This window comes from Pyrus communis, chromosome 3 (assembly GCF_963583255.1).
Source record: "Pyrus communis chromosome 3, drPyrComm1.1, whole genome shotgun sequence".
In the NCBI taxonomy this organism is placed as follows: domain Eukaryota; kingdom Viridiplantae; phylum Streptophyta; class Magnoliopsida; order Rosales; family Rosaceae; genus Pyrus; species Pyrus communis.
In genome coordinates, this window is record NC_084805.1 from 3658869 (window position 1) to 3714250 (window position 55382).

A 55382-nucleotide genomic window follows, 5' to 3' on the forward strand; every position below is an offset into this window, starting at 1 on the left:
TTTATTGATTCCCACAAACCATCAATTAAGAAAGTTATTGGTTCACACATTCAAACCAACACATCAATATCAAATTGTAATAGTTGTTAAGTAAAGTTGTGTCTCTTGAGAAGAGCTATGTTTAGGAAGAGTTGTATCTCTTTAGAAGTCTAGGGTTGTGTCTGCAACTCTTGGAACTAATCCAAGAGTTATGTCTGTTATGAAAAGGTCTGAATGTTATTATAAATAGCTGATAAGATGGCCTAGTGCTGTAATCAATTTGAAATCAATAAAGTCAGTTGTCAATAAAGCTTCAGTTTCCCGTTTTAAACTCTCTTCCGTATTCTCTCATATCCATCTTCCTCCAACAATTACTGGTTTGAAAAGATCCAAAGAGACAAGATGCGGCATCAGTGAAGGGAAAAGTGCATGCCAAAAACAAAAACAGATAGAGCATCACTGGATCAGATGACAATACAAATCATAATGTATTACCATGACAAGAGCAATCATGGCCGGCCCAGGAAGCTAGGAATCGACAAAAGTTGATCTTGGACCAAGTGGGCATCTGGGAAATGTGCTTGTAATGAATCTAATAAATCTATGTATGGGTACAAGTATTACATGTTATGACTATAGTCGTTATTCATGGATTTTTCCAATGCGTGTATGAAGTTTTTCATCACTTTTGCACCCTTTGTCTCATGATTAAAACTATTTTTCATATGACTATTAAATTCTTCCAAAGTGAAGGTGGAACTAAGTATATCAATTCCTCTTTTCAAACATTTTGTCCCACTAATGGCATTGTTCATCATGTCTCGTGTCCCTATACTCCTCAATAAAATGGTTTGGTTGAACACATGCATCGCCAAATCTCCACCATAACCCGTCTCCTCCTTACTGCCTACAACGCCCCACTTACGCTCTAGATAGAGGCTGCCTCAACAGCCACCTTTCTTATTAATCTCCTCCCTTCTTCGGTTTTAGGTTGGTCTAGTCCCTATTCTCTCCTAATTGGTCGTCTTCTTGATTTGTCATCCCTACGTACCATTGGTTGTGCTGTTATCTATATTTAGAGGCTTACATTACTAACAAACTGACATCTCGCTTTAAGGAGTATGATTTTGTAGGTTATAGCTTGCAGCATAAAGGATATCCATGCCTCGGGCCCACTCAAACCGAGTTTACATTTCTTGCCATGTTTTTCACGAGCATACATTCCCTTTTAGTCGTGCTGCAACCGCAACTACATATTTTCCCTGGTTTATTCTCCTTATTGAACCCATTTATAGGTCTTCTTCACAATCTGATGCTCATTCTCTTGTTATCCCTCATGCACAGCAGTCACTTGCACCACCACCTCCTGTGATTGCAACCCCGATCTCGCATCTCCTATTCCTGTTTCATCTCCATCAGCTAAGGCCCGTCATCCCATGGCTACTCACTTTTGCAAAGGTCAATCTCGGCCCAAACCTTTCACATATCCATTAGCTAAGGCCCGTCATCCCATGGCTACTTGTTCTTGCACGGGTCACTCTCGACCCAAACATTTCACAGATGGCACCATCAGATATCCCCTTCCCGTGGCCCTTGCTGCCACCGTTGTGACTGATTTTATGGAACCCATTTGCCATTCTCAAGCTTTCATTGGCGTGCTGCCATGAGTGAGAAGTTTAATGCTCTTTTGAAAAATGGTATGTGGTCTTTAGTTCACTCTCATCGGTCCCAAAATATGGTGGGTTACAAGTGGGTGTTCAAAGTTAAATGATATGCATATGTCTATTAAACATTATAAGGCTCGGTTAGTTGCTAAAGGCTTTCACTAACAACAGGGATTTGATTACGATGAGACGTTTAGTTCTGTGGTCAAGCTTGTTACAATTCAGATGGTTCTTAGGTTGGCAGTTCATCATGGTTAGTCCATTTGTCAACTTGACGCTAAAAAAATCTTCCTCCATGGTTACTTGAATGAGGATGTTTCTATGTCACAATCCCCTGGCTTTGTTGATCCTTAACGTCCTTCATTTGATTGTAAACTTCACAAAGCACTCTATAGCCTCAAACATGCACCTCGAACTTGGTTTCACCGGCTTAGCTCCTTCATCATATATCATGGTTTTGTTCAAAGCCAAGATGATCCCTTATTATTCATGTTTCAGCACTCATCTTGCACCTTGTACTTACTCCTCTATGTTGATGATATTGTGTTGACCGAAAGTGATATAGTTATGACTAATAGGTTTATAACTCTTCTTGGACATGAGGGTTGATATTAAGGACCTTGGCCTTTTACATTATTTCCTTGGTCTTGAAGTCACCATCATGGCACATGTTCTTCACCTCTTTGAGATGAAGTATGCCCTTGATCTCTTGAAGCATATTGTCATGATTGATTGTAAACCCTACTTGACTCTCCTTGCTTCCATGTCGTAATTATCTAACCAAGATGGAACGCCTTTTTCTAATATTACTGAATTTCAACACTTACTTGGCTCTAATATCTCACCTTAACACGTGTTGACACAACATTTGTCGTTAATCATATTGCTCAGTTTATGTCAAGGCCTACAAATACACATCTCATTGCAAACAAACGTATTCTACACTACATCAAAAGCTCTCTTGATCTTGTTATTGTGTTTTGACGCTCTACTGGACCTCTCACTCTCCATGGTTATTCTAATGATGACTAGGCTAGTTATCCGGATGTTCGCTGTTCCACTTTCGGCAATCTCATTTTTCATAGACCTAATCTTACATATTGGAGCTCAACTAAGCTGCCAATTGTCTTTCGTTCTAGTGCTGATTAGAGTATCACACTCTCGCTTATGTTTGTGCTGAGTCTATTTGACTCTCCTATCTCTTGTGTGAACTTCCCCACCTCACCCCGCACCATCACCTAACTTCCTTTATTATGATAATAAGATCACTAACATGGCCACCAATCCTGTCGTTCATGCTCAGACCAAGCACATTGAATTAAACTACCACTTTGTCAATGAGCATGTCAAATTTGGCAGTCATTAAGTTCTTTTTATTCCTTTTGTTGATCAGCTAGCTGATGGTCTTACCAAAAGCAGACCATAGTGTTAGGGTTTTACCCTACATGTGGCAGCATCCTATTGGCCAATGTATATGGAGAGATATTCTCAAGATATTAAATAGGAAATAATATCTTAAGATAATGGAGTAATTATCCTTAATTGATTTAAATTGTGATTACTTACTTGATTGGAGTCAATCTTCAACTGGGAATGTATTAAAGATAGGATTTAGGTAATTAATCCTTATCTTTAATTCTTTCACTTTTCCTTGCCAAGGGCAGGTGAGTTGTGGGCAGTCGTATTCAGCTGATGAGACCTTCAGTGGTGTGAGCTGTGCATAGGAGTATCTAAGGAGTTTGCCCATTTAATGAGGGCAATCTTGTCTTTCATGAGCAAAGGTTCACTTGTCACCTTTAGAAATTTTGGGATTATTTTTAGGCTCCACAAATGCCCTCACACCTGCTGGGCTGTACGTAGAAAAAAGACAGTAGGTGTAGAAATCCCAAGCTGCATGGGCTTGTAAAGTTGTTTCCCAATTTGAACTTGATCTTTTTTCTTGATTTGGAGATGGACTTCTTCTAGGAAAAGGAAACCAATTGCCCCTAATATCTATTTAATTCCGCCTTAAGCAGGGGATTAAATAAATTTGGAGGACAATCATCATTCCAACAAGGAAGAGTGAAGCCACAGGAAATTTTTTCCCTTCCCCTAGCTTTCTTCTTCTCTTGCCCTTGCAAAGAGTCTCTCGTTGTAGTTCTTCTTCTCCGTGCCGCACCAAGGTAAGAAAAATTTGAATTTTCTTCTTCTTGAATTTTTCGGGAGTCTTGGGACTTGAAAATTTGAGTCCAATAAAGTGAATCTGCAAGGTGTGTTATCTGTCAGCAAGAACCTGAGAAAGGAATTGGATAAGTTGCAGGGTGCTCCCACTAGGCTTGTTAAGGAGAATGTACAGCTGAAGAATGAGAAAGGCAGTCACGAAGTGGCGCTTGCTTTTTGTCAGGCCAATTTCTACAAGCTTGGCTATGAAGACCATCTTCATGGCAAGCCGTCAGATTATAAGTTTTTTTAGAATGACTTAGAAACTTTCTCTATTTCTCTAATTGATCTACTTAATTTCTCATTTAAGGCTACCTTTGGTGAAGTAGCTAAGGGTCAGGCAGTCCAGGCAGGGGCTGCTAAGGATGAGCTGATGGAAGCTTTAGCTGCTAAGAACGACGCGGCTACTGAAAGCGTGGCAGTCGAGGGACCAGTGGCTGCGCAGGTTGCCGATGAGTAGTCTTTTTCTTCTTTTCCTTTTCATTCTGCTTTATTCAAACTTTGTTGGCATTCGAGTCGGTTTATCAATTTGCTAGAAATTTAATAAACAGCTTTCCTTGCTCTACTTTCATCTTTCTATTTCGCATGTCTTTTGTGAAACTTTACCATAGGACGGGCGACTGGTGAGCTGCTTCAACGAAGTAGTTAATCCCACGTTGTCAGTCAGGCTTTAGTTTTAGCTTTGAGGCTTCGGGAGCCTTGCCTTTTTAAGGCAACTTACAAAACTTTGTCGTAGGACTGGCAGTTGTGTTGGCTACTTCAGTGGAGCAGTTGATCCCACGTCGTCACTTTAGGCATTAGTCATGGCTTTGGAGCTTCTGAAGCTTTACCTGTAAGAGGAAAAATGGGAGATTTATAATTTACAGAGTCAACAGCCAAACTTGTCGCCTCTGTAGGAAGCAAGCAAGTTCGCCTAGCTACTATAGTTGCGAATCTCGGCTTTGAATGGCTTCTCGAGCTTTGGCCTCCCGGGGCGTGTTGCAAAGTTTTTTACTTATAGAGTCTTCGACCGGACACTTGCTTTTTGTATAAAGCAAAGGAGATCCACGCGTAGCTGCTATAGTCGTACTTTGAATTTAGTGGTTTCTTAAGCTTTAGCCCTCCCAAAGCATGTTGTGAAGTTTTTAACTTATAGAGTTGTCGGCCAGACACTTGCGTCTCTTAGAAAACAGAGAAGATCTGTGTAGCTGCTATAGCCGTACTTCGACTTTAGTGGATTCTTGAGCTTTAGCCCTCCCGGGGTGTGTTGCGAAGTTTTTAACTTATAGAGTCGTCAACCAGATATTTGCTTCTCATGAATAGGGTCCAATGAACGGCTAAAGGTCACATGTAGTACTTTCTCAGGTTGTAGGCATTCCACTACTTTTTGATCTCTTGGTCGCTTATGGTGGTGAAGGTGTAGCAGCCATTTCCACATACCTCGACTGATTTTGTACGGATATTCCCAAATGGAAGCCATCTTTTTGGAGCCTTCCCGTTGGGCTGTGATGAAGGCTTTCCTGAGAACTAAGTCTCTTGGTTGGAATTGCCAGATCTTCACCCTCTTGTTGTAGCTGGAGATGAGCTCCTGCTGATACGCTGCAATGCGGGTGATAACCTTTTCGCATTCTTCCTCTGTCAAGTCTAAGTTTGTGGCCATCTTCTTCTCGTTCTGCTCCAAATTTGGTAGTACAGTGTTGATGCTTGGCACCATGACGTTGGGAGGAATGATTGCCTCAGAGTTATACGCCAGAGATAATGAAGTTTCACCGGTTGCTCGTCTCTTGGTGGTGCGATACGCTCACAGAACACCGGGGAGCTTGTCTGGCTACTTACCCTTCTTATCTGAGAGGGACTTCTTAAGGCAGTCAAGGATGGTCTTGTTTAACATCTCAGCCTGCCCATTGCTCTGCGGATACCGGGGCGTGGACATGTGCTGCTTGACACCATATTTTTCGAAGATCTTTACCAAATTCTTGCCCACGAACTGCAGACCATTATCGGTGATGATGGAGTATGGGATTCCGAAGTGGCAGATGATGTTCTTCCATATGAAGCGCTCTATGGCCTTCTGGGTAGGTGTAGTCATGGGTTCAGCTTATACCTATTTTGTGAAGTAATCAATTGCTACGATCATCATGCCTTTACCCCTAGTGGCAGGTGGCATTAGTCATACCAGGTCAATCGCCCACTGCATGAATAGCCAAGGGCTTGTCTGCGGGTAGAGTTCGCTGGTAGGTAGTGTGGGCATAAGCTTGAAGCGTTGGCAGTTATCGCACATTTGTACATACTCATTAGCGTCTTGATGCATGGTTGGCCAGTAGTAGCCAAAGTAAAGAGTATTTTGTGCCAGGAAGCGACCTCTAGAGTGGTTTCCACAGACGTCTTCGTGAATTGAGCTAAGAATCTTCAGGTTGTCGGGAGGCAATAGGCAACGGAGATATGGTCCTAAGAAGGATTTGCGAAAGAGCTTGTCATTCCTCATGTAGTAGAGTGCTACCTTCATCTGGAGCTTCCTAGACTTCAGTCTGTCTACGTGGGCATTTTCTGCTTGTGGAACCTGAGTGAGTGTGTACTCCTTGGATGTTTTGCTGTGTACTCCCCTAAGGTTTGGTTGGTGATCAGCTGGGAATTAGAATAGATCACGAGCTTCTTCACTACTAAGTCTTTCACCAATTAAAGACCTGCTAATAAGGCTTCATACTCTACTTCATTGTTTGACGCCTTGAAGCTTAGAGTGATTGCATGCTTGAGCATCAAACTGTCTGGGGTAGTAAGAACTAGGCCTATTCCCGATCCTCGGTAGTTGGATGATCCATTGACGTTCAAATGCTAAGAATCTCCTACAGGTGGGGCTGGTGTGGCTACGGCGTGCTCGGCTACCTTTAGGGTATTTTCGGGCTGAGTTGCTACGTCCTTCAGGCTTGGGGTGAATTCTGCTACGAAGTTCACCAATGTCTGGGTTTTTATCTGTATGCAAGGTTGATATACTAAGCCGTATTGGCCGAAGTTCCAACACCTACTTCATCACTCGTTAAGAAGCGTCTGGACTATGAAAAACTAATTGCAGTGGGTATTGGGTCATGACGATGATCGGATGCCCTTGAAAGTAAGGTCTAAGCTTCCAAGCTGCAACAACTAGCGTCAAAATTAGCTTTTCAATCTTTGGGTATCTAGTTTCCACATCGAAGAGAGATTTGGATGTATAGAATACAGGTAGTTAAGCCTTCAGCTCATCTCGTATGAGGGTAAAGCTCGATGTTACTTCTAATACCACTAGATAGATGTATAGGTTCTTCACTGCTTTCGGCTTGGATAGTAGTGGAGGTGATGTCAGGTACTGCTTTAGGTCTTAAAATGCTTTCTAGCACTTGTCGTCCTATTTTTCCTTCTGCACCCTTTTGATTACCTTGAAGAAAGGTTTACATCGGTCGGTGGATCCCAAGAGGAAACGATTTAGTGCGGCTGCTTGTCCGGTCAGACTTTGGATCTCCTTCAGAGTTGTGGAAGACTTCATGTCCAGGATTGCTCTAATTTGCCTTGGATGAGCCTTGATTCCTCGCTGAGTTAGAAGGTACCCTAAGAATCAACCTAAGGAGACACCAAAAATGCACTTGGTTGGGTTGAGCTTCATTTTGTACTCTCGGAGGATGTCAAAAGTCTCTGCCAAGTTGCCGATGTGGTCTGACCGCTGCTTTCTTTTCACCATGATGTCGTCGACATAAACTTCCATGGTTACTCTTATCTATTTCTTGAACATCGTGTTTACGAGCCGTTAATAGGTTGCTCCTACGTTCTTGAGGCCAAATGGCATGACCTTGTAGCAGTATGTGCCTCGCTCGATCACGAATGCGATTTTCTCCTTGTCAAGCTTGTGCATGGCAATCTAATTATAGCCTGAGTATGTGTCTAAAAAGCTGAGTAACTGGTTCCCGGATTTTAAGGCAATGACAAAGTCAACTAGGGGAACCGGGTAGTTGTCATTAAGGCATGCCTTGTTGAGGTCAATGTAATCTACACATACTTTCCATTTGCCCTTGTCTTTTTTCTTCACTAGCACGACGTTGGCTAGCCATGCTGAGTGTGCCACTTCCTCAATAAATCTGGCCTTCAGTAATTTGTTGATCTCTACCTCAATAATCGTTACTCACTCGGGTGTGAAATGTCACCTTTTCTAGACCACAGGTTTGGCAATGGGATCAAAGTGCAGCTTGTGGCAAGCTATCACTGGATCAATATCGGGTATGCCAGAGGGCGACCATGTGAAAACATTATGGTTTTCCCTAAGGAAAGTTGTAAGTTCCTCATTCTCCGTTTGGCTTAAACGTGAGCCAATCCTAGCCATCTTTTCTGGCTGATAAGGGTCAAGAATAATGTTCTTGACGTCATCTTTAGGTTTCCATCCTGATTTATCTTACAGGGCATTGTCTACCTTGACACCATCTTCTTGACTTGCCTACAATAATTGCTATTTGACGGAGGTAGAATCGTCTTTCTGCACTTCAGCTGCTACTGCTGGGGTGAAAGACTTTTTCTTCGACTCCTTCAGAACTTGTATAGTACATCTTCTGGACATGGCCTGGTCGCCTTTGATTTCTCCGACTGCTCCTCTTGGGATGCGAAATCAGATTTTTTGGTACTCGTCGAAGTCAAAACTCTAATCTTCACTAGCCAGGGTCGATGGGCTGGTTACATCGAGTGTGATGGTGCCGATTGCAGTTCATGTAAGTCCGTTGAATCCGGTCAAGACCTCTGTTTTGCGTTTGATCATGCTTTCCAGGCCCATCTTCTGGATGACTCACAATTGTAGGATATTGACTAAGCTACCGTTGTCCAGCATAATTCTATAAACGATGGCGTGGGCGAATTAAACAAAAGTCTATTCCTTTAGCGTCCTACTCGGTGAAGTCGATGATTAGTCCAGGTATAGCATCTACAGCTTAAACCTGAAAAACCGATCTCGCCTTCTGGATTTTCCTCTTCTTAGAACTATTGGTGGCCCCGAGATGCTCGGATTTGGCAAAAATTCTGTTGATTCAGATCATCTTGGTTGGGGGTTTGGCATCAGCATCTGCTTCTTACCTTGGTCGAGCAGCTGATTTGTCGATATACTGGTCACACTTGACTTTCTTCATGAGTTGCTCAAGGTACTTCCTCCACATGGTGCAGTCGTTGGTTGTGTGTTCGGGGTCTCTGTGGAATGCGCAGTACTTCGTCTATTCCATTTTAGAGGGTTTTCCTCTTATAGGTGGCGGCAGCTTGGACCACGGTTTGTCCTTGAGGTCGCGAGAGATCTGGTTAATCAGGATTAAGAACTTGGTGTACGTTTTGGGCGCCTTGCCTCATTTCTTCGAAGATCGATCCCTGCGTCTGCTTCTTAGCTTGTTTTTATCGTTGAGTGGTTTCTCAATCGTCCTTTTCTGAGTCGGCTCTGCTTCTTTGCGCGGCTTCTCAGGCAGCTTTTAGGAACGCTTGGCCTCATCCGAGAAGGAATGCTTTTCTGCTAAAGCATGAAAGTCTGCCAGGGTCAAGTTCTCACCCATGATCAATTCTCCGAAAATTGGTTGATCTGCTAGAAGCCCCTTTCCGAATGCTAAACAAGCAATGATATAATCTCATCCGACCATCTTTGCTTTTTCCACCTTAAACCTCTTAACGTATATGTGTCATGACTATTCGAGTCCTTCTTCATGTTGAAGAGGTGGTCAGACTTCTTCTTGATTGAGCGGTAGGACGGATATTCCTTAGTGAAAACCAAGGAAAGTTCACTGAAGTTCCGAATTGATTATGGCGGTAGGGTGTGGAACCAGTCTTACGCTTCACCTTGGAGTATCATGGCAAAGATTCTGTACATGAGAGCTTCATTGTTGGCGTTGAGGGTCATGGCGCTTCTATCTCCCTTGAACAATGTGAAATGCGGCGGGCTAAATTTCCACGGTGGCTTCGTCTGCTTGATTTCGTCTATAAATGGTGATCTGCTTAGGCAGGTCACGTCTCTACGAAATGCACCATCGGTAATGTCAATGCGCTAGAATCCGCACAGCTACTCTGCTACGAACTTTTGTACTTCCTCCTGGATTTGCACCTGGTGGGGCAGCGGGACCTCTAACTGCCCCCGGTGTTGACCTGCTGGTCCATGTTGCTATTCGACATGTCCTGCTCGTCTGTGTCGCGATCGTAGAGCACGTGGTTCATTCTATGCTGCTCACCATCATGCTAGACGGGAGCTGCTAGTGAAACTTGAGCTGGACTGTTTTTGTGCTCTTCTCTGTCCGTCATGCAGCTGCCTAATCTGGTGCCTCGCAAGAGGATCTCCTTGTGGGCTTAGCCTCGTGTGGACACTTTGTCTGGAATGTCCTGAGTGCTCATCGAAGTGTAGACCCAACCTTCAATGCACACCGACTCGTGTGCCAAGTCAGGAATGAACGTTTCTTTACCTATCTAGGTGGGAGAAAATGTTTCCTCGAGGGCCCTAACGAAAATGCACATTACCTGAACACGCAGCTCGTGACAGACTTAGTGATTTTTTTCCAAGATGTCACTGGAATAAGTTAAGTTTTTCCGCCCTTGTCTTGCTTTGGGACAACTCGTCTAGGGTGCGCTGCATCTTGATGTGCTCGAGGAGTTGGTTCACCAAGGTGGTCTACTGCGCGAGGGCACTTATCAAATTGGCAACCTGCTAGGATAGGTGGAGCTCATCATTTGGATTGGAGGAGTCTAGATAATGGGCATTTCCATGTGTGGTGGAACTATAGAGGATTGCAGATACAAAACTTGAGCCCAGAACGGGCATTCTTGTAGAAAAGCGGGGTGAAAATAACCTTAAATCAATCGCATGACTGGTAGTCAGAATCTGGATCATCGGAGATAGTCTTGGATCGGATTGGGCTGTGAATCGGGTCGTTAAAGAGGCACGTGCGCAAGGGCGCTGGGGTCACGTGTAAGCTGGCTGACGCTGGGCCGCACCTTAGTCTTGGGCTCAGTTGGCAACCAAGTAGGCTCGAACAGCCTATGCAGTGAGCTAAGCCCGAGCTACCTCTGCAGCGAGCTAGGCCCGAGCTGCTGGCTGGGCCCCGGAAACCACTACTTGGGCTGCAACGATTTGGGCCTTTTGGGCTTGACCTGCTTCTCCATGAACCTGGGCCCCCTGCCCAGGGTTTTGGTGGTCCGTGCACTACAAAGGCAGCAATCAGGGGGCTTGGGTCATGGCTTAGTGGCCTGGTGGCCTTGCCATAGCTACTGGGTCATGATGGTGGTGGTGATGCGGCTCCGTGCTGGTGGGGCTCCTCCTGCCATCGCGTTGAGCCTTAAGGATCTCCGTCGTAGGGCTATGTCCTCGTGTCCATTCTCCAGTCCAAATCCTTGTATGTACGGGGTTCTGTTCGTCGTGGTTTCTGAATTTCCTACCATTGTATCCTTTCTCCATGGATTGATCAAGAAACTTTTCTAGGAAAAATTAATTGATACGACGTGTGAGAAATTCAACGTAACAGAAAATTCAAGAAACCAAATGCAAGAGACTTGTTCGAGTATATGAATCAACTCTCAATGAAAGCATCAATTTGTCAATGCAAATTTTCGCCGTCTTCAGTGTTGACGAAAATGCACCTACAAAATAATCAACACCTTTAATCAAAGACCTAAGCCTCACGCGCCCATGAGGTGGGGGGGTTAAGCCAATGGATCTCCGATGCCTAAGTCAGTTTCTCTGAGAGAGTAAAGTGTTTAGGGCTTTTTTAGGGTAGTAAAAGCCTTTGAAATTTGGTAAAATATAGGGTATTTATAGGGGATAAGGCTGGCCATAGTGTTAGGGTTTTACCCTACACATGGCGGCATCCTATTGGCCAATGTTTATGGAGAAATATTCTCAAGATATTAAAATGGAAATAATATCTTGAGATAATGGAGTAATTATCTCTAATTGATTTAAATTGAGATTACTTACTTGATTGGAGTCAATCTTTAATTGGGAATGTATTAAAGATAGGATTTGGGTAATTAATCCTTACCCTTAAGAGGTGAGCTATGGGCAGTCGTATTTAGCTGCTGAGACCTTCAGGGGTGTGAGCTGCGTGTAGGAGTATCTGAGGAGTCTGCCCATTTAATGAAGGCAATCTTATCTTTCTTGAGCAAATGTCTATGTGTTGCCACTAGAATTTTTGGAATTATTTTAGTCTCTACAATAGTGGCATGAAAATTTATGTTAAACTATGATCACTTTTGAAAGAGTTTTCTTAGCATTTCTCTTCTAGATATTATGTAACTTGGAATGAATTATTTAGTGAAATCCAATCATAGCTTTTCTACATCTGGTCCAATAGCCCTGCTGCTCCCACGTGGGATATCACGTAAAATTTACTCGTACAGATGCCAAAAACATCACATGAATTCACAGCAAACAACATGTATTTTTATACCGTATTTGGTAGCAGAATATATATAAATAATATAGAGAACAAAACAGCAGAAATCATACACTAGTGCTCCTTAGTTGTATATGAACATGTTTATCCCAGTTAAATATTTATATACTTTCAGAATTACATTTCGCCCTCACAGCAGCCAATAAAAACCAAAAATAAATTTAGAAAAAGACACAATTAAGATGAGTGATGGATCGAGGACAATAAGGATCGTAAAGTCATCGGGAACGGCGATTAATCAGATGATAAGAAGTTCTACTCGGCCCTTGAACGTTTATGATTGATTCAGAAACTGCACATGTTGTCTTACAAGATAATGTAGAAAGATTGAAGAATCCAAACCTTTCACTCACACTCCTTGAGACCTTGGCACCAGCACTTGAGTATCCTTGATCATCGTCGTTTCCGTCGTCGTCCTTGGAACACTCAACCAATGCAGCAAAGAAAGGATCCTTTGGGAGATAATTAGCTGTATGCCCCTTGCCCTTGGAGTTGCTGTGTCTCACCTGTATATCATCCACGATCAACTTTTTTGAGGTGATTTTCTGATTACTGACTCTGGGAGGAGGTTGTGGGAGGCGCTTCAGTGATGAAAATAATTCCTTCTTGTTGCTGCTGCTGCTGCTAGGTTTCTTTGGAATTCCGGGAACATGTTCCCAAGAGAATGGGACGCCGGAAAATCGAAGTGGGGTGGCCGGACTAATAGGGGGAGAAGAATCACGATCGAGATTACAGGATGACGATACGAAAAATGAAGACGAGGACGATGAGGAAGAAAATGACGGTGTTCTTTGAGAAGAGTGTTGATACTTCTTCATGGCTGGAAATATAGAGTAACATTTTTTTGAGACAATTTGGGTACGGCATTGGCCACCACTTGGATGATCAGTAGGTGAGGAGGACTCCATATGATATATGGAGAGTAGCACTACTTGTTTAGTATCTTTGGATTCATCCTTCTCCAACTGTGTCTATAAAAATATATGGTGCTACGTACAGATCTCATTGTCTCTTTAGATATTAAAAGATAATAATTAATGACGATTATGAATTATTATTTTGATTAACTAGTGAAACGACCCCAGCAGAATTGATCAATATGACAAATTAAGGAAAGAGACAAGGACTGTCACTTATGACTACTGTGTACTTATTTTTTTTCTTTAGAAAAATTTGAAATAGATCCAATTTTATAGATTACCTTTTGAAATAGATTTAATTTTTAGTGACTTTTGACTTTTGAAATATGTCTAATTTTTAGTTACTTTAGACCCATATCAAAAGACCCATTTTTCTTCTAAATGTGAGTATGAGCATGTGAGGTCTTATACAAAGGGAGGAGATTTTCTACCCTCCTAATCTCTCTACCTTTATATGTTCTCCTATTTGAACGGTCACGGTTAAACTACGTCAACATCTTATATTAATTTTTTTATAAAGATAATAAAATAAAAAGCAATGTATGAGAGGAGGGGATGAAAGGGGATGGGAACAAGAGGGTAGAGAATCCTCCTCCTATACAGAGGCAGAGATAAAATATTTCATATGCGGAGGACCAGCACATAAACCAAGAAAACGATTCCATACTTGAATTTCTACCATTGTGGTTCGTATAGAGAAAAATTACCATATCAACTATTGATATCCATTACAACCTATTTTCTATTATTTTTTTCACTTTTTAACTTTTTCAATTTTTTAGTTGGGGGTTGGGGATTTCAGGGTCCACATTAGTAGCAAGTTTTCTTAAACCCACTGCATGAAAGTTCGATATAGAGAAAATTATAGCAATGATTCTTTAACTTTAAATTGGAGGATGGGTCTCTCAACTAAAAATCTGTAACCGTTGATCCTTTAATTTATCAAAACGTGCAGTTATGGTCTTTTCTGTCAACTCCTTAAGAACTTCAGTCAAAATGAGCCATTGTTGAGCGACCATTGCTACAATTGGGTTAATATTGAGGGCCATTACTCCAATTGGGTTAAAGTTGAGGGATCATTGCTACAATTTTTTCAATTTGTTTTTCCATATTTGCCCATTGATTCAGTCTCACGTTCGTGGCACTTGACTCATTTTAACGAAAGTTCTGACGAAGTTGATGAAAATGACTATAACTGCATATTTTGATGAGTTAAGGAACCAATGTTCATAGATTTTTAGTTGAGGGACCATTGCACCAATCCAATTAAAGTTGATAGACCATTGCTACAATTTTCTCCCCGCTATATAGCTTTTTATATGATCGTGTCAAGGAGGGAAGTGGGTAAGCCATATGGGGTCGAAGCATAGCTCTACCTCTGGTCTTATGTTCTAATATAATGTATGACGAGTTTTGGTCTATTGTGTGGCTCATTTCATATTCCTCACTCTTAGGCATGTTAATTGAACGGAAATTGAAATGCATTTATTAAAATATAGAAATGAGAATCAGTTTACTTCTAAGCTTTCTTATGTGTCAAATACCTAAATATTAGGAATTATATCAACTAGAAAGGGGCACTTAATCTGATTCTCTTTCCTTATTTTTCTTATTTCTAAGTTCTCTCATTCATTCTTTACTCCGTTCATGAAACATATTGTTATAATAATAAATAAAGACAAAAAACCGGACATAATGACTATAGTTGACTCATTATGCGAAATTTTAAATTTGATTCATGTGAAAAGCAATTTGATACTAAATTATTACGCTTAACTATTGACATGATAGAATGGAAAATTGAGTACCAATGTCGTAACGATAAGGCCATGGTTTTGTTGCATTCCTAGTTTCATTTGAAGTGTGATTGTGTAGATCTGAATCCTATAAAATCTAGAAGGTTTTTCCTTGCACAACTTGTATTACTTGGAAGGCAAGTTTTTTCTCTTCCATTGATATAAATAAGGCACAAAGCATGAGGAATATTACTCACGAATTCCTTAATCCTTTCTCTCCTTTCTTTTCTCTTTAGCCGATCACCCTTTTTCTTTCCCCTCTAAATTCATATTACAACACATTATCAACATGGTCCCATTATTATGGTAACGAACCGAAGAATTTTGGAGAAGGATCTTCTATAACTAATATTCATAGACTTTCACCATTTCCATCCAATCTATGATCATCCATATGCTAGATGCAAATGAGATTCTTAAAGAGGTTTTGGAACCTAAAGTTCCATATCTATATTCAACTTTGTGCTTTGTTGTACTTAGCTCTTTGCATTAGACAGAACATCTTCTTTGTTGTTGATCTGTTGATAAAGATGCAGCACTGCACCTACTTGCAACCACTAAATTGGCATAAAGATGTTTTTCTGTTACTACGGATTTTGGCTCATCCCTCCACATCCTAAGCGGATCCAACCCCCTGATCCTCGAAATAATGCTTGCCTTGTTTGTCATACTGACGCATCTTACGTTTCAAACCCGCACAAGGCATACTCACAGACAATTATGTATTTACCGTTAGGGATACCGCAATATCTTGGAGGTCAACAAAATATACAATAGTTGTTAAATCTTCGAATCGTTCCAAGCTAACCGCATCTCATTATGCCACATGTGAGAGATATGGTTGAGAGCTCTTATAGAACAGATTCAAAGTACCGTGGTTTTTAATTCATCATTGAGTCTCAACAGTAATCTATGAAGACAATGTCGCATGTATCAATCAGACCAACACATGATACATCAACCAAGTCACACACCAAGTATTTTGCGCCCTAATCACATCAACAAAAAATCCGAAGATTGAAGCTAAGCAAATCCGATCCCAAGATAACCTTGCTAACCTTCCAAAAGCTTGTTTGAGGAATTGGCATACGTAAATTGTCTGATTTGTAATGTTTGTAGTTCTCATTTAGAAGCTTTGTTAAATTAAGGGTGAACATCTAGAAGTATACTTACTTGACCTTAATGTACTTTCTTTCACTTAGATCTTACTTGACCTTAATGTACTTTCTTTCACTTAGATTAAGAGCCTTTTTTTCCACTGGGTTTTAGCTACTAGACAAGGTTTCAACTAGACACCTATCCTAGGATGGTCATACCTTTGTGTGTGTTCCACTTGCGTCCCGAATGTGTTTAGATTTGATTTGATGCAATTTCTCACCTTTCTCTTTAGATTATCGATTTTATCTTACCTTGGATTTTACCATAGCCAGGTTTTGTGAGTTTTATTACTTATGCATTCTTCCGTTTATTTTTTAGAGTTGCATTCGCTCATTTTGCTAACTAGACGATACCACTTTCATCAAATAATTCTACATCATCACATGAAGACCTGTTACACCATTTATTTGAGTATTTAGACCTAAGTGAGAGTATTGCCGTTCTAATTTCACTAGGAGTGTGATTGTGTAAATCCTAGTATATTATGTATAGGAATCTTAAAAGATTTAGAAGATCTTTCATTGTATAATTTGCATTACTTAAAAAGCAAGTTTCTCACTCCCTTATTAATATAAATAAAAGCACAAAACATAAAAAATATTACTCATGAATTCCTCAAGTCCTCCTCCCTACCCCATTCCCCTCTTCCTTCCTTACTGTATTCATACTACAATAACTAGCCTTCATGCACACACTCACATGCATGCAAAAGTCATTTTTTGAATCATGGCAAGTTAAGGGCGACTTACACATTTTAAATGTATTTGTATGCGTAAATTGACAAAAGGAAAGTCAAATATTTGAAGTAAATAAATAATATTAGATCATGCCAGAAGAAACCCTTCGTAAACCAATTAAAGCAGCTGAATTCGCATAATAAAATCGGTCTTTATAGAATTTACATTAAGAATAGAGAAAATAATATTTAATAAACAATTGATTGAATCATGTTATTACTAGCCTATTGTGAGGCTAAACCCACCATCTCCCCTTTAGTGTAGATAATATCATTTGTTAAAAAAAATTAAAAAAATAAAAAAATCATTTGACAACTAATTTAATCACATTATTATTCGTGTGCGAAAGACTTTTTTTATAACTGGCATTTAATAAACAATTGTTTGAATCACATTATTACTAGCCCATTGTGAGGCTAAACTCATCCCCCTCCACTTTAGTATAGATAATATCGTTTGTTAAAAAAAAAAAAAAAAAAAAAAAACAATCATTTGACAACTAATTTAATCATATTATTATCCGCATGCGAAAGACCTTTTTTTTATAACCGGCATCACATGCCTCTTAAGATGTTTTGAACATATTTAAAAATAGAGAAAATAATATTTAATAAACAATTGATTGAATCACATTATTGCTAGCTCATTGTGAGACTAAGCTCACCCATTCCCTTTAGTGTAGATAATATTGTTTGTTGAAAAAAAAAAAAAAATCATTTGACAACTAATTTAATCACATTATTATTCGTGTGAGAAAGACGTTTTTTTATAACCGGCATTTCACTCCTCTTAAGATGTTTTGACGTGGCGCCCACATGGACAATGACTGGACGTCACGTGTCATTAAGAGATCTACGTGGAAATTAAAAATTCAAAAAAAAAAAAAAATCTGGAAACAAAAAATAAATAAAAATAAAAATAAAAGAATTTGGTCGTCACCTTCCCTTCCTCCCTTATCCCTCTATTCTCTCCTCTGCACCAACCCACCAAACCCTCATCTCCTCTCCTCTCCTTTTCGACTCATCATATATCCACCCTTCCCCCTCCATCTTCGACCCCACCCACCCACCCAACCCTCCTCTTTGTGTGAAACGATTTCACTTTCCTCTCCCTTTGTCTCTCTCTCTCTCTGTCTCTGTCTCTTTGCAATCGCAACTGAGCGAGTAATTAAAGGACTTCTGGGTTTTGGGTTTTTCATTCAAAACGTGTAACGATCGAGCAAAGCCGTTCGTGAATTTTGGAATCTGATTTCGGTTGATTTTTCTTTCTGGGTTTTGGGTTTTGTGATTTGGGTTTTGGTTTTTCGTTCGAGAGGGTGAACATCAAGCGAAGTCAAATAGGATTATGAGAGCATGAATTTCAAGCGAACCTCTAGAATTTCGAGGAAACTGAGAATTTAAGATTTGAAAATTGAAAATTTGAAAAACCAGTTCACATTTGAACTTTCAAAAGAGTTGAATTTCTAAAGCGAATGCCAAGGAAAACGCAAGAAGTTCAATTTTCCGAATTGAAATTGAGTGAAAAGAGGAGAAATTCCTAAAAAATGGAGGGAATTGTGCGTTTTCCCCTCATTTTCCGGGCAACCAAACAGAAAATAGCCATTGCCAATAGTTCTGAAATTCGATAGAAAAAGTCACAGAGAGAAAGTGGAGAAATGCAGATCCAAACCTGTGAGTTTGATTTAGTTTCCAACTTTAATTTCACTCTCCTGCCTAAACAAAACAGGAAGAAGCAGAAGAAGAAAGAAACCCCAAAATTTGCAGAGCCCAAAATCCTTCTCCTACTGCTTCTGGTGCTACTAAAACTACCAAAGCCCTAATTCTTCTCAATGATAAGGAGGAGTGAGAGAGCGAGGAGAGAGAAAGAAAGAGTGAATTTAAGAGAGAGAGAGAGAGAGAGAGAGAAAAAAAAGGGGAATGGGGAAGGCTAAAAAGGAAGGAGGAAGAGAGTGAAGTTGTGGGCAACATGGTAGGTGACCCCGTGGCACCTTGTACGAGAGAATGGAGGGATAAGGAAAGGAAGGTGACAACCAAAAACTTCTTTTTTTTTTTTGAATTTTTAATTTCTACATGGACCCTTAATTTCCACGTGGCACTCAATCATTGTCTATATAGATGTCACGTCATCAGTTAAAGGCAGACTTAACAGCCAGACTAACGGATGTATGAAACTGTCCCAAAATTAACACTTTATATATGACTCTAGGACGAAAAAAATTTCATGTACCAAATGTTGAAAACCATAAAACTTGAGGGTAGTAAATTGAGATTTACCCAAAAAAATGATCATTTGACAACTAATTGAATCACATTATTATGTGCGTGCGATAGACTTTTTTATAACAGGCACTACACACCTCTTAAGTGTTTAAAAATTGAGAAATAATATTTGATAAACAACCGCGTGCAAAAGGCATTTTTTGAATCACAACGCGCTACGCACGATTTAGACATTTTAAAAGTATTTATATGCGTGAATTGCTTTACTATTTTTTTTATTTCGTTATTCTCTTTTTTTATCACTGGCTCTATGCGCTTTTTAAGATATTTTGAACACAACATTCATGATTTTTCTTATTTTTTATTATATTTTTCTTCCCCATAGCACCGTCAACTTTGTCATTTCTTTATTCTTTTCTCTCTTCTCTTTCATTTTTTTTATTCTTTTCTCTCTCCCCATTTATATTTATATTTTATTTTATGATGATCAAATTACCAACTTACCCTTACTTGATTTGATATATTATTTTAAGGAGGTTTTGCATTTTTTTGGCTGAAGAGCAATTTGGTCTAATTATTTTTGTTGAAGCCGATGACACCAAATTGAGCCTCCGGCTTTATATATGGAAGACATATTTTGTAATTGTATAGTGTGGTCACTGTGGTGGGGTTACAAGGGGAGGTTGGGAGGAATCACGTGTACATGGATTCAAATCAAATAATTATATTGATGAACAAATCCCTACGAGTCTCTTTAAGATCCATGTGTTCCTTGGAGGGTCCACCTATTCAATTTCATGTTTCCTCTTCTTTTCCTAGTTTTATTTTTAGTTTTTAACTTTTAATATTTCTATTGCCAAAATTAATAGGAAACAAATTGACACGACAAACACAGAGAGAGAGAGAGAGAGATAGAGAGGTCCACCTATTCAATGCCATGTTTCCTCTTCTTTTCCTAGTTTTATTTTTAGTTTTTAACTTTTAATATTTCTATTGCCAAAATTAATGGGAAACAAATTGACACGACATACAGAGAGAGAGAGATTCTTTGATTCAGAATTAAGTAGCCTCCAATCAAAGATAGCTGGTGCCTTCAAGCATTCATTTATATATATATATATATATATATATATATATATATATATATATATATAAATATATATATATAATGTTACCGAAACTAAAATTTTAAGCTATGTTTTATGGAAGCAGATTGTCTGCTCTCCTGTTACCGTGCCATTCCCATCTTTTTCTATTTGTACGGTCATGATTAAGTCACGTCAACATTTTATATTCTTATTACTTTTTGTCTTAGTATCCCTATAAAAAAATCAATATAAAATGTTAACGTGGCTTAACCGTGACCGTACAAATAGGAGGGGATGGGAAGGGCACGGTAACAGGAGGGTAGACAATTTGCCTCCATATTTTATAAACTAGATGATGTGATTGTTGATAATTAAATTATTACTTAAATATTGATTAACGTGCTTATTTTTTAATAATGACATACCATTTAATTTAAAATTTTAATCCCCTATCATCACCATATATCTTAATCACTCTTCAAGAACCTTTCTATTTTCCTTAACAAATTTAAATAGTGCAAAACGAATCGATTAATGCATGATGTTAATTGGTGATCAGAGGCATTAATTCATTCAATATTGTGGAAGTGACCGTGAATAAGCCCCATTCAATAGGAAAGTGAGAACCTCGATGACTTTACAGTTGCATGAATTACAATAGTGCTAATTTTTTAGTTTGGTACGAAAATCCTCTAATTTCATATAAGTTGTCATTTTTCTATACTCTTTATCTGCTTGATTTAAGTGTATCTGAAACATTTTATATTTCTTTTGTGATAAAAAAGAAAAAAAATAACACAAAGGAAACATCTTCATCCTTGCGTGGAATTTTATCATGCACAACGTTGTATTCTCTGACTCCCAAAAGTTCTTGTATTATTTTCATAGGTTTCCAAATAAGCACAGGATTAATGTGTTGGAAGTTTCTCTCCATGTCCAAAACGCACTCATGGTGTTGCATTGTGGACCAAAAATCATTGCCAATTGGCATCGGAAGCTTATATATTCGTGTTTTTTTTCTTCCAATTCTCCTCAAAGATGTAATCATTACAACATTGAAAGCGTGCTAAAAGAACATATGATGATGCAGAAGTTCATAAGCATTTAGCTTTTCGGGAAATTTCCAAACAAATAATTTCAACGAAATCATTTCAGATGATTCGGGTAGGAAGGTATATCTTTTCAATTTTAACCCAAAATGTTTCACGTCACTTAGACTATTAGTCTAATACTATTCATCTTCATTTGTAAGTGAGAGGTTTTAGGTTCGATTTTCACCAAAAACGAATTTGAACCACATTATTGCTAGCTCATTGTGAGATTTAGCCCCCTTCCCCACCCCCTTAATGTAGATAATATCGTTTGTTAAAAATTAAAAATTAAAAAAAATTCAGAAATGGATGTATATTCCAATATCATAAATTCATGCAGATTCGGAAATTTAATAATCGGATTAAATTTCAAATTTTCAAAATCATAGAGTTGTATGGCTTAATACAAAGATTAAAACTATGCCATCTCTCCACATAAGATATATTTTTATATTTCTCCTTTTTTGTAATGTATTTTTGGATTTTTGGTTTCGAATTTACATCAAATGGAATACTTGAAACTTTATGAATTTTGCTATCCAAGTTGCATCCCTAGTAAGAGCCTTGGCAAATTTCCTTACTTAGGGAGGGAGGTAAATAGACTTGGACAATACCCTAGCTAGGCCATGCACGTAATGAAGAAACAAGCTAAGGCATAGCTAGTTTGTACATTGCTAACTACGTAATGATGACAATAAACTACTTGATGACTCACACGTGAGAAAGTACTTTGCAAATCGGAATTGAGCCCAAGAAAATTCCATAGAATCCCTAGATTGAGAGGGCAGAACTGCCCAAGTCACGCAAGTCCGTCCCAATTTGAGAGGCTGGAGGTGCGTTTGTCAACCAATCCTACTGAAGTTTCTCTGCACAATGTGCATATGTTGCATAACCACAATCGTGTGAAAGCGGAACTCAATAAATAGCCAGAAGAAAGTAATTTCAATTCCTACGCACAATGTGCACTTGTTCTCAATAAATAGCTTTATTTGCTAGAACAATTGAAATTACTACGCAAATGAGAATTGTTCCCAGAAGAAAGTAGTTTGCACCCAAAAGAAAGAAAACACAATGAGAACAAGTGGCATACATGTTTCACGTGAGTTTCCTTATCAACCCCATTACCCAAAACATAAAATACACATTGAACAATGAAACAGAAGCTCTTCAACATAGGATTTGAAGTGAACCGCATAGATTTCCTCAAAGATCAAAATCCCAGCTTACTGGAAGAGAAGAACTACACAAATTCTCGCCATAGGTGAGGGAAAGAGATACGTAAAGGCGTCTCCCAAAACACTAACCTTTTCCCCATTCTTCACCAGAACATGTTTTTCGATCGGCAACCACACAAGCCTATGACCACTTTCATGGTTCCCTAACCACTCAATCCTTTTCCAACAAAAATTTCCACAACCAAATCCCAAGTAGTGCCTTGTTACTTTTAATCACATTCCTGAGTCCTAACCCTTTTTGCATCAGGACATTTTATTATACACTATTGTTCTATCCAATGAACCCTGTTTTGCTCAATCATATTGCATACATCGAAGTAACTTTGCCTTTCAAATTCTTCCTTGTCAACCAACCCTCGGCACTCATAAGAGTCTATTTAACATAAGTCCCAAAAAACACAAACAAAAAGAATGATACGAAACCCGGTTTCACAAGAACCACCGTTACGCATGTAACAATTTGACTACTGTATTTTCCACACCCTACATTACATCCAGATATTGACAGACAGGAAGACATATAACTTCTTTTTATCAGTCCAAAACGAAGCTGAAAGTGTACAAAGTAGACCCTATCTAGCCTATCACCAAGAAGGTCAAGCAATCGAGAAGGTTAAGCCTGGGAGTAAGCTTAATGGAGATGGCCGTTAAGCACTGTTAAAAAAAACTTCACATATGAACCAACGGTTAAGCAGTAAATAGGTCTAAAATGACTTTGCAGTCATCAGATTAATGCCAAACAATCAAACTGAGTGGGCAGATAAACAAACCGCTTGTTTATTGATTCCCACAAACCATCAAGTAAGAAAGCTATTGGTTCACACATTCAAACCAACACATCAATATCAAACACGAACAATAATTGTAAACACACATTATATATTACTGTTAAACGTAATGCACTATCTCCCTGTTAGTTGTAACAGTTGTTAAGTAGAGTTGTGTCTCTTGAGAAGAGCTACGTTTAGGAAGAGTTGTATCTCTTTAGAAGTCTAGGGTTGTGTCTGCAACTCTTGGAACTAATCCAAGAGTTATGTCTGTTATGAAAAGGTCTGAATGTTATTATAAATAACCAATAAGATGGCCTGGTGTTGTAATCAATTTGAAATCAATAAAGTCAGTTATCAATAAAGCTTTCCCGTTTTAAACTCTCTTCCGTATTCTCTCATATCCATCTTCCTCCAACAATTACTGGGTTGAAAAGATCCAACGAGACGAGATGCGGCATCAGTGAAGGGAAAAGTGAATGCCAAAAACAAAAACAGATAGAGCATCACTGGATCAGATGACAATACAAATGATAATTCATTACAATGACGAGATGAAATGAGAAAGCAATAATACGTAAATGATAAGCTGCATAAATTACCAGACTTTAAGTAACTAACAGTTCAGTCAATTTTGCAAGTACAAGATCAACAAAAAAACAAAACATCGCTACTTAAAGAAATACACAAGGGCATAGTTCATAACATTTAACTAACCACAAGAAAACTTGTAATCAAAAGTTACCTCTCACTAGGATGGATCTACAAACACAAATCACAGACTGACAATCATACAACATTAATCTACAACACCTGCTTTCATCAGTTGGATATATAGCTATACAACATCCAATGTGCAAAATCAAATCAGCATACAAACCAGCCAACTACTTACTCATTTTGAGACCAAAAACACTTCTGGTTTCTTAGCTTTGCTTGGGGTGTTAGCATTTGAAGACGAATTAGCAGCTGCAACAGTCTTGGCAGCCTCACGTGTCCTCTTATCGAGCTGAATGAGACTCTGTGTAGCCAAAATTGCCTGGGGCACCAAATCATGAGACGCCCGCGCATACAATCGCCTTACTGCAACGGAAGCTGCATCCTTAACATCCTGAGAATTCAATGGGGCCAACAAACAATGCCCCAAAATTCGCAGTGCAGGCTGCAAAAGCTCCCAAGGTAATGGAATTCTGGACCCCTTTGGCTCCAAATGTACACCATTGCTACCAGGTTTCTCAATTCTCACCGTCAACTGGTCCATTTCTTCGGTCACAACGTCAATCTCATCGCTGCCCTCCAGGAACAATCCCGGATTCATATCGGGCTCGTTGGTATCATCATCACCGAATTGTCGCAGACAAGAGAAATCCTGGCCGGCCCAAGAAGCTAGGAATCGACAAAAATCGATCTTGGACCAAGTGGGCATCTGGGAAATGTGCTTGTAATAGGAATCCAGGGCAACGCCGACGATGCAGGCACGTTTGGTGGACTTCACCGCGACCTGGGGTTCAAGCGGCGGCGACAAAACCCCAATGGATTGGTGGGGGGCGGTGGAGGCAGTGAGGGGGTTGGGTTTCTGGAGGAGAGGGGTGTGGTAGAGAGACGGTTGAGAGAGATCGGGGATCGAAACGACGACAGGCTTGCCGTTTCGAGCCTTGGTCTCGGCGGCGTAGATGGCGAGGAGAACTGCTTCGAAGCCGGCGAGGGAGGGAAGAGAGGGGGAGTCAGAGGAGAGAGAGTGGACTCGGGAGAGGTAGAGGCCGGAGAGGAGGGGGAGGAAGGAGAAAACGACGAGGCGTAGATGGGGGTCGGAGGAGAGGAAGGTGTCGTAAAGCCAGTGACAGAGGGGGTCGGATCCGGAGCCGCAGAGAGGGGAGGAGAGGGCAGAAGAGACGGCGTCGTAGGATTGAAGGGAGGAGAGAAGGGAGAGGGCGGGGCGGTCGGAGTCGGCGAGGGAAGAGAGGGACTGGGAAAGGGTAGGATCGAGGAGTGACGACAAGGAGTGGATGCGGGAGCGGGCTTTGGAGATAGACTCCCACCAGGAGTGCATTGGGTCGTCGGCGGAGACAGAGTTGGAGGTGGAATCAGGGTTAGGGTTGGGGTTGGGTGCGATGGCGGTGGTGGTGGAGGAGGCAGAGGATGTGGGGGAGTTGGTGCTGTGGTTTAGGTGGAACTCCATAATGTTGACTTTGGGTTTGGACTGGGTGCGCAAAAGTAATCTGAGTTGTGGGGGAGAGAGAGAGAGAGAGAGAGAGAGAGAGAGAGAGAGAGAGAGAGCTTGGTTTAGGCGGTTTCTCCTCTCTTTGAGTCGAGTGTTTAGTCTTCTTTTCTCCAAGGAGGCGCAGACGCGGACGGCGGCTGAGTTTAAGTGACAGACAGTGGGAGAAGATACCAAGACAAAACAAGACAAAGCGTGAAAAGAAATGGGGTGTTTCCTCCATATGAGCGAGTTTCGGATTTCGGTAACTGCATTTTTCACCACAAGCTTCGGTGTAATTTGCAAAATGAATTACTTTTAGGGATGTATTTAATTGAGATTTTGAAAGATTTTAATTATTTTAATGAATTTAGGGTCCTCAATCATAATTTTAAATAATTTTCTGAAATTCAAGGTGTATTCAATTAAAATTTTAAGATAGTTTATTTAAATCCTTATAAATCTAGGTTATTCAATTAGAAATTGATTTTAAAAAATTTGAGAAAGTTGAGGAATTAGAGGGAATTGGAAAGATTTCGTAGTATATTTTAAAAATCCACAAATCTCACCTCTTCCCATAAGATTTCGAGAGAGTTTAATCAAAATTTATATAAAATCTTTACAAATCAATTAAACTTCATAAAAATCTATGAATTTATAAATCTATTAAAGTCTCTCAAATTTTCAATTAAATACACCTCTTTAATTTGTTGTGATTTTATAATTGTAACTTTTTTGTAAATTTCGTCCTTTTATTAATATTATTTGGTCTCGAAGCTGAATGATTGCGCTTAGTTCAAGCCGACTTTGAACTTTTTTGCTAAAAAAAAATAAGCTGTTTGCAAGTTTTACAAGCCGAACATACATAGTATTCAAGTTGGATTTGTTTCTTAATCAACTTAAGTTAGGTTTGGTTGGTTCTTTTACGAGTGGAGCTTTGAGGAGCTAAACACGAGCTTAACTCTATGAGAGTTCAAACAGTTTCGACCCCGTTTACAGGCCTAATTATGTCTATTTCAAAAAAAATTATTTTCAAATTAAGCTACTAGACGCATTTTCGAATTATAAAAAATAGGGTAATGTTAGGTAGATTAAATTTGTAAACTAAATTTGCAATCTAAATTATGCGTCACCATTAAAAAGTAAACACGGTAATCAATACTTAAATAATAGTTCAATCATCAAATTCCCTATCACTTAGTTTACAAATTTTATCTTCCTATCATTACCTATCCAGTAAAGTTGTTTTGTAAAACTAAAACGAAAAATTTTCATAGACTCGATTTTGTAAACTAAGTATGTAAACTAAAATGATATAAAAGTTGATGATTTTATTATTACTTAAATATTAATTACCGTGCTAATTGTTTTATTAATGACACTTAGAGCATTTCCAAAGAAAATGTCAAATTGTCCAAATCAACAATAACTGTAATAAAAGGCAGCATTAATGTTTTCCAACCGAGAAGCCAAATCTGATATGGCATGACATAGATTGACATTTCTCCCCTTGCTGCCAAATTTGAGAACACCTTCAGATTTTTTTAATTAATTATTAAATGCTTATTATTAATTTTTTTTATTGGTTTAAAGCATTATCCTTTTGTTTCTTTTCATCCCCAATGCAAAGAAAATACATATGAATTATTATTTTATGTTTAAAATTTGATTTATCGATTGGACAGCAAAAATTTAAAAGATGTCAAAATATCATGTAAGCCTTCAAATTTAAAATTTAAATTTTAAATTTAATATCTCCTTTGAAAATTATCTCAGTATACAATTTTAATTTACAAATTTAGTTGCATTACTTGACCGAATCCCATCCCTGTACCAGTCACCAAACGAGCTCAACAAAATATAAGTCCCAGCGCGCCTTTTCTCCTTGAAATCTGTACACCATTCTAATGGTTGAACCGCCGCCGCTGCCGCTCCCTCAGGAAGCAGAACGACAGCGAGCCACTACTTCCCCCGGCACCAAAATCGTTAAATTACCATTGCCAACCACCTCGGATTAAACTGTATAATATTTACCCATCCCGACCCACCTAGGGCTACCCTCCACCACATCACTAGGAGCAACCCGCTACCTGACCTCGGCCACTCCCGGAGGAGTTCCCCAGTCTAGCCCGTACAAATTACAATACGTATCGTGGTGCTTATTTCCAAGGGTGATTACTTTACTTAGGTATTTTGGTTTGAATTTTAAGAATTTAATTAAGAATTGGGTTAAGAATTTTTTCCAAATTTCCCGTCAAATTCATTGTTGGGATCGGTTTTGGTTGACGCCCAAAATGTTAGCTTCTTCAGCTTCAGCTTCTGCTAGGGCCGTTTTTCGCTCTTGCCCAAATGCGATCAAAAGGTACTTTTTTTTCCTTTCATTTCACTTCCTCTCCTGTTTTTTGGCATTTTCATTCATATTTCTGCCAAGAATTTTTAGCATTAGGGTTAATAAATTATCAAACTCTGGATTGATTGTGTTGGAATGTGTATGTTTTTTTATACAGGGACCCTTTTCTCTGGTTGTATTGTGTAACCCAAAATGTTTTCGATCACTCGGTGCCATCCACAACATGTTTTACACACTCTCCTTCCGAAGCTTCGTGTACATCCTCCGCATTGGACTCGTTATCCGTGCGGAGGTCAAATGTTTTTACGTCTCATAGCATTCTTCGAAACTGGCTGCCTGCTACTGCTAGATGCATGAGCAGTACATCATTGGAGGTGAAGACAGACAATGATGTTGTCAGGTTTTCAATCGGCAAGCCACTCGATAAGACTGGTCCCTCAAACAATGGGAACAAGAAGATGGCTGTGACCCGACGTGTTAAAATGTCCAAGAAGGCCAAACTGAATGAACTGCGATTTTACCGCCTCAAGGCCAAAAAGAAGATGAACTCTCCAAACCCACAAGTTAGAATTATATACAAACTTGAAAAGGTTGGTTAGATGCTTTGTTCTCTTTGAATGCCTTGCTGCTACTATCTCACTATCTCATCATCTATAGTTTTACACTTAAGTGCCTTGATTTATCTTTACAAATAACCTTTTTCTTTCTAACTATATTCTTTTATTACTTTTATCTCAGTAAATTTCTGTATTCTTTAGGCAAAACGAAAGGAAGCATGGTTGATTGAGAAGTTGAGGAAATTTGAGGTTCCCAAAGCCCCCGCTGAAACACATGATCCTGAAATTTTAACTGAAGAAGAAAAACATTATCTTAAGCGAACCGGTGAGAAAAAGAAGAACTATGTCCCAGTAGGAAGGCGAGGAGTATTCGGAGGGGTGGTTCTAAATATGCATCTGCATTGGAAGAAGCATGAAACTGTTAAGGTCATTTGCAAGCCTTGTAAGCCCGGACAGGTTCATGAATATGCTGAAGAGCTTGCTCGACTGAGTAAAGGCATTGTGATTGACATAAAACCTAATAAAAGCATAATTTTCTACCGGGGAAAGAACTATGTGCAGCCGAAAGTAATGTCACCTCTGGATACATTATCCAAAAATAAGGTAATTTTCAGCTACCATTAGATTGTTCAATTTTCTTAATATGGAAGTTAGCGCCAGAAAGTATAGGAGGTTTAGACTGGGATTTTGTCTTGTCCTGAAAATAAAGTGTTCGTAACATTTTTGCACGTTATAAGTTATCAATTTGTTTGAGCGAAATAATTTTCTGTTAATGCTGAGTAGATATGATGTGATTATTGAGCTTTTTGCATTACAAGGAGTGTGCAATATACTGGATGTGATACACCATTATTTCTTCGTATTTTGGGATTTATAGTTTGAGTACACAGGTTCCTTTCTCTTTCAGAAATTTCTGTATTTGCCAATCTACCGGATGTAACACTTGTTTATACTTCTCCAGTTGATTGTCTTTTTATTTAATCCTGCTACAGCATTGTGTTTTTACTGTACTCAATTTTGACCAAATATGAATATTTTTGGGAGAATCGCTGCTGTCTTTTGCATTGCTCTGCTTTTTATCTTTTTGTGGATAACAATTGACACGAAAATTTGACACAGAAAATGTGATCTGAAAATGAAACTTTTCTTTAAATGCGTAGTTCTAATCTCTGTTTTATAGGAAACATAAACTACTTTTAACTAAAAGAAGGGCGAGTTACAAGAAATTTAAATTTTGATTCAGGTTAAATTGTCGTTTTTGTTTTAGTACCTTTATGGAGAAGAGATAAAGGATATTGTAGAGTAGGACTGAAATTTCACAAATTGTTAGATTCCAAGTAAGATTTTGTTTTCCAGAATGCATAAATAAGAAATAATTCTGGTTGCCCATGAATGATTTTAAGTCGTCTAACTATTTTCCATGGAAGTATTTTCTTTAAAAGTGTGTAGATGCTTGAGACAATAGGACCTCCTGTACCCATTTCGCTACACACTTGTAGTTGATTCACTTCATGGACTGGTGGAGATGGCTACGATTTTTAACATGATTGGAGATTTTTTATCGCTGGGGAATGAGTTTATCCCTTCTGCAATTTTCTGACGACAATTTCGTCAAGATTATTGAGCTGTTTGGGCTAGTATCGGGGCATAGGATTGATATTTTCAAGAGTGTTTTCTTGACATCAATATAGGGGACAGTAGGTTAGTTTCATCGGAGAGTTGAGTGGCCTCAGTTATTCAGGTCTCATTGGTGGCAATCCAATGTGTCTTAAAATCTGCAACTCAGTGGTAGAGAAAGTTAGGAAGAATTTAGAAGGGTGGAGGAAAGGTTGTTCTTCAAGGGTTACCCTTATTTGATAGAGTCGCATGCAACTTATTGCTCAATTGGTTTTGGGTTGTGTGGTCATATTATTTCAGGTACCTTGTGCAAATAACCAAGGGTGAAACTGTTAGCAATGAGAATTTAGAGGAGAGAAATAGGTCTTTTCTTGGTAAGTGGTTGTGGAGGTTCCTCTTGAGCAAACCTTGCAGGTCTCGATCCTTGGATGGAACCAGGCAGAGTAATAGTAGAGGGTGGACTGTGGGATTCTCAGCTTTGAGAGTGATTCTCTGCGAAGTCTTTTGAAATACAGTTAGCAATGAGAATTTAGTTTTTGTGTCCTGTTTCTTAGGTTGAGGATGGTATCTTTTGTTGGCTGCTGGTCAAATTTGGTTATGGCGTTCGTCTTTGATAACAAAATTATTCTGTGTTCAAAGGTCTTAAATAGAATGAAATTAAATTTACAGTTTTAGCTTATCTTATTTGTACTCCACATTATGATTCTATTATGAAATCATCACCCCAGAAGGTTGAGATATTGGAATTGACTTTTTCATGAAGGCCAATTGATCAATTGGTTTAAAAGCCATTGATTCTCACATGAATGCAAAGGTTAACGTTACAATTGCTTTTGTGTTTAAAACACTGCAGGCACTGGAAAAATATAAATACGAGCAGTCCCTCGAACATACAAGTCAGTTCATTGAAAAGCTTGAGAATGAACTAGAAGAGTATCAGAAGCACGTAGCTCGATTTAAGAAAGCAAATGAGGATGCAACACAAGAATCTTTGGTCAAGACATGAACAGTAAGGTATTTTACATGCCCTCAAACCTTATTTTGACCTCGAGTTCCCTTTTGCTTGAAAGCATTAATATTTCATTAACATGTGAAATGTTTTGACACCTTTGGATTTGGGATAGTCTGGATTGGTCTCAGACCAAGCTCTTAGAGCAATTGGGCCAGTAATTTGATTAGCGTTTTGAGTTTGCAAGATAGATCATTGATTAAAGATCGTGGGTTTGGGTAACTTGGTGTGTTTTTGGAAGATGGGTCTTCCTCAAAAACCATGAAAAACTTGAATGTTGCTTAGTGTGGTAGAATGACTAATTTTGGGGTCTCGCTTTTGCAGCAAACGTTTATGAAGCTGGTGTTGGAGGTGTGTCAGATTCTGCATTTCAATATCTTTGAAAAGTGAACTTGTCTTGGCTAAAAGATGGATGCAGCACCTTTGTGCTATATGCTCTTCGTGGATTCCGAAACTTTGGTGTTTAGTATTTGAAAGTGATCAATCTTTATCTGATTTAATTTTCCAGTTCTGTTGATAGCTGACTGGGAGGCGGAGAGGGAGAGAGGGAGAGAGGGAGAGAGGGGAGGGGCTGCCGTGGGGATGGGAGATGGTGTATGTGAAAATCCATTGGAAATTTGACAAACTAAAAAAAACAAAAAAACAAAGAAAGGCCACTTAGTACTACGGTATACTAATATTCCTTTTCGCTTATAAGAGAGATCATAGGTTCGATTTTCACTAAAGGTGAATTTGAACTAAATTATTGCTAGTCCATTTTTGAGACTAAGCCCACATTTTTTCCCTTAGTATAAATAATATCATTTGTTAAAAAAAAAAAAAAAATATATATATATATATATATATAATACTAGGGTTTTTATCACAAATGGTTCCTCAAATTGACCATGACCATCAAGATGGTCTTTGAAATTGACAATCAATCAATGTAGTCCTTGAAAATAGGTGTCGCAAATCAATATGGTCATTCCGTTACAATTCTGTTAAAAATTTCGTTAAGTGCTGATGTGACATATAAATGGCCCCATAAGATTGACAGGTTTTTATCACAAATGGTTCTTGAAATTGACTCACAGTATCAAGATGGTCCTTGAAATTGACCTATACCATTAAAATGGTTCCAAAAATTGAAAATCGATGAATGTAGTCATTGAAAATAGGTATCGCAAATTAATATAATCATTTCATTACAATTTTGTAAAAAAAAAAAAATTTGTTATGTGCTGATGTGGATTTAATAATTAATTAAAAAATTGTCTAAATACATTTTTGCACGATAGAATTTTTTTTCTTATAATAGGACCTAGTCCAAAGAGAGATCCCTTCCATAAATTCTCAAAGGCACAAGGCTTAACTAAGCCTAAGAGGGGGTTTGGAATTAGTTTTCAGCCAACAATAGACGCATCTCGGTTATAACCTCATTATCTCAAGGCATACCTCTGATCTTTGAGTCACCAAACCACCAGAGAAGCGTCGAACAAGCTCTTCAAAATTAAGGTTCTGAGGATGTTGACCGCTTAAATGTTAGCAGTGATGTCTCAGAAGTCGTTGCCAATCAGTCAAGTCGTCATCAAAGGTGATCTCGATCTAGGTTCAATTCGAAGAAGGGTGCTGAAGTGTGTAAAGATTGGTGTATTGAGATTTTTTTAAAGAATAGATAGCGAAGAAGGTAAAGGAATGTGGATTAGTATTGGAGCTGATTGCAGGACTGTGTTTTTGGGTTCTCAACTTTTTATTAACTATTAAATTATTACACCTATTTGTAATTTTTAAAAATTTAATTAGATTTGTGTTATCTATTTATATGTCACATCAGCATATAATAGAATTTTTGACAGAATTGTAATGGAATGACTACACTGATTTGGGACACTTACTTGCGGGACTACATTAATCGATTTTCAATTCTATAGACCATTTTGATGTCGCATGTCAATTTCAAGGACCATTTTGATGTTGCATGTCAATTTCAAAGACTATTTGTGAGAAAAGATAAAAAAAAAAAAAAACTTATGTGACCCATTTATATGCCACATTGGCACTTGTTATGTTACATGCGGTAAGATGTAAGTTGAAGAGAGTACTAGTATTACTAGTAGTGGGGCGTTGGCCCATTGCCCTAAAAGTTTAACATGGTATCATAGTAGGTTGATTGCTTGAATAAAAAATATTGCTGGGTTTTTACTTTGCATGTACGAATTAACAAAAGAAAATTAATGATAGATGTTGAATTATCTGCACGTATTGATCAATAGTGTTAGCTACTATGTAGCAGTCTCACGTAAAATAGAATATAAAATGAATGGTTCTACTTGGGACTAGTTTTGTATTGTTGTGCTCTTGAAAAAAAAAAAAAAAAACTGCATGTGTTGGGCAATGAGAATAAACAATTTTGAAATAAAGCAGTAAAATAATTAGTAAACTATAGTTGTAAAGTTGTTATGTTGTTTGATAAACTTTTATATAAAATAGCGTCGACTATGTAAAATGATAAAAAAAGACTTAATACGTATGTGTATTCATTTCATCATTTGGCAAATAAAGGTCAATTAATAAAAATATAAATATCTATACTAAAGGGGAGGGGATAGGTTTAGGGCTGGTTTGGTATTGTTGTGCTTTGAAAAAAAGCTGCTTCTGCTGTGCTGTGAGAATAAGTAGCTGTGAAATAAAGCAGCAGAGTGTTTGGTAAAATTTTTTGTAAAAGTGCTTTTGAAAAAAAAAAAAAAAACAGTATTATAGTGTTTGGTAAACTTTTATGTAAAACAGATGTGAAAAACAACCGGTTTTTCAAAGCTAGGTTTCGCAGCTTCTTATTTTTGGCTTTTTTTCACCCAAAACTATGAAGAAAAGCTGAAGCTGAATGTTTACCAAACACAAAAACAGCTCCCAGCTTTTTTCAGAATCACCTCAGTATCAAACCAGGCCTTAGTCTCACAATGGATTAGCAATAATGTAGTTCAAATTGGCTTTTGGAGAGAATCGGACCAAAGACACCTAAGACCGCTCACTTATAAGTGAAGATGAATACCACTATACCGTAGTACTGAGTGACAATTATTAAAAATACTTATTAAAAAATATTTATATTTTAGTTTAAACCTCTCACACTCTCATATCCCCAAATTTAAAAACCCAACAAGAAAATCAAACAAAACAAAAAAAAATGAAATTTGGTTGAAATTTTCAGACAAGAGAAGCTTACCAGATAAAGGACGTGAGCTAGGAGAACGTAACCTAGGAGAGGAGAGAGATCGTTGGGAGGAAGGATGCCCTAAAATTCAGATCTGATTTCTACAACTGGTAGCGTATAATAAACGAAAAAATGAGGGCATGATTGATTTTTGAAAAGTTCATTTAACGATATTGTTTACCCATGCTATAAGACCAAAAAAAAAATAAAGAAACCAGTTTTTTGAAGCTGACTTTTGCTATTTCAGTTTTTTGGCTAAAAATTGTGAAAAAAAAAACTGGTTACAAGTGTTTACCAAACACTAGGAACACCCAACTTTCATTTTTTTTTCTAATTTAAGCGGCACTGCTACTAGTAGGTGGTAAGATAGGGATTTGGATCCTCTCCAGAGCTAATGGAGAGATCCTCCTAACCAATCATCACGAGCCGTTGAATTTTTATCTAACGGCTACAATCATTATAACTTTAAAGGGACCCCTTATTTGTAGCCGTTGGATAAAAATCCAACAGCCCACGATGATTGATCATGAGGATGCTCTCCATTAGCTCAGGAGAGGATCCAAATCCGTAAGATAGCAACAAAATTGTAGTTCGGAACAAATAAAGCTTTTTCTCTGCTGTGCAAAGTGACAAACCAATACAAAATTAATTAATAATTTTTTTGAAGAAAACTAATTAATAATTAATTACAGTAAAATATGTCCAAATGCATTATCTACACACATATATATAAACTAACCCAAAATCCTCCATATCAACGTCGACAACAATGTAAAAACAGCCCTGTCCTAGGTTTTTTCAGCAAGAATGTGCACCATGTCCGTCCTTGTTTTCATCCTCCATCGACATAGAAACATTTAAATAGCTAGCTGTACGCAATAGAATTTTATGGGAATATTTGCTATTGCTTAGCTACAAATCGTCCGTCGAGATTTTCGATTACTTATTGTACTTATTGATCTTTATGCCATCAGTTGCTTGTTCATCATCAGAACAAGTATTGAATATTGATGATGGAAAAACATTACCTTATTGCTGTTCTTATTCTTGTTCCGTGTTTGCTGTTACGCGTTAGATGCGCTACAGCCCAGATTGGGTACAGCGGAAAGGAGAAGGATGCTCTTACTGCCCTCAAGACTAGTTTCAATCATCCCTTCCTGAATGCTAACTGGACGGGTGATCCATGCTTCATGAGTCAGCCTTCCATGTGGTATGGAATTCAATGCACTAATTTCAGTAACATTGGCCGCGTCACTGGAGTTGTGTTACACAGTATGGAACTCAGAAGCAACATCAAGCTCGACGCGTTCATGGACTTCACTGAGTTGGCAACCCTGAGCTTGAAGAACAACTCTCTATGGGGAAACATGATGGACTTTAGTCTCAACCTGAAATTGACGCATATTGATATGTCCGGCAACATATTACATGGGGAAATTTCACACTCGCTTTTGAGTCTTGGGATGTTGGAGTCGTTGCTGCTTCAAGATAATGACTTCGGGGGTCCTATTCCAGAATTTAACCAATTGACCTTAAAGGCATTCAACGTCTCGAATAACAATCTTAGCGGATTGATCCCAACAACTCATGCTCTCCAAGCATTTGGCTATGATTCTTTTTCTGGTAACGCAGGATTGTGCGGGCCGCCTTCTTCCATTTTATGCAAATCTTCTAGCACCACTCATGGAATTGACAACCCAGCATCTGGTCAAGTTGGTAAACCTAGTTCTTCCAAGTCCGAGGATAAGTTAAGCATGTACTGGTTCCTTTTGGATGTTGCTGCTCTTGTAGCTGTAATTTTGCTTTTCCTTCTTTACTATAAGAAATCACAGAAGCTAAAAAAGATGATGAAACAATTGGAGAAGACTAAATCGGCATCACCGAATCAGGACGAAAAAGGTGAGGTTGGTGATGATAAAGACAAGAGGATAGAAGAAGGCCGTCAAGATCAGACAATGAAAGCTGCCGAGGTTAAAGGACAGGATCAACACAAGAGAGGGAAGCTGGAATTCATTCAGCCCCACGGAGCAGATGATCATCAAATATTTGAAATGGGAGATCTTCTAAAAGCATCCGCGGAGAGTTTAGGGAATGGCATCTTTGGGAATAGCTATAAGGCGGAGATAGTGACGATGAATAACGTGGCAGGCAATCAAATTAAGCAATTCGTGGTAGTTAAGCGGCTAAGGGATCTGAAGCCACTGGTTAGTGAAGATTTCACAAAGCAGTTGCAGCAGATTGCCAGTCTGAAGCACCCCAATTTGCTGCCTCTTCTTGCTTACTACTTCTTCAAGGATGAGAAGTTGTTGTTGTATAAATACATTCGCAAAGGGAATTTGTTCAACCGATTGTTTGGTACGTACCTATATATTACGAATACGAGTGAGTTAATTCTTCTAATTGATATTTACGAAGATAGTTGTTTATATATATGCAGGAAAAAGAGGTCCAGACCGCATTCCATTTGGATGGAGGTCAAGACTAATAGTTGCTCGAGATGTAGCCCGAGCAATCGAGTATCTCCACAGGAATGCGACCTCATCAATACAAAGCGGCAGCAGCAGCAGCAGCAGCAGCACTAGCACCGCCCCTCACGGGAACTTAAAGTCAACGAACGTTCTTCTGGATGATAATGATGGGGTTCTTGTTTCTGATTATGGCTTTGCTTCGGTTGTTGCGATTCCAGTTGCAACACAGCGCATGGTCATATACAAATCGCCGGAGTACCAAAAGTCCAAGAAAGTCTCGAAGGCATCTGATGTTTGGAGCTACGGCAGCCTTGTTTTAGAGCTCTTGACAGGAAAGATCTCAGCTTGCACAGCCCAACTGGGCATGAATGGTGTAGACCTCTGCAGTTGGGTTCACCGAGCAGTTAGGGAGGAATGGACGGCTGAGATATTCGATATGGAAATAACCATGCGCAGAAGAGCCAGTAGTGATATGGTTAGACTGCTAAAAATTGCAATGCGTTGCTGTGATCCGTCCCCTGAGAAGCGACCAGGGATGGATGAAATTGTGAGAGAGCTGGAAAATATAAGGGTTACTGAATCAGAAATCGATGAAGATGAAAGCTCGTCTTTCGATCAATCCTTAACAGATGAGTCCGTATCAGCCACCGCCCTTCCTGCAAGATATAAGTAGTATTATCATAGCCTTTTTACAGGGATACCACAATATAACACACAACATACTTCCATCCACTTTATGGGACTCCTCCTTGTCAATCTAGTTGTAATTAGCGTATTTTTACTTATAATGTCATCAACAGAATCGTAATTTTACTTATAATGTCATGCTCTTCTGCTTTACATTGAGGCGTTTTTGTAGGGTTTCTATTTGCTTAATTCTGTACTTATTTTGCGCTGTTTTCTATTTGAATGAATGAATGAATTAATAGTTGAGTCTTATGCCTTCATCACAATCGAATCGATCAAATTGGAAAGTGTTTACTTTGCCTTACATATTGGACGAAACTAACTTTTGGGTATGTTACAAAATCGACAATGACGAACAACGATTGTGAAGGTTTTTAATCCGAAGCTTGAATTTAGGTGTTGTTGACCCTAAAAATTACAAAACCTACGTGGCGCGCAGGCCGAGTAACTAATAAGCTAACTACGTCATTCGGTCGAATGCGGGGCGTGCCAACTCGTCGGCCGAGCCTGGCCGAGGAGTAAAATTTGTTGATGTAGCTTTGAGCGCGTTGCTGACTTCTTTAACTTGCGATTGCGATCGAGGAAGGAACACTCTCGGTCTCTGGGTTCTACAGCCTGAAGACAAGGCTGCTAATTCTGCGGAGTTCACAAATCGTCCGAGCCCGATTCGGTCACTGTGATTATATTCGTGAGAGTATAACCACGTCGAATCGAGACCAAGGTGTATGGGCACAGGTACTCGAACGTAATATATGTCTTGATGGTAAACGTAGTTCGGCCGTCGGAATGCCGAACCCTGAAACTCACCTGTGAGTATCCGATCATAAAACCACTCGGCGACCAGTACGCCGAGCAATGTAATTCGTAACACCTAACTAGGCCGAGAAAGCTTAGTAAGGTGACCTCTGCCAACAAAGATTCGAAAACCTTTCTCGACCGAGACTTGGATAGATAATCGGTCGACCTCGACGCAGTGCTGTTTATCCAAACTGAAGATGCTTCTTGGTCGGCTGATTCTGCGGCAGCAGTGCTGTTTATCCAAACTGAAGGTGCTCACCGGTTGTTTCTACAGTGCTGTTTATCCAAACTGAAGGTGTGTCGGCAGGAAAAAGAAAAGGAAAAAATCTCAAGGTGATTGAGAGGTTTTGCGCAGGGCAATTGTATGCTGAGTTGAAGGTCCTTTCCGTTTGCATGATTTCTTGTATTTATAGTACCCCATTCCTTGAATCCGACTCCGATTTGGATTGGGAGTCCTTGTCCCACTTCGCATCTTCCTCGAACAAACCTACTCCCACTGGGATTCTGAATTTTCCTTCTTTTCGGGACTTCATTCCTTGCTGGTCGAGAATCCTAGTTGTACCAGGACTTCCTCGACCTTTCTATTTATCTGGACTTTTTAGGATTTGGCTGACCCTGCCAGCTGGCCCGGGCCTTATTATTCGGCCCATATTATTTGTCATCACCTTGGGCCGAGCGCATCCTGCTGCTCGGCCCAGCAATAATATTTTAGGCCCAAACATTGCCCCCTCGCTTCTGAGGTCGCCGACCGTTAACTCTTGGTCGGGCCTCGACCTTGAAGAAGCGAAAACGTTTATTGCTTTTTGGATTTTACTTCCTTAATGACCGTTATTCCTGCGCATTTATGAGACATGATTGCACTTTCCTCGTTGCCCCCAACGCGTGGCCACGTGTCGATTCTCCGCTGCTCTTAAAACTTTCAATCGTGAGCCTCGAAACCATGCCCTAACTGGAACGTCTTATCCTCATTAATGCTTTAAAACTGGCGCCGCACGCGATCGTGCGTCCTGGATTTTCGACTCCTCGATCCCCTCTTCGCAGGTTCCCAAAATATCCGAAATGATTGGAATCTTTCCGGGTTAAGTTTCCCCCAAAATTAAACCAGTGCTTTTTTAATTCCAGCGCCTTCCGAATTTCAGACGTTTGATATTCATTCTGAAAAGCCTATAAATACCCACTTTTCCACCATTCGCATCTTACGCTTTCAGAAACTCCAAAATCCCAATTCTCTCAGACTTGTTCAAACCAAAACCCTTCTAGTTCTTCCTTCTGCGATTTCTTCACCAGTTTTCCAAACTATCTCCTATCACCTTTCCAAATGGCCTCCTTTATCTCGAAGCTCTCTGACGAGATCAACAAATGCAAAGATTTCATTGATCGGAATGCGATCAAAACACTACGCTTTGAGAATGACATGGCTACCTCTCATCAGATTCTGGGCCCCCTCTTCAGGGATGCAGTGCCGTCGTGTATCACCAATCTTCTCAAAGAGCAATGCCTAACACCCCTGCTCCAGGGGTTCGACTGGTCCAAATGGTGCTTGGCTCGGCCTCAAGGAGCTTGGCCCTCGACCACTACAGCCTGGGCTGCCTGGGTGGATCGAATGAGATCAATCTTCGGTGAGGAATGGAAAGCCCTCGGCATCTATGATGCCATCCTGTTATCGACCATGGAGATTACCATGGATAAGGAGCTGCTTATGGCGGCCTTGACTCTATGGTGCTCGGCTACCAACACCATGGTCCTTCCATTCGGACCCCTCGGCCCTACTATCCTCGACATCTCGGCCATTCTTGGGACTCCACCATCGGCCTCCCAATTGACGCTGCTCTTTCTGGATGTCCCTCCCTTCTTGACCTGAAGGCACTTTTCGACGAGCGGGCCGTCGAAACGCTCAGCCGAGGAGATCGAGAGCCTTCCAGAGAAGAAGTTCAGAAGCTTCATAAGAACTTCTTCAACTACAACACTCTGATTCTCCACTTTGCCGGCCGAGGCGAGGAGAGTCTCAAGAAGGGAGAACACGAAGCCTTCCTTTTCTATTGGTACAACAAATTTATTTGTTGTACCAAGTCGAACAAGTGCTTGGTCGAGAATATGCCGGTGGCCCAGGCCCTGGCTAGTGGTCATTCTCTGGCGCTCAGCTCGGCTATTCTTGCCAACCTCTTTCGTTGCTTGGCCGAGACGACCATCAACAAGATTGACCCGCACCAGAATGGGCCCCTCTGGGTTTTCCAACTCTGGCTGCAGGTCTATTTCTCCACCCTTCGGCCTGAGGTCCCCGCCTTCCAGCGCTCGGCCGCCCTCGGCCCCCAACTTGCCTCTCGACCGGCTCCTCCTCACCGGGCTGACGAGGTCCTCAAGCATTTTTTCGGCCTCGACGTCCTTTCGGACGACGAGTTCCTGGTGTGCCGGCGCCAGGAGTATCCTGCTTCTATCGGGCTCCCGACGGCAACTTGGGCCGCGGCCGAGGACGCAGGCCTTCGTCAGTCCTGGGGGTCAATCGTACTGGCTCGCGACCTTCCCCTTGGTTGCGATGCCCGCCGAGCCGGTTGGGAGGTCTACCAGCCTCACTTTGACGCCCGACAGCTCGGCTACCTCCAAGGTTGCCCCGTACCCCTGATCGTCTCTCGTTCCCTCCTGAGCCGGGGACGTCTTTCTGGTTCTTCCGAGAGGGAGTGCCGGTCGATGGAGCAAGAGTTTCAGGATCGGTGCAAGAAGTTCCGTCTTCGGCCAACCGTTCCGGAATCCTTGGGCACCGACACATTTGGGGACTGGTGGGACGAGTACACTGGCGACTTCTTCGGTGCCTCGGCCGAAGACGTGGTGAGCAAAGTGTTTGGTGACCGGCCCAGACCAGCGCCCTCGACTCAACCTAAGGAGTCGGTCCAAGGTATATTATTGACTAATTACTTTGCTACCTCAGAAACAGAGAAACTCACTTGTACTTGTTACTAATTACTTTGCTATTTCAGGGGGTCGCGGGTCGAAGACGGTCGAGGTGATCGCCGCGGTGGCAAGGGCAAAGAAGCTTGTGCCCAAGAAGAGGACCCTTGTCACCGAGCGGACGGTCCCTTCCAAACGCCCCCACCGAGAGGCCGAGCCGGCGGAGGAGGCCCATCGCCGTTCTAAACGCGTCAAGAAATTTGCGAAGAAGGGCGACCGGGAAATTCATGTCGTCCCCAGTGACACTACTGGGACGCCTACTCCCGCCGGCTCTCCTTCTGTGCCGGCTGCCCCAGCCGATCCAATCGTTGCACCTGCTGCAGCTTCGGAGCCGGTCGTGGCGCCTGAAATGGGGAAGTCGGCTGCGCCTGCCGAAGCTCCCTCGACTCCAACGGTCGTTTTGGAGGTATAATTCTGCTCCTACTCTTGGTTGGTTAGGTTTCCGGTCGTAATGCTAAATGATCTCTTTTGTTCAGGATGTCGAGAGCGAGAGTGATGCAGTCCCGTTGGAACGCCGTCGTCGACCAGTCAACTCTCCTCCCGTCCATCCTCCTTCGGTCGTCGAGGCGACCGCTCGACCACGTCCTACTGCGGCGGATCGTGGCAAGAGACCTGTTGCCGATCCTGAGGCCACGGCTGAAACGCCGATCTACCCGCAGGACGAAGACCCTCCTATTCCTCCGCAGGAAGTCTCTTCGGCCTTTGTAAGTCTTGCTTTTTTTTTTTTTTTTTTTAAAAAACTATTAAATGTCAGGTGCCCGAACATTCATTTCACCGGCAATTTTATGCGCCGAGGGGCGTTGTTTACATTTCTTGGCCGCCATCGTGGCCATCAAATGTAGATGACCTCCACCGGCCGCGTGAATTGCGTAGCGGTCTAAGGCACTGGGCTCGGCCATTAAGTTCCCTGGGTTCGAGCAATGACCCAGAGGGCATGGCCGAAGTCTCTTCTCGGCAGGTCTAAAACACTTCCCTTTTTTATGCATTATATCACGTCTTTCTTTCCTTCACTAAGTTCTCTTTTTATGTGCAGCCGTCGTGGGAAGTGGAGCTTGACGCTCTTCTTCAGAGCACGACCGGTGAGGCCGGCTCCTCTGCAGCTCCGGCCGAATCGGCGGGAGCCACGCCCGCCGAAGTCTTCGTGAAGCTGCACGAAGTCTTGTCTCTGACTGCCTCCCAAGCTCTCCGGTGCAAGGGCCTTGACTCTGTTGGAGAATGTCTTAATGACCTCGCCAGCGGTGGTCACCTGAGCCCGGAGGGCATCTCTTTCCTAACCGACCTCCTGGAGCGGACTCGGCAACACTTTCTTATCTTCGAGCGTGCGCTACAGGCCGAGGACGATTTGAAGGTGGCCAAGGTCGCGCATGAGGCTGGCCAAGTAGAGATGGAGGCTTTCAAGGCAAAGAAAGCAAAGCTGACCGAGTTTGATCGCCAGATCTCTGACCTCCAGCGTCAGATTTCTGACCTTCGACGCCAAAGGTCGGCTGCTGCTTCCGAGCTTGAGAAGGATTTTGAGGCTAACAAGGCTCGGCTGACGGCCTTCGCTGCCGGCGCACGGCGTATCCAGCAACTGCAGTGCAACAAGAAGACGCGGCAGGCTGAGATAATTTTGAGCGAGGCGAAGTGGCTGGAGCTGAAAGCTGCCCTTGAGACTTTCCTCCCCTCGACCCCCTAGGAGTTTAAATCATTGTATTTGTTCTCTTGTAATGATTCTTTTTGTTATCAATACAATGGTTATTTTGCCATCAATACAATGGTCGTTTTGCTGTCAGTATAATGGACTTACTCTTGCATTTCCCATGTAATTGGGTAGTACTTCTTTAAAAACTTTCCATTAATCGGCAATTTGTGAACTGAACCCGTCCGATCTCGTAAATGATATGCCCCCTTGCCGAGGACTTTGTGAACGATGAATGGCCCTTCCCAATTTGGCGACCACTTACCAAACCTGGGGTCTTTGATTCCAACAGGCAACACAGTTTGCCAAACCAATTCTCCTTTGCCGAACGTTTTTTGTCTTACACGCTGGTTATATGCTCGTTCGGCAATTTTCTTTTGCGCAATCAACAAGTTACCTGCGTCGATTCGACTTTCTTCTAAGTCTTCCAACTCTTGTTGCATCGCTTGACTGTATTCAATACTGCACAAATCATTCTGCTCGATTACTCGCAACGAGCTTATACTCAACTCGACCGGTAACATAGCATCGTGTCCATAAGTTAACGCATAAGGAGTGGTTCCAGTGGCCGACCGGGGTGAAGTTCGGTATGCCCATAATGCTTCATATAACTTTAAATGCCACAAACCAGGTTTCTCTTTTACCATTTTTTCAAGGATGCCGATCAACACTTTGTTGCTTGCCTCGGCCTGTCCGTTTGCCTGTGGGTAGTACGGCGTAGATTGCTCGAGTTGGATATTCAAACTTGCCGCGTATTCCCTAAACCTATCGGCCGTGAATATAGTGCCATTATCAGTTATGATTGTTTCTGGCACGCCGAATCTGGTCACAATATTCTCCTCTACGAAGTTGCATACCTCTTTAGCAGTTAATTCGGCGTATGACCTTGCCTCGACCCACTTAGTGAAATAGTCGGTTGCTACAATTATCCATGCGTGCTTCGCTGCCCCTGATGACGGCGTGATTTTGCCAATTACATCCATTGCCCAACCCTTGAACGGCCATGGTTTAGTAACCGAGTGTAGCAATTCGGCCGGGGCTCTTTGCACGGGTCCATGAATTTGGCATGATACGCATCTCCGTGCATATTCGATGCAATCCTTTAATATATTGGGCCAAAAATAACCGTGTCGTCGGAGCAACCAGCGCATCTTTCGTCCAGATTGGTGTGCTCCGCAAATTCCTTCATGTACCTCGGCCATTACTTGGGCAGCCTCGTGTGGGCCGAGGCACAATAGTAGTAAACCATCCTCGCCCTTGCGATATAATTCATTTTGATACGACACATAATTCGTGGTGAGCACCTTCGTTCTTCGGTCGTGTTTCCCATTGGGGTTATCGAGGTACCGTAACATCGTCTTTCTCCAATCATCTGGTTCTACTTCGACGACACATACTTCTATGGGATCTCCTCGTTCTAGTAGGGATGGGAGCGACATTACCCTTGTACGTATTACGTGCGCGCGTTGGAGAGTTTGCTAATTGATCAAGGCGGGGTACGATCGTTGACCCGTGGTCGCAAGTCCCACAATTCGACCTAGTTTGCCCCCCATGAGTTGTGCTCCGGAGGCGATCTGGGCGAGTTCGTCGGCGTCAGTATTGTGAATACGTGAAATGTGTTCAAATGTGATTCGTTCGAACGACTCGGCCAGGTAGGTGGCGACCATGTGATAGGGAGCTAAAGTACAACTCATGCAGCGAAACACGCCGTTCAGCTGGTTAATCACGAGTTCAGAATCACCAAGGACGAGAATGCGGGGGGCCCGCAGATCGTGTAAAACATGGAGGCCGATAATGAGGGCTTCATACTCGGCCTGATTATTGGTGCAGCTGAAATCTAACTTGAGAAAAAAATACCATCGGCAGTGGTCCGGCGACTGAATTGCGATACCGACCCCGGCCGAGGTCGAAGTACTGGAACCATCAAAATGCATAGTCCAATGGTTATCGCGTGTGGTGACGAAACCGATGTCGACGTCGCCCCCCTCAAAACCATAAGGGGATGGGTGTTGTGCCAGGAAGTCGGCGAGGGCTTGCCCCTTGACGGCCTTTTGTGGTACATACTAAAGGCTGAACTCGGATAAGGCGAGTGTCCATTTCTCGATTCGGCCTTTGACCATAGGCCGAGTCAGCATGTAACGAATTACGTCGGTTTGGGCGATGACCTGCGTAACTGTGGGGAGCATGTAATGCCGAAGTTTGGATGCGGCAAAAAACAGCGCTAAGCAAAGTTTTTCGACAGGTGCATAATTAATCTCTGGGGAATTCAGGTTTCGGCTAAGGTAAAAGATAGCTTGTTCACGCCCGACATTATTATCTTGCGCGAGGAGGCAACCAATGGATTCGTCGGCTGCCGAAATGTATAACTTAAGGGGTTTGTTGCGACAAGGTGGAACGAGCACTGGTGGAGTGGAAAGGGCCACCTTGATCTGCATAAACGCAGTTTGATGCTCTTCGCGCCATTCAAATCGGTCGGTCTCCTTCAGTTTAAGGAGCGTAGAGAATGCCTTCATTTTACCGGCCGAATTGGCGATGAAACGCCGGAGGAAATTTATCTGCCCGAGTAACGACTGGAGCTGTTTCTTTGTCGTCGGAGGTGGGGCGCTGATGATGGCGCGGGCTTTATTTTCATCGACCTCGATGCCACGATGGTGTACCAAAAATCCTAGGAAATTATCGGCCGAAACACCGAAAGCACACTTGGCCGGGTTCATCTTGAGGTTGTTTTTGCGCATGCGAAGGAACGCTTGCCTTAGGTCGTCCAGGTGTGTTTGACGACGTTTGGATTTTACGACCACATCATCGATATAAACTTCGACGATTGTACCGATTAAGTCGTGGAAGATCATATTCATGGCTCGTTGGTATGTGGCGCCGGCATTCTTGAGGCCGAAAGGCATGACTACCCATTCGTAAGTACCAAGTGCCCCCGGGCAACGGAAAGCCGTCTTGTGGACGTCAGCTTCGGCGATGAAAATCTGGTTGTAACCCGCATGACCGTCCATAAAAGATAGCAGTTCATGATTAGCTGCGGCATCAATTAATAAATCTGAAATCGGCATCGTATATTCATCCTTGGGAGTAGCCAGATTTAGATTACGGAAATCGATGCAAATGCGAAGGGCACCGTTTTTCTTTAACACGGGGACGATATTGGCCAACCATTCGACATACCGAGCGGTCCTAATAAACCCGGCTTTCAGAAGCCGAACTAATTCTTCCTTAATGCCGAGTTGTACTTCGTTTGAAAATCGGCGAGGAGGTTGTCGAAAAGGCTTACACCCCTCCTTGATGCGTAGCTCATGTTCTACAAGGTTTCGGTCGAGGCCAGGCATTTCATGATAACTCCACGCAAAGCAATCTTTAAACTCATGGAGTAGCTTACGGAGTTCGACCTTCATGGACGGTGGGAGTAACGCACTAATAAATAATGTTCGAGGATCCTCGGCCGTGCCTACGTTAACTTCCTCTAACGGGTCCTTGACTTGAGGTCGATGGTCTTCGAGTTCGGCCGGCGCAGCCTGAACTTTATCGAACGATAGAACGGGGCCGTTATCTGCTTCGGCCAGAAATTCGATCAAATTGATGCCAGAATGTGGTTGCTTGGTAATGGCGTACCAATGGGCCAGCAGACGTTCCATTGTAGATGAAACCGCGGCCTGACGCCGTTCTTGCGTGGTGTGCTCAATCATCGGCATTGATGACCAAGTTCGCCAAGCCAAGTCTCGCCGAATCCTGTTGGACAGTCTCGGCGCCGACCTCAATCACTTTTTGTACCGAAATTCTCGTCGGCCGCCCATCCTCGTTAAGGCCTTGGAGGGTGATGTAGCCGACGTGATCATCATAATAGCGAGCCTGAATCATGTTGGTTTCAAATGGTTGGTTATCGGCTGGGTGGACTACGACTGATTTGCCATCCCAAAAGATGAGGACTTGGTATAGTGAGGAAGGAATGCAACTGGTTTGGTGGATCCAGTCGCGGCCAAGTAATGCGTTATAATCGGTCTTGGAATCAATGATAAAGAATGCCGTCATGTGTTGACGGCCGGCAATGCTAACTTCCAACGGGAGCACCCCTTTGGTCTGAGATTTGTCACCAACAAAGCTGCTCATAGTGATTCCTGATGGAATGAGTTCATTATCAGAACGACGTAAGGCCTTCATGACGGATATCGGCATAATGTTGACTGTGGCTCCACAGTCGACAAACACTTTAGAAATGGGAAATCCTTCGATGTGAGCCGTGACGTACAACGGCTTCAGGTGTTGGAGATTAACCGAGGGGGAGCGGGGAAATAGCTCGGCCAAAGCGGCTTTAAGGTTATCCCCGCTCTGGTTTTCTCTATCGTCGTCGTTTGCGACGAAGTCTACTTGTGTTGCTTCCTCGGCAACTACGTCCCCGTCCAAGAAACTTGACTGGTGGGTACTCGGTTGGAATTCAGCTGGTAGGACGTGGACCATACTGATCTCCATATGTTCGAGGACCGAGGGGCCCATGGGGTCATGGTCGTCGTCTTCCGGAGAACTATCCTCTGTAGCAGTCGTCGGAAAATCCTCGATCAAACTTTTGAGTTCCTCGGTAAGAGCCGGTATCCGAGACGTGGGAACCAAATCGAGTGCGGGTGAGCCATTTCCTTCGGCGATGTGGACTGCCGAAGATTTTCGTTGGTCCTTTGTTACACGGGCTCGTTCTTCATATGCAATACGGGCGTTCCTTGTGTCTAAATAGGTATCCAATCGTGCTATCCGTTTTTCCTCGTCGGCCGTGAGGCCGAAGAGCGATACAGCCGAGAAGACTTCGAAATGATAGCGTAAATGCTGAAGGTCTTCGAGCGAAAAGGGTAATTCGGCGGCGTCGATATCTGTATAAGGATCGACCTCAAAACCAAGGACCCGAGCCTCCCGGATATGTTGAAACCTAGCTTTAATGGCTGGATCAGAAGTTTTCTGGATAATTTGCTCGGCATCAGGGCAAGTTAGCGCCAAGTCGAGGGCTTCCTGACATGCCTTGGGGAGTCCGTACAAGTCATTTGCGGAGTACTTCTTATGAAATTCTCGCATGTATTCCATGGATGCACCGAGGAACGGAGGGTGTAAGTTGCGCCGTATTTTGATAAGCGGCTCGCGGGGTGGTAACGGAGAAAGTTTCCTTTCGGCCTCTTTTGTAAAGTACTCTAAACGAGCTCTCGTTTCCCCAGGCCGGAGAAGGATCTTAATACGTTTCTCAGCCTCCTCAATGGTGGTTTCGAAATCAGCCTCCGCTACTTTCTTCCCTTCGGCTAACTCGGTCATGATAGTCGGGGTTGGCCGTTCGCTACTATCTTCCACGGCCTGTTTTGGTTGCCATTGATTGGCCGGGCTGGCCTGCGCTCCTCGTCGCCGAGCCATGCAATCTATCCGTTGACGACGACGTTTTTGGGATTTGGACAGTGCCGTATACAAACCAGTCGAAGAATTGTAACTGTACCAGCATTGATCCGATGTCCTTGGTGGTTTGAAAGTTTTGCGATCGGCCGGTGAGGCCGAACTATTAGCATTGCGCGAGTAATAATCCTCATTGTAGAAAGGTGCGTCGAAATCCAAACGCCGCCTGACCGAGGTCTAGTCTTTCGGCCGTACTTGTGGGCCGAGTCGATCAAACACTTGATGTCGTGGACTTAACCCTGTCGACGATGTTGTAGGGGCCGCAGGTGGTGTTGAAGATGTCTTCCTTCCAGGCTCCACTGGTGTTTTACAATGGTCACATAACACCTTCGATCCACAAGTTCCGTCGGATTTTGACCTTGTCATCGGCTCATCGGCGGGTTGCGTCGATTGTTCCGTTGGTGGTGCATTTGAAAAGATATCAAGCTTTAGTCTTGTTTGACCATTTTGTCGACGGATATGCTGCACCGGGACATATTCGGCCTTCCCTTTGTTTTTGGGAAGGTGAGCATCCACCATACCAATCGTTGTTGAAAGGAAAGGATTAACGTCGACCGCCATCTTTTCCGGAAATTTCAACTTTCCTTTTTCAATCCAGCTTTGAATTGTGTCCCGGAACACAACACAATTATTGGTTGCATGCTTATTAGAATTATGATATTTGCAGTATATCTTTCCTTTTAATTCATCGGCCTTAGGGATAGTATGCCCCGGCCGAAGCTTGATGATTTTTGCTGCCAATAATTGATCGAAAACTGCGTCAGCTTTGGTGATATCAAAAGTGTATACTTTTGATGACTTAGCCGTTTCCTCGGCGGTCAAACGTGTTTTGGCGTTTTTGGTATTTACTTGTGCCAAAGCCTTGCAAACATAGGGTTTGTCTATTATTATCTCGGCTGCATCCACACTAGCGTACTGAGGGTCTTCACTTTCGGCCGATGCATAGCTCACCGTGGGGTTCTTATACAACGTCCCCCGGGATGGTGACTTTGATATCTTCTCTTCTCGGAGTAGATACTCATATTGTTCGACGTGTTGAGCAAGTTCGTACATATCTCGAATATTTGCCCCCAGAAACTTCTTTTTGTATTCCACGTCTAATCCGTTGAGGGCGATCCTGACAAATTCTACTTCGGGGAGTGGCACTCGGCACCAATTCCTGGCCGATTTAAACCTTGTTAGGTATTCCATTGGAGATTCATCAGATGCTTGAGCCATCCTGGCCAAGGATGATACGGACATCTCCATCCCTGGCCGATAAAATTGTTCATGGAACTTTTCGACCAACTCTTCCCAACTCTGCACGGAGTTGGGTGGAAGATTAATGTACCAGGCGAAAGCTGAGCCTGTCAGTGAAAAGTTAAACAGTCGTAGTTTGTAAAAATCACTATTGACGTCCCCACACTGCGCTGTGAACCGAGCCACATGTTCTAGTGAGGATAATGATGATTCCCCGGCGAAGAGGCTGAAATCGGGGATCTTAAATCCTCGTGGGTATTCAAACCTTTCCACATAAGCTGGGTACGGGTGAATGAATTTTGGAAACTTCGGCCCTTTTTTTAGGGCCGAATCAATCATTCTCTGGACTTCGGTCACGTTTATGGGGGCGACTTCTTCTCCCTGGCTTGGTCCCTCGGCTCTATTCCCTGGTCCTCTTCTTTCTAAGGGGACTGGTTGTGGCCGAGCGGACCCTCTCTCGGCTGGTATGGGCACATTCGTCGGGAGCTGCCGCGGTTGGCCGACCTGGCCATCTTCGAAAGCTTTACTGACTAGTAGTTCAAGCATTCTGGTCTGTGTATCGCTATTACTACGTATTGCGTCTAGCAAATCATTCATCTTCTGACCAATCGACTGCTCGACCTGACGATATTATTCATCCAGTCATCTCCGAAGGAATGTCCTAGTTGGTGGATCGGAACCTTCTCCACCATCGTCATCACAATCTTCTACAATCCCTTCCATGAACATTCCAGCTGTTTGATTCGGGACTGTGGGGTTGTAAGGTTGTCCGCCGAGACAGACTTCATTCTCCCGGCGTGTTATACTAGCGGCCTCGGACGGCGCAATTATGATCGGATTTTTTGTAGAATGCAAATCCTGCCCAAGGCCTTGCACTGGCAAGTCAGTTGTTGACTTTCCCATGGTTGTTTTCTGCTTCGTAGACCGTGTCTCAATGGTCATGAACTCCGAAGGTTTAGCACAATGGTCCCACTGGGCGTGCCAAAATGTTGACCCTAAAAATTACAAAACCTACGTGGCGCGCAGGCCGAGTAACTAATAAGCTAACTACGTCCTTCGGTCGAATGCGGGGCGTGCCAACTCGTCGGCCGAGCCTGGCCGAGGAGTAAAATTTGTTGATGTAGCTTTGAGCGCGTTGCTGACTTCTTTAACTTGCGATTGCGACCGAGGAAGGAACACTCTCGGTCTCTGGGTTCTACAGCCTGAAGACAAGGCTGCTAATTCTGCGGAGTTCACAAATCGTCCGAGCCCGATTCGGTCACTGTGATTATATTCGTGAGAGTATAAGCACGTCGAATCGAGACCAAGGTGTATGGGCACAGGTACTCGAACGTAATATATGTCTTGATGGTAAACGTAGTTCGGCCGTCGGAATGCTGAACCCTGAAACTCACCTGTGAGTATCCGATCATAAAACCACTCGGCGACCAGTACGCCGAGCAATGTAATTCGTAACACCTAACTAGGCCGAGAAAGCTTAGTAAGGTGACCTCTGCCAACAAAGGTTCGAAAACCTTTCTCGACCGAGACTTGGATAGATAATCGGTCGACCTCGACGCAGTGCTGTTTATCCAAACTGAAGATGCTTCTTGGTCGGCTGATTCTGCGGCAGCAGTGCTGTTTATCCAAACTGAAGGTGCTCGCCGGTTGCTTCCACAGTGCTGTTTATCCAAACTGAAGGTGTGTCGGCAGGAAAAAGAAAAGGAAAAAATCTCAAGGTGATTGAGAGGTTTTGCGCAGGGCAATTGTATGCTGAGTTGAAGGTCCTTTCCGTTTGCATGATTTCTTGTATTTATAGTACCCCATTCCTTAAATCCGACTCCGATTTGGATTGGGAGTCCTTGTCCCACTTCGCCTCTTCCTCGAACAAACCTACTCCCACTGGGATTCTGAATTTTCCTTCTTTTCGGGACTTCATTCCTTGCTGGTCGAGAATCCTAGTTGTACCAGGACTTCCTCGACCTTTCTATTTATCTGGACTTTTTAGGATTTGGCTGACCCTGCCAGCTGGCCCGGGCCTTATTATTCGGCCCATATTATTTGTCATCACCTTGGGCCGAGCGCATCCTGCTGCTCGGCCCAGCAATAATATTTTAGGCCCAAACAGGTGTTTATAAGGTTTGCACTTACAAGGGAGACAAAATTTGATGGTTTGGCTCAAGAAACAACGAGTAGAGTTTAGAGTTGTTTGGTATCTTAAAGCATCTTCAATAAACTTTGGGAGGAAAATTACTCGTCAAATGTGAGTGTCTCACATCTTTGACATGAGAAATTATGGTCTAATATGATCTCAAAGGCAAAAATAGCCTACAACATCGTCTCAAATTTCGGAAGCTTTTACACACATGAATTTTTTAGGTGAATTTTGGAAAGCTAATAAAACTCGATTAAAACGATGGAAAATGAAAAGCTATGAGGATTTTGGCTGGAATCCTCCAGATAATGATTATGTTAAAATTAATTTTTATGGTCGTGTCAAATCTAATGGTGATTTTGCTGCAGGTTTTTGGATCAGAAATTCTTTTGCTAAAACCATGTAACCCCTCCTATGTGCTTGGCTTACTTATCGAATTGCCCATGGCTAAAGATATTTGGAAAAGTGTGACTTAAATGTCACGATGGATCTGATGAATCCCTGATCCATGAGTTACGATGCAAGGCTCCCCAAACCAAACAACAAGGTCGTCCAATTCAATTGTATTTTGCTGAATTGAACAATATTTGGCAAGAGCTTGACAAACATCAACCTAGCAAGACGGTACGTGCGGCTGGCTTGAAGAGCCGAAAGAAGGATCTGATCAAAGTAGATCTATGATTTTCTTGCTGGCCTTGGTGATGTGTTTGACAAAGTTGGAAGTGATATTCTCCAGATGAAACCACTTCCGGGGTTGGCAAAATGTTTCAACTTTGTCCGTCGTGAGGCTCAGTGGCAAGCAACCATGCTTGGCACTAAAAGCCATGTGGATGATTCTCCCATGGCTATGGTTGCAAAAGTCCATATTTTGAAATGTCTCGGTCCGCCCATTCCTCTGAAAATGTTGACAAAGATAGTCTTCATTCTATTTAGAGCCTCTCTTATGAGATTGTTCAGCTTTTGTTTTCAAATTCTCTGCGATTGTGAGATGGTACTGGAAATGGGGCTCTATTTGGGGTTTCAGGTCTCTCTTAGCTAGCTAGCTCTGGGAGATAGTGGACCTTATATTTTAATTTTTATTTCTCTTAATTTACTTCTTTTAACCATCGCCCTGCATCAGAAACCTTATTTCACTATATGACATCCCCTCCTAAAGGAAGCGTAGTAACAACAACTAAACATTCTCTTCCTGTGACGAGGACCGGTTCTGTTGCCGCTACACCTACTTTATCTTTACATCGTACCTTGCAAATTCCTGCTCATCTTTTGTATGTTGATCAGGTTACTGAACAACTGGATTGCATTATATTGTTGTTTCCTCTTTTTTGCTTGCTTTAGGATATCCAGACTCGGGCAATAATTGCGCGTGGTACTAAAAGAAGGGATTGCACTATGTGGATGATGTGACACCAGGTCGGGTGAATCAAGTTCGTCGTGGTGACAGCAAGAAGATTACAAATATATGGTTGTGGCATCGTCGGTTAAGGCATGCTTTCCTTGGTTATTTGTGGGCATTACTTCCATCTTCATCTAGTGGTGTTTCAAACTCTTATCTAAAATGTATGTTTTCAAATTAGCTAAAGGTCATATTTTTCTTTTATTCTTTGAGTTTTAATAAAAAGACCGAACCCGTTTGATTTAGTTTATTCTGATGTACGGAGAGACCCAATTTCTATATGTCAAAAAGAATAAGAGTGATATTGGATTCATTTTATAAAACTCTTATAAGATGTTTCAGACTCAATTTCCACTCTCTATCAAAAGTTCTCCAGTCTGAAAATAGCGGTGAGTATGTCAATTCATAACTCTAAAAACTTTTCCACGAAAATGGTATCTTCATGAAGCTACATGCCCACAAACTCCTCTACAGAATGGCATGGCCGAGCAGAAAAATGTACACATATTGGAGATAGCTCGGGCTCTTAGAGGTGGTGCATCAACTCCAGTCTTACTGGGCTGACGCAATTACCTATGCTATGTCTGATGGATTGGATGCCCTCTAGGATTATTGACTTCTGGACTCCTCTTGAGGTTTTGGTAGACCATATATATTTATCCTCTCCCCTTAATCTTACGCCATGTATGTTTGGGTGTGTGCCGCATGCTCATGTTCAAGAAAATCAACGAAGTAAACTCAACTCATGTGTTGTCCGATGCAATTTTTGGGAGCACTTATGGTTCCGTATATTGCTTACTGAGATCGGCTTTTTACCTTGTTTTTTTTTTTTTTTGGTAACTGGGTTTTCTTGTTTCAAGTAGTTTTCTACTTGTTAGGGTTTGGCTTCAAAAGATGTTTTTAGCGGGTATTGACCTAGTTCCCCCGCTTGTTTTACTTTTCCTTTTTTTTCTTCATATTATTAATAAAATCTAGTAGAAAGGGGATGGGCGGGGGTTTTCTGGGTGCAACGGTCTTTTCTCCTTCGGGAAAGGGTTGGTGACTCGCATACGACTGTTGGCGAAGAGCTAATCTCGCCTAATCCGTCTCTACAAATTAAAATAAAAAATTTTAAAAAATTAAAAATAAATAAATAAAGATCGGGTTTAAGTCTCCAAGGGCTATACAGCTTTCTTGTTATAATCAACCAACTAGGGAAATAGCAAATAATCATGTCCAACATGACCGAACTAAGCATGTGGAGGTAGATCGATACTTTATCAAAGAGAACCTAGTTGTGAGGTTACTAGATATACCGTTTGTAAGGTCTAAAGAACAGTGGGCAATTGTTCTAACACATTCGATATTTGCTAGAGTCTTTCATGTCTCACTTGACAAGTTGAGCTTATGAGACATCTATGTACCAACTTAAGAGTGAGTGTTGTCGTGAGGCAATGATTCTTCGTATTTATTGTATTTATTATAAGATTGTAATTTTCTTATTCTATGAGATTTCTTGTATGCTTGGTCAGCTTGTACATATATTTCACCTCCTGGAGAGAAGAATAGACATTGAATTATAACGCCTAATTTTCTGCTATCAATTTTATCTTTTGGTTTTGTAATATTATAATATTTAATTTTTGTATGAATGAAAAATAAAAGTCATGTGTCATAGTTGAATTCAAATTCATGAGTTGTATATGTTCGTTGGAACTTTAAACAATAGTCATAATGTTTCAAAAAGGGTGGCTTGAGTTCTATATAAACACAAGCATCCCACCTGTCTAAGAGGATTAAGAGAAGAGTTTTCTCCAATGTCTTAGTAAAAATCCGAGCCGTGTCTTGAAAATACAAAATATATGAAGTTCACCAGAGTCCGAAAATTGAAGTGCTTTGACTTCGGATTATAGATTGTTGAATCCTGGGAGACGGACGCCTACTGAACTACAAGCACAAGAGTAGGGACAAAATTCTGTCTTTAGGACATTGCATTTATGCAAACCTCAATCTCCAAGTTTGTCAATTTTCTAACTTTCTCTTTTGTTGTTTATATTAATCTCATACATAATTAATGTTGTGAATTTCTTTATGATTATTATTATTATTGTAATTCTTACGTTATTTTCATATTTTTTAATATTGCTCCAACAGTTTGTAGGCCCATTGTCTTCATCTTCTCATTCTTTTGTGGGCTCTCCCAACGCCCATCTATTAGGTCCAAGGAGCTAATATTGTTTTAATGGCCATGAAAGGATCGTGCGTTAATAATAGTGTCGTTTAGTATATGTTTTCAAAGGAGTTGAATAGTGTCGTTTAGTATATGTTTTTAACAACCATAAACTGCAAGTGACCTCATAGTCTTGGGGCGCTGACGTGGTAAGAAACACTTTTAAATTTGTCCCATGCCTTAACAACCATGAACTGCGAGTGACCTCGTAGTATTGCGGTGCTGGCT

The 55382-nt window shown here is 41.5% G+C and overlaps 4 protein-coding genes and 1 non-coding gene across 5 annotated transcripts; 2 read left to right on the forward strand and 3 right to left on the reverse strand.

Annotated features, from left to right (window-relative positions):
- Positions 1 to 12375: 12375 nt before the first annotated feature.
- On the reverse strand, positions 12376 to 13107 carry LOC137727687 (uncharacterized). The gene has a single exon (XM_068466513.1). It carries the CDS (start codon positions 13060 to 13062, stop codon positions 12463 to 12465), a length of 600 nt encoding a protein of 199 aa, XP_068322614.1. The 5' UTR covers positions 13063 to 13107; the 3' UTR covers positions 12376 to 12462.
- A 10796-nt stretch (positions 13108 to 23903) lies between these two features.
- On the reverse strand, positions 23904 to 25662 carry LOC137729309 (uncharacterized). The gene has a single exon (XM_068468216.1). The coding sequence runs from the start codon at positions 25432 to 25434 to the stop codon at positions 24151 to 24153; it is 1284 nt and encodes a 427-aa protein (XP_068324317.1). The 5' UTR covers positions 25435 to 25662; the 3' UTR covers positions 23904 to 24150.
- Positions 25663 to 27303: 1641 nt separating this feature from the next.
- On the forward strand, positions 27304 to 31522 carry LOC137730065 (uncharacterized CRM domain-containing protein At3g25440, chloroplastic). The gene is made up of 5 exons (XM_068469134.1): positions 27304 to 27814; positions 27960 to 28392; positions 28561 to 28962; positions 30830 to 30990; positions 31310 to 31522. The coding sequence occupies exons 1-4, from the start codon at positions 27747 to 27749 to the stop codon at positions 30980 to 30982; spliced, it is 1056 nt and encodes a 351-aa protein (XP_068325235.1). The 5' UTR covers positions 27304 to 27746; the 3' UTR covers positions 30983 to 30990; positions 31310 to 31522.
- Positions 31523 to 32284: 762 nt separating this feature from the next.
- LOC137730361 (U4 spliceosomal RNA) lies at positions 32285 to 32436 on the reverse strand. The gene has a single exon (XR_011068124.1). It is a non-coding gene; the product is annotated as a U4 spliceosomal RNA (small nuclear RNA).
- Positions 32437 to 35191: 2755 nt separating this feature from the next.
- LOC137727689 (probable inactive receptor kinase At2g26730) lies at positions 35192 to 37319 on the forward strand. Its single transcript, XM_068466515.1, has 2 exons — positions 35192 to 36533; positions 36616 to 37319. The coding sequence occupies exons 1-2, from the start codon at positions 35192 to 35194 to the stop codon at positions 37317 to 37319; spliced, it is 2046 nt and encodes a 681-aa protein (XP_068322616.1).
- Positions 37320 to 55382: the final 18063 nt, after the last annotated feature.

What these genes read in the sequence shown, in the direction of transcription:
- LOC137727687 (XM_068466513.1), bottom strand. Translation starts at nt 13,062, where the DNA reads ATGAAGAAGTATCAACACTCTTCTCAAAGAACACCGTCATTTTCTTCC.
- LOC137727689 (XM_068466515.1), top strand. Translation starts at nt 35,192, where the DNA reads ATGGAAAAACATTACCTTATTGCTGTTCTTATTCTTGTTCCGTGTTTG. An exon ending in TTTGTTCAACCGATTGTTTG is followed by an intron (nt 36,534 to 36,615) that starts GTACGTACCTAT and finishes ATATATATGCAG; the next exon opens with GAAAAAGAGGTCCAGACCGC.
- LOC137730065 (XM_068469134.1), top strand. Translation starts at nt 27,747, where the DNA reads ATGTTAGCTTCTTCAGCTTCAGCTTCTGCTAGGGCCGTTTTTCGCTCT. An exon ending in TTATATACAAACTTGAAAAG is followed by an intron (nt 28,393 to 28,560) that starts GTTGGTTAGATG and finishes TGTATTCTTTAG; the next exon opens with GCAAAACGAAAGGAAGCATG. An exon ending in ATACATTATCCAAAAATAAG is followed by an intron (nt 28,963 to 30,829) that starts GTAATTTTCAGC and finishes AAAACACTGCAG; the next exon opens with GCACTGGAAAAATATAAATA.
- LOC137729309 (XM_068468216.1), bottom strand. Translation starts at nt 25,434, where the DNA reads ATGGAGTTCCACCTAAACCACAGCACCAACTCCCCCACATCCTCTGCC.